The 72,089-nt window shown below is 34.7% G+C and overlaps 3 protein-coding genes and 1 long non-coding RNA gene across 4 annotated transcripts; 3 read left to right on the top strand and 1 right to left on the bottom strand.

Moving 5' to 3' along the window:
* The first annotated feature begins 28,246 nt into the window (after nucleotides 1–28,246).
* On the top strand, nucleotides 28,247–32,573 carry LOC114298442 (uncharacterized). The gene is made up of 4 exons (XM_028243010.2): nucleotides 28,247–28,352; nucleotides 28,845–29,197; nucleotides 29,672–30,804; nucleotides 31,570–32,573. Exons 2-4 carry the CDS (start codon nucleotides 28,852–28,854, stop codon nucleotides 31,651–31,653), a joined length of 1,563 nt encoding a protein of 520 aa, XP_028098811.2. The 5' UTR covers nucleotides 28,247–28,352; nucleotides 28,845–28,851; the 3' UTR covers nucleotides 31,654–32,573.
* A 1,001-nt stretch (nucleotides 32,574–33,574) lies between these two features.
* On the bottom strand, nucleotides 33,575–45,561 carry LOC114298441 (ribonuclease 2). Its single transcript, XM_028243009.2, has 9 exons — nucleotides 45,212–45,561; nucleotides 41,374–41,402; nucleotides 41,105–41,178; nucleotides 36,581–36,682; nucleotides 36,473–36,476; nucleotides 35,795–35,886; nucleotides 34,840–35,001; nucleotides 34,403–34,502; nucleotides 33,575–33,843 (listed from the first exon to the last, which is right to left on the bottom strand). The coding sequence occupies exons 1-9, from the start codon at nucleotides 45,421–45,423 to the stop codon at nucleotides 33,788–33,790; spliced, it is 831 nt and encodes a 276-aa protein (XP_028098810.2). The 5' UTR covers nucleotides 45,424–45,561; the 3' UTR covers nucleotides 33,575–33,787.
* LOC145806654 (uncharacterized) lies at nucleotides 36,887–37,196 on the top strand. Its single transcript, XR_014349971.1, has 2 exons — nucleotides 36,887–37,026; nucleotides 37,069–37,196. It is a non-coding gene; the product is annotated as an uncharacterized LOC145806654 (long non-coding RNA).
* Nucleotides 45,562–59,653: 14,092 nt separating the features above from the next.
* LOC114298439 (mediator of RNA polymerase II transcription subunit 19a) lies at nucleotides 59,654–68,051 on the top strand. The gene is made up of 7 exons (XM_028243007.2): nucleotides 59,654–60,197; nucleotides 62,987–63,053; nucleotides 64,918–65,207; nucleotides 65,412–65,639; nucleotides 65,971–66,030; nucleotides 67,094–67,225; nucleotides 67,655–68,051. The coding sequence occupies exons 2-6, from the start codon at nucleotides 63,023–63,025 to the stop codon at nucleotides 67,103–67,105; spliced, it is 621 nt and encodes a 206-aa protein (XP_028098808.2). The 5' UTR covers nucleotides 59,654–60,197; nucleotides 62,987–63,022; the 3' UTR covers nucleotides 67,106–67,225; nucleotides 67,655–68,051.
* The last annotated feature ends 4,038 nt before the right edge of the window (nucleotides 68,052–72,089 follow it).

Genomic DNA, 72,089 nt, shown 5'->3' with positions numbered 1-72,089 from the left:
TGAGAAACAGATTTTTTGAAAAGAAGTGCCAAACATGGATTGCTTTGCCAGATACAGAGTCGCCACCTAAATATTTTTTAATGGGAAAATTTAGGAAACCCTGACTCGGTGCCGAAGGCCACATGTCCGTCATCACCGGAGTTGTCTCGGCTCGGGAGCTTGGGTACGATCGGGGAAGGTCAGCTATGAGCACCCCCTTTCGCTCGGTTCAAAGACCGGCCTCTACTAACCATGATATCCGATTTTGAAAACGTTATGTATTCTTATTCCATTTATTAGCCTAGAATTACTATGTTATGCGCGCAGCAAACAAGTATAGACTAGAATGCCTAATTTGGAAACAAGCATTGCATATCCGTTTGTCTTAAAAAAAGTACTTTGGAATTTGCTACTCGCAAGTAGGCTAAAATACGGATTTCAACGAGTTTTTCCAACTCAAGCAATCCAACCTTCACCCACAGGCATTCAAACAATTTATCACATAAGCATTTAGCCGCATGACAAGCATACTGTCATGGCAACACTCACACGCATACGGTATGCTAAAGCATAAATACTTACAATGTACTCCATGCCAAAACAATAAACTAGTTAGCAAACACGCGTGTCCTAGTTCATTTTGAATTGGCTAATGCAGCACATACATGATGCAATTAGATAGGCTCGGCTAACCTAAACATGGCATGTGAGATGCAACCAATTGATGCACGTATTCAATTTGGAATTGAAATACAAATGCAGTTAGCATGATGTACCAAGCCCGGTGCATGCAAGACAAATGTATGAATGCAAGCATGCATTGCATAAGGTATGCTTATTTAAACGTGCCCTAATCTACCATCAAAGCAGGTAAATAAAAGGGAAGAAAGAAGTGGGGATTGGGAGACATACACACACTCACCCACACTTATTATAGATTTGCCCTCGCTCGGAGGGGCCAAATAAATAATACAAATTAATTAACTACGCAAGCTAATTAAATATTACAAATTGCCTAATTAATTAATAAATTAACTAAGCTAGGAAAGACAGTAAACCGCCTCGAGAGGAGTGCTAGATGCAGCGCGTGCTCGGGTCTTGCTCGGAAATGCACCGCCATGCGTAGGTTGCCTCTGTTTTCCTTCCTTTACTCCTCTGGAGGCTTCCAAAACCTCAGGACTTCTTCCTTGGACATTGGGGAACACCACCGGCTGAATGGGATTGCCACCGGCAGTGGGATGTGGCCACCGGCCATTGGTGAAGCTATCGGCAGAGAAAGTATTGCCGGTCGGCACTGGGAACTGCCGATCGGCAAAGTGTTCCTGCAGAATCTGCAATTGACAGCAACAGAGGGCAAAGCAAAGCATGGCAGCACAATTCAAGGCATATATGCACCAATCATGTCCCTTATCATGTTTGTGACTCAAAAGGGCATGTGTCTCAATTCTCGGACCACCAATCACGCATTTCCATGCATGATGGCCCAAAGGATCAAGAGTGAAACTTTCATGTCAAATGAAATGCAAACCAAACAAACAAACCAAGGCCCAATTCCTATCACCAAGTCAAGGAACAAGGCATGCATGCAAGATGCAATGCAACCTAGGCAAGCAAGCTAAGGATGCAACATGGCATGGCAAGGCACTTATGCAAGCATACAAGCAAACATGAGGCAATGCAAATGGATGAAAAGATGGACTTATGCACGATTTAGGCAACTCTAAATAGGCCCAAAACAGCGGCCGAAGTGACCAAAATAAGGGACCAAAATACACATACACGCATGCACATGTTAAGGCCCAAATGCTTAAGCATCAAAGGGCTATTTCTAAGCACATTTGAATGAGGCAATCATGGACAAATAGCATGCAAGGTAAGCATTATAAATCATGTTAGGATGATGTCAAACCAAGCAACAAGATAAGCTAAACATTAGCATGCAAATGGTCCAAGTACTCAAAGTAAACCAATGGAGTATTGAACTACACTTAGCAAGACCAAACATGGCATGAACTAAATGACTAAAAACAGAATTTTAGCACATAAAATGAAGCCCAAAAGACCATGTAGACACCCCATTTTTGACCGTCCTCAAGACTTGGACGTCACCGTTTGAACACTCGGTGATTATCCATGTTTGTGTTCATTTGGAGTTCCCGGAGGTCTCGGCTCACGCGCCTTGCCTCAGGATCTCCGAACTAGACTGTTTAGTGTCTGGTTTTACACCAAACACTTGTGTTTTGCCTTGGAGGGGCAGGGAATGCCTTGTGAGGCATCCCCATACACCACCAGCAGTGGCTAGAGGCCACCGGCTGGTTTTTGCTGCCACCGACAATGTGTATTGCCGGCCGGCACTATTTGTTGCCGGTCAGCACTATTTAGTGCCGGTCGGCACTCTTTTTTGCCAAAATGGAATTTTTGGCCGGCCGACTACTGTGCATCTGCTTTTGCAGATATTTTAAGACATCTGTCTTGCTTTTGCTCCCCTCCATACACGTGTATGGAGGGATCTCCCTCTTATGAAGCTTGTCTTGTAAGCTTTACAAGACAAAGGCTTCTATATAGAGAGGGGCTCTCTCTTGTTGCAAGGGTTAGAGAGTTTAGACATTTTAGGGAGAGAAAAACACAGACCAAGCTCTGGTTTTAGGGTTTGAGTTACATACACATCCTATCTCTATATTACTCTTGTGTGTGTTTTAGTCCATACTATTGCACACAAGCACCTAGTGTTTCACCTTCCTCTTGAAACTGAGGTTCTAAGGGACTGATTTTGAAGTTTTGGTGTTGGATTCAAGCCAAGGAAGGTCATTGAAGCACCATTTGTGAAGGGGTCTTCAAGGGTAAGAATCTAGCCTTTTTATTCCCCAATCTTGCATTGTATTTCTACCTATCTTAGAGCTGTTTTCGTACTTATTGTATAACACAAAAAAGTTCTGTTTTTAAGCCCTCTTGGTTGTTTATTAAGAGTGTTTTGTGGTTTGGAAGTGTTTGATCCCTCTTAGGCCTTGAAAGGCCTCATTTTGTGCTATTTTGAGCAAGTTTCGAGACTTTGGTGTTTGGGCCTCTTCACCACTGAAATCTTGAGGGATTTCAGTGGTGGAGATGGTGCCTTGAAGTCTCCAAAAGGGGAGGGCCACCCCCTCTCCTTGTTGTCCTTGAAAAGGGCTTGTTTTGGCCTCTAAAGGGAGCCTATGTTTGAATGTGTGTTGAGCGTGTATAGACTGTTTTTCATGCTTATATTTCCATAATATAACATGATTTTAAATTGGTTTTGGTATTCCATGCATGCTTAGCATAGTTGCCATGTAATGCCTTGTGATCCCTTAACATGTCTTAGGTTGTGTACCTTTGTTTCTAGCATGTTTTAGGCTTACATTTGTGAAGATTTTGTGCTTATCTTGACATGTTTTAGGTCTGTCCATAAGTGTTTGGGTCGGATTTGGCATGCTTAGTATAGCTCCTTTGTATTCGGGCTTGTTGGCCTCAAGTATGCGGGCGTGTAGCATGCGTTGCTTGCATCATTTCGGTGGTTTGGAACCACCCTACATGTTATTTCAGTCCTTTTAGCATGACTAAATGTTGGCATTTTGTGGTCCTTTTGTTGCTCCAAGAGTTGATGCTCCATGCTTCATATTTGTGCCATGATGTATGCCTCTAGGATTAGGTTACTTGGATGCCATCTAAGTGATTCTTGAGGCTTGTTTTTGCATGATTTGGGACTGTTTTGGTTCAATTTGGTCATTTGCTTCATAAGTCATATGATCATGCTTTAGGTCCTTGGGCCTCGTTGTATGTATAGCTTGCATGAGTAGGTTAATTTGGCATCATTTCCTATATGTTTCCAAGGCTTATAATGCCTGCTAATTTGTCCATGAATGCCTCTTTCAAGTGTGCTTGAGGGTTGTCCAATTTATGCCTAAGTGTTGGCCCTTAATCATATGTATGTGTGCATGTGTTTTGGTCCTCTGTTTTGGTCATTTTAGCCACTGTTTTAGGCCTTATTAGAGCTGCCCAAATCATGTTTAAGACCACATTTTCATTGGTTAGCATTGCCTCATGTTTGCTTGTATGCTTGCATAAGTGTCTTGTCATGCCATGTTGCACCCTTAGCTTGTATGCCTAGGTTGCATTGCATCTTGCATGCATGCCTTATTCCTTGACTTGATGATAGGAATTGGGCCTTGTTTTGTTTGCTTGGTTTGCATTTCATTTGACATGAAAGTTGCATACTTGGTTCTTTGGGCCATCATGCATGGAAATGCGTGATTGGTGGTCCGAGAATCGAGACACATGCCCCTTTGAGTCATTACCATGATAAGGGACATGATTGGTGCATATATGCCTTGAATTGTGCTGTCATGCTTTGCCTTGCCCTCTGTTGCTGTCAATTGCAGATTCTGCAGGAACACCCTGCCGACCGGCAGTGCAAAGTGCCGACCGGCAATCATTTCTCTGCCGATAGCTTCATTTTGTGCCGGTGGCCACATCCCACTGCCGGTGGCAATTCCATGCAGCCGGTGATGTCTCCCAGCATCCAAGGAAGCAGCCCTGAGGTTTTGGCAGCCTCCAGAGGAGTGAAGGAAGGAAAACAGAGGCAGCTCATGCATGGCGGCGCATTTCCCGAGGCGATTTACTATTTTCTTAGCTTAATTTAATTTGCTTAATTAATTAGGCAATTTGTAATATTTAATTAGCTTGCGTAGTTAATTAATTTGTAATATTTATTTGGTCCCTCTGAGTGAGGGCAAATCTGTAATAAGTGTGTGTGAGTGGAGTGTATGTCTTCCAATCCCCACTTCTTTCTTCCCTTTTATTTACCTGCTTATGATGGTAGATTAGGGTATCTTTAAAATTAGCATACCTTATGCTATGTATGCGTGCATTCATGCATTTGTATTGCATACATTAGGCTCGGTACATCATGCTAACTGCATTTATACTTCAATTCCAATTTGAATACGTGCATCGATTAATCGTATTTCACACGCCATGTTTAGGGTTAGCCGAGCCTGCCTAGATTGCATTTTTGCATGTGATGCATTAGCCATTTTTAACATGAACTAGGACATGCATGTTTGCTAACTAGTTTATTGTTTTGGCACGGAGTACGATGTAAGTATTTATGCTTTAGCATCCCGCATACGTGTGAATGTTGCCATAACAGTATGCTTGCCATGCGGCTAAATGCTTATATGATAAACTGTTTGAATGCCTGTGGGTGAAGGTCGGATTGTTTGGGTTGGAAAAACTCGTTGAAATCCGTATTTTAGCCTACTTGCGAGTAGCAAATTCCAAAGCACTTTTCAAAACCGAACGGATATGCAATGCATATTTTCAAATTAGGCAATCTAGTCTATACTTGTTTGCTGCGCGCATAACATAGTAATTCTAGGCTAATAAATGGAATAAGAACACGTAATGTCTTAAAAATCGGATATCATGGTTAGTAGAGGCCGGTCTTCGGACCGGGCGAAAGGGGGTGCTCATAGCTGACCTTCCCCGATCGTACCCAAGCTCCCAAGCCGAGACAACTCCGGTGATGACGGACATGTGGCCTTCGGCACCGAGTCAGGGTTTCCTAAATTTCCCCATTAAAAAATATTTAGGTGGCGACTCTATATCTGGCAAAGCAGTCCATGTTTGGCACTACTTTTTCAAAAAATCTGTTTCTCAAAACGATTTGCCAGATTTGGACTCTTTGGTTCAGATTAAGAACCGCGACAACAAAATTGAGAGTCCGAACTGTAGTAGCATAAGGCCCCCTCCGCGGGCGCGTCTACAAACCACTTAGATGGCATCTAAATGGCTCAAATTCAAAGGCATGCACAAGTGCCAAAACATGGAACATGTTACACAAACCTTCAAAGCATCAAAGAGGTAATTAAAGCAAGCATACAAGCATACTATAAGGTCTGAAATGATATGGTGGATGATTCCAAATCACCAAATCAATGCAAAAATGTCATGCTATACACTTATACACTTATGGCCAACAAGCCGGAATGCAAAGGAGCTATACTAAGCATGCCAAATTCGACCCAAACAACTATGGACAGACCTAAAACATGGCAAAATATGCACAAAAGCTTCACAAGACTAAACCTAAAACATGCTCTAACAAGGGCTAACAACCTAAGGCACATTGAGGCAATAACATGGCATTACATGGTAGGTATGCTAAGTATGCATTGTGTACCAAAACCAACAAAAAACAGAGGTATAATATGACATATTAAACACAAAAAACAGCCAAGGCATGGTCAACATGAAGCTTAGCTAAGTGCTCCCTCAAGAGGCCAAAAACGGTCCTTTTCAAGGACAACAAGGAGAGGGGGTGGCCCTCTCCTTTTGGAGACTTCAAGGCACCATCTTTACCACTGAAATCCCTCAAGATTTCAGTGGTGAAGAGGCCCAAGCACCAAAGTCTCGAAACTTGCACAAAATAGCACAAAATGAGGCCTTACAAGGCTTAAGAGGGGCCAAACACCCTCAAACCACAAAACACTCTTAATAAACAATCAAGAGGGCTAAAAAATAGAACTTTTTATGTTATACACTAAGCACAAAAACAGTTCAAAGATAGGCAAAAATAAGATGCAAAAATAGGGTAAAAAGGGGTAAGATTCTTACCCTTGAAGACCTCTTCAACAATGATGCTCCAATGGCCTTCCTTGGCTTGAATCCAACACCAAAACACTAAAACAAGTCCCTTAGAACCTCAGTAACCAAAGGAAGGTGAAACACTAGGTGTTTATGTGCAATAGTATGGACTAAAACACCTAGAACACTAAAGAGAGCGAAAGAGAGATAGGATATGTATCAAACCCTAACCCTAAAACCAGAGCTCTCCTCTATCTTCTCTCTCTCTAAAATGTCTAAAGTCTCTAACCCTCAAGCCAACAGACAAGGCTTCTCTTTTATAGAGGCTTTTGTCTTGTAAAGCTTACAAGACAAGCTTCTAAAGAGGGAGATCCCTCCATACACGTGTATGGAGGGGAGCCAAAAGCAAGACAGCTGTCTTAAAATATCTGCAAAAGCAGATGCACAGTAGTCGGCCGGCCAAAAATACCATTTTGGCAAAAAAGAGTGCCGACCGGCAAAAAATAGTGCCAACCTGCAACAAAAAGTGCCGACCGGCAACAAATAGTGCCGATGGCAGCAAAAACCAGCCGGTGACCTCTAGCCACTGCCGGTGGTGTGTGGGGATGCCTCACAAGGCATTTCCTGCCCCTCCAAGGCAAAACACAAGTGTTTGGTGTGAAACCAGACACTAAACGGTTGAGTTCGGAGATCCTGAGGCAAGGCGCGCGAGCCGAGACCTCCGGGAACTCCAAACGAACACAAACATGGATAATCACCGAGTGTTCAAACGGTGACGTCAAAGTCTTGAGGACGGTCAAAAATGGGGTGTCTACAAGGGGGTTTTGAAAGTACTTATATAATTCTTGTCATTTTGAAAGACAAATTAGATAGTGAGGGGGCTATCACCAAATCCCCCCAAATTTATCAAACATATGTGGGTTTTACATGAGTGTGATTCTAAATTCATGTAACTGATTTGGTAGAATTCTTGATAATTTATTTTGTATGTCTGACATTATTTTATTTTTTTGGTAGAATTCTTGATAAATAGGGTCCCACTACATGACTCCAATAATATTTTAAAAAATATTTTAATATATTCTAATAGTTCCACGATCTTGACTCTTTAAATTTTACAAATTCTTCAAGAACCCGCTTAGAAGCATCACTCTATGGGTCAGTATCAATAATTGGCGCTCCAGCAGAAAAAGATAAAATCTGTAGAAGATAAAGCTTCTCCTCGAATATCAAAAAAATGCACGCCAAGAAAAGACAAAAAAATTTTTGTAGATATTTTGTGTCTGTAATTATTTGAGTCTGTCAGTGATAAGGATTTTCCTTCACTCACTACTTTAATAAAGTATGGATAACTTCTACCCTGCTTTATTAAAGAAAAGCTGTGAAAATCTTTATACGTGTCTTGTAATAAATTATAGTGTCAAAATTTTGTAAAAAAATGAGGATTGAATGATATGCGATGGGGCCCAAAGCAGTACCCGATATCATTATCTTAATCCTTTATTGATAAAATTTATCTATGTCTAGAATAGTGATTGAGTTAAGCGTATAAAGTTTGCATAAAGTTGCATATAAATGTATACATATATAGTTTTGTCGTTATTCAATTTTCAAAAAAGCAGGCTAGCCTAGGTTTTGACCCCTTAGGAGAATTTAGACGTAGGCAAAGATTTGAAGCTTTGTTTTTATTTTCTTTTTGAGTTGTATAAATTGGCATGCTTGTCAACGGAAGAGGCAAAATGAAAAACATTCCTTCACTCTGCGTTGTAAAATTTTCAACCCATCTCAAAAACCTCTAAGTGTATTAAGTCTTTCAGAATTTCAGAGTCTGTAATATAATCTTTGTAAGTATATTTCTTATTAATATGAAGTGTGAGTAGTTTCTCTTTTTCCTTAAATATTTCAAAAGGGTAACTCTTCTATTCTAAAATTTTATTTTCTTTTTGGAAAAACTAAGTTTATGGAATGCTTGTTTGCTCATTAATATTACATGCTTTGAACCTTTGTAGTATCTGCTGTTTTCTATTTTGTTACTGAGTGACCTTAGCTGAAGAGCCCGTGTGAGCCGTGGTTAGGGGTTGAAGGGCAGATTGTAGGCAGAAAGGGAAAGGTAAAAAATGGAAAATAAAAATATACTATGTTGAACGACACTTAGTTTCAAGGTGGGAGTACATGTAATGAAAACAAACATTGCCTAAAAATAGTTTTGCCATAGAAAAGAATTTTAGAATAAAAGAAAAGCAACCCGAGTAGAAATATTAAGGAAATATTGTCCATAAAGGAATTTGAAAAAATCAAAATTGTATGCCTTTAGACGAAGAACTTAGGATTAAAATCAAAATTAGTACTGAACTTATACAAGAATTAGAAGATCAAAAATTTAAATATCAGTTTCTTTTATCATTAGCCTCTGGCAGATTCCTAGAAAATTACAGTTTAAAAATTTCTCAAATAAATAGACAGCTAATTGTAAAACAAGAAGTCTTAAAGTTAGCCATGCAACAACTTGAAGACCTTATAGCACAACTGTAGAATTAATTAGATAATTCTCAGCCCAATTTCAAAATAGTGGTAGACCACTAACTCACCCCCCATAAAAATTGGTATCAGAGCAGTGTTCGATTTTAGGACAATTTAAGTTAGTTTATGCATTTTGCTTATGGAAATAGAATAGTTTTTATTTTTGGACATTTTAGTTATAAATTTCATGTTATAGTAGCTTTTAATAATTTTAAAGTAGGAGTTAATTTTGTGTATGAAAAGAGTAGAGTATCTAGATTTAGAGCTCAGCAGCCATAATCATCGTCTCAACATAAATAAAAATAGTTTTCGTTGTAATTTTGAAGAAACTTTTACACATCAGCTTCATATCAAACATAATCCTCAGCTAAATAGTATCATAGATTATCAGATTACTTTTGCAGAAAATATTAAAAAGGACATAGATAAAATTAGTAATCTTTTTATTTCATCTATAGATCATCTCCGTAATAATCGCAGTATAATTAAAGTTCAAGATAAAAAATTAGATAATATCCAAGATCAGTGTAGTTCCATCCTACAAAAAAGAATAGAAGAAAATTTTTCCACTAAGCTAGAAACAGAAACTTTAATTTCAGCTATAAATACTAGCAGCTCAAAGCAAATAGAGTTAGAATTTAAGCAACTAATTGAAAAAACTCATAATCAGATAAATCAAATAGTTAAACAAATAGAACAAAGTAATCAAATTCAAGATAGTTTAAAACAGAAATTAGAAATTTTAGAACAATTAATAAGATCTTAGTTTATGAGTAGTGATAAAAAGGCTAATAGAGATTACCAGACTATTTTAAAACAAGCAGAAGATTTTCATAATAACCTAGAAGGAATCAGTAGTTATCAGGGTATGAATCAATCAGATAAAATAACAGTAAGATAAAATAATATAGAAATTTTATTTTTAATTAGATTGTGTGAAAAATTTGAATATCTATCAGAACAACTACACAGTTTAGAAAATCGTCTAGCTTCTTTAGAAAAAATAATACTTCAAAAAGGAAAAGGAGTAGAAGGACAATCCAACAGACTTCAATCTTAGGTAAACGAGGAAGATATAGCTAGATATTTTGAAAAGCTCAAATTACCTAGGAAACCAGCCTGTAGAATTTACAGAAAATAAACATGTTTAAATAGCTAATAAAAGGAAGTAGTAGCAAAAAGCGTAACGAAGATGAAAATATTAAGGTAGAAGAATTTATAGATGTAGAACAACAAATAGAAAAATTTAAGAAAGAAAAGTTAGAATTAATTCCAGTTAAATATGTATATAAGTTAGGAAAAATCCATAAAAAACAATACTTATTTAAACACTATGGTGAACAAATGATTAGTGTAACTCAGGAAGATGAAAAAATAGAGCTAAATTTAATAGAAAGAGAAAGCTATAAATATGCAGTAAATGAACACCTTAAAATGACTCACTTAGGATTAGTAGTAGTAGGAGTTAAGGCTTTAAGCAGAGAAAATTTAGGAACAAAAGTTTTTATATGTCTTTATGATGATAGGATTAATGATGTAGGACAAAGTATTTTAGGCAGCCACGAATTAGATATGAATTCAAAAGGAGGAATAGTTTATTTTACACCAGATTTTTTATTACCAACCTCGACCTTTCATAAAAAGATAAAAATATGAATAAAAAGCAGGGGATACAAAATGAAAAAAGGAGAAAAGAATTTATTAGTTTGCACAGGATTTTTAGGCTTAGCGGTCTCAGAAAGTAATACTCACTATAGACTTACAAATGACCAAATAGTTAAGTTATTAGGCGCAAAAGGAATAAAAGCACTACCAGCTAAAAAATTTAGTTCTGAAGATAATGCAGCACTAGATTGGAAACTAGGAGATTTTCTAGGACAAAAGAGATTAGCCCCTCAAGATAATTTATTATATCAAACAACAGATGGAAATTATGCAGTAAGATTTACTCAGTATACTTATGTAGCACCAGAAAAATCTGAAGATGATGAATTTAGCAGTATAGACAGGGAAGAAAATCAAGATAATCGTAGTGAAATAAATCAGCTTTATGTAATAACAGAAGAAAAAACAATATCACAAAATAAGATATATAATATTGATGAGATAGACTTAGAAAATTTCACCCTAGAAGACATGAATAAAATATTAGATGCTAGATATTTCGAATACTTAGCAAGAGGAGATACCCATGATGAAGCAGTGTCATTCTTAGATCAAGAATTCCATACAGAATATGTAGATGATATCATAGAAGATAAAATACATCCTAGTAAAATATTTAAAATACCAAAACAATCTAAGTTAGAAGATACTTTTTATATGAATACTGAAAGCACAAGCACTAGTAACCCACAACCAACTGTAGGAGATCCCGTAGAACCAATGCATTATGCAGTAGGAGGAAGAAAACCATTAGCCAATTCAGGACGAAGTCACGCAGATCCAAATAAGAGCTATCGGTTTCATGGAAAGCGTAGACAATTATATATGAGTATACAATTACAACCAGTCAATAATCAAGGAACCCTTTTAGATTTAGCCAGATTCGACCCTCAGGTATGGCACGAAGTAATAGAAAGATGGGAAAAAGATGCAGTAAAAGCATGAATGACCAGTCCCTATGAATCAACAAATATGTGGGAATATATGGAAACACTTTTAGGAGATTCAGCTTATAATATTTATTTAACCTTTAAAGGAAAATATGAAGAAACAATTAAATAGCTTAAAGAATTAGGAAATAACCTGTGGAATTTTACTACTTTTATTAAAAAAATACTTATAGGATATGACCCTTCTAGAGGAAATGATTCCGCTCAAAGCGTAGCATTGACTGAACTAGACCAGATAACATTAGGAAGTTGGAATATATTGTACCTTTTAGTAAAGAATACTTAGCCATAGCAGCCAGAACAGGAAAAAGTTTTGATGAGGAAATAGGAAATAAATATTTTAGAAAATTACCCGGAGAACTAGGAAGAGAAATAGAAAATAAATGGTCAATTTATTATGTAAGTTTACCAGCAAAAATAGCCACAGGAGAATTAAAGATAAGAGGAACTTTAGGAATAGGACCTAGAATAGTTTTTATATTTTATAAACTCAGAGAAAAATGTATAGAGGTTAAAATACAAAAAGATTTGAAAAAACAAAATTATGGTTTTTGTAATAATGTAATATATACTCCTCAGCAATATGAAGATAAATATAATAGGAAAAAATACAAAAAATATGAAAAATATAGAAAAGAAAAATATTGGAAGAAAAAATATAGAAAACCATGGAAAAAACAGAAAATCATTAGGAAAAGTAGAACCTTTAATAGGACAAATTATAAGAGATTACCTAAAGATGAAAAAGATAAAAGAAAACAAAGATATGTTAGAAAACCCAATAGTAAAAAATGCAATTGTTTTATATGTGGAGAACCCAATCATTTTGCAAAAGCCTGCCCAAAAAGACAGACACCTAATACTAATAAACAGATAGAAAGACTACATATTATAGAAGACTTAGACAAAGATATAGTCAGTATAAATAGTGATGATTCAGAAATCTATAGCATAGTTAGCGATTATGAGTATCAATTAGAGACCATAAGTTCAGATAGTGATTCAGAAAGTGATACAAATGTAGATAATCTCTTAGGACAACTCAACCAAGAAATAGGAATGACTCCTTCTCGAGATACTTTCTTTATGATGGAATGTAATGCAGATACTGAATGTCAGCATAATTTTTAAATAGGACTAGGATTTGATACTACTAAATACAGCTATTGTAATTGGTTTCCAGCTAAAAATAAGAGAGCTCAGTGTTTATTATGTAGCATAACCTATTGTATAGTCTGTCTCGAAAAATTATATATGACACATAAGATAACATCAGGAAATAACAGCGAGCTTTTAGGAGATCAAAGTATAGAAAGCAGAGAATTACGTCTAACAAATAGAGAATTAGAAGTACAAATAAGAGAACTTAAACTTCAAATACGTGAAATAGAAACTAAGACTAGTTTTGACATAGAATGTTTAGAATTAGAAAATAGGCAGCTTAAATAACAGTTAGAACAGTTTCATACTAAATACCCTTTAAAAGATAAATTAATTGAAGAACATATGAATTTTTTAGAATTAGTCAACCTAGTTGATTCTCAACCCTTTAGTCAATACTCTCAGGCACAACCAGATAATACATATTTACCATTTAATTATCCCGTTATACCCAAGTCAAATTTAGTTGAAATCTCTTGTGTAATTAAATTTGTAGAAAAAACTCTTAGTATAGATGCCATGATAGATACAGGAGCCAGTAAATCAAACATTGAGCAACACGTAGTTCCACCAGGATGGAGCATAGCTTTAGCAACCCCAACTTTAGTCAGTATCGCCAACGGCACTAAACAGACATATACACATTGCATTAACGGCGCACATATTAGTTTTCATCATCTATGTTCTCAAGATCAGCACATAGAATGGTTTCCTTTACCTCAAGTTCGGATTGGCAATACCCGACAGAATCATCCTTTCATTTTAGGACTTAATTTCATACTTAGTTTACACGGCGACATGTTCATCAGCCAAAGCAACATTAGTTTCTTCAAACGAAGTGTCAATACACCCACAGCATATGCCCTTAGCACCATAGCCCATTCATCAGAGTTGCGTGCGAAGCGCGGTGGTACCATAAGAGTAGATTCAGTTCCAGTTCCCGCTAGTTTTTTATTTCCTAGTAGAAATATTTTTCCCGAGCTAGCACAAAAGTATACACCTAATGAGATAGTAAATACTTCTTTAGAAAATTTAGACATAGAAAATTATGAGTTAGAAGATTTTGAAGAGTTTCATTTTGAAGATAAGAGAGACTATTGGAACTTAGAAGATTTTCAAGAAACAGTTAACTTAGAATTAATTTTTTCAAAAATAGGAAAATTAAAGAAAAAACCAATATACAGAAGAACAGAAAATGATTTAGATGAGATAATAAGATTAGCTGAAACAACAGAGATTTTAAGAGAACAACCCATGAAATATTGGGAGAGAAATAAAATTTTAGCCAGTTTAGATATAAAAAATACAGATTATAGGATTACCTCAGCACAAATAGATCATACGCTAGCAGATATAGAAGAATTTAGAGCACAGATTAAAGAATTGCTAGATTTAGGAGTAATTAGACCTAGTAATAGACCTCATAGGAGTGCAGCATTTATGATTAGAAATCATGTAGAGATAAAGAGAGGAAAAGCTAGAATGGTTATAAATTATAAAAGATTAAATGACAATACAGAAGATGATAAATATAATATACCAGATAAAGATCAACTCATAAATAGAATATAGACAGCAAAAATTTTTAGCAAATTTGATTGTAAGTCAAGGTTTTGGCAGATAAAAATGGAAAAAGAAAGCATACCTTAGACAGCATTTTGTTGCCCACAAAGACATTACGAATGGCTAGTTATGCCTTTTGGACTAAAAAATGCACCTTCCATATTTCAGCGTAAGATGGATAGCATATTTAATAAATATAATTTTATACCGGTATACGTAGATGACATATTAGTATTTAGTCCAGATAAAAATAGTCACATAGATCATTTGTATATAGCATTAGAAGAATTCATAAATAATGGAATAATAATTAGCAAGAAAAAGATGGTATTAAATAAACCTCACATAGAATTTTTAGGAATGGAGCTAAGAGATGGAAAAATTAGGTTACAACCTCATATAGTCAAGAAAATTTTAGATTATCCAGATAAATTAGAAGATACAAAACAACTTCAATCATTTTTAGGAATTTTAAATTACGCATGAATGTATATTCCTAACCTTAGTAAAATAATGGGACCCCTTTATAGTAAGACCACACCCACATGATAGAAATATTTCAATCAGCAAAATATAGCTCTAGTTAGAAAAATTAAAGACATTTGTAAAAATTTACCAGGCCTACAACTCCCCTTAGAATTAGAATATATAGTAGTAGAAATAGACGCAAGTCAATTAGGATGGGGAACAATATTATTAGCTAAACCTAGTAAGTATGATAGTAAAAAATAAAGAACGTATTTGTAGATACAGTTCTGGAAAGTTTAAAGAAAAAGATACAACCATGACCAGCTTAGATTTTGAAATATTAGGAGTAGTATACGCAATAAATAAATTTAGATTATTTTTGCACAAACCTTTTACAATTAGAACAGATTGTGAAGCAATAGTTAGATTTCATAATAAACTTAACGAGTGTAAATTAAGTACTAGAAGATGGGCAAAATTTTTAGACTGTATAGTAGGACAAGGATATAAAGTAGAGTTTGAACATATTAAAGGAAGTGATAATAGGTTAACAGATTGGTTAAGTAGGAAAATTTATTTAGAAAAAGAAGATAACCAGTTTAATTTTTGTGCAGATAATGGAGAACAGCAAAACCATGAACTTTGGGAGATTTTCTCTTCCCATTCATGAAGGCAGAACCAAGTTCAGACCTTTAACAGGGATTGAGTTGGACACAGTTCAACAGTGTCTTTTAGATAACCTTTGGACCAGTCAGAACCATCCAGCTAAACGCCTTTCAGCCCTAAACTCTCTCAGTATATATTTTTCAAAAATCCAAAATAAACCTTTGTCAAAAAGTTTTTCTTTCTATGTAGTAGCTAAAGGAACCAAGCTTGGAATTTACCATGACTGGGTAGAAGTAGAGCCCTTAGTTAAAAATTTTCTTATACCCCAGTTTAAAGGATTTTATGATTTTGAGTCAGTCAGTACCTATGCCCGAAGACAAATAGGAACCAGTTACTTTATTAGCCAGATAGCTAAAGATTACCTCGACACATTGAGCAAGATGAGGTCAACCATCCTTGCTACCAGTGGAGTTCTAGTTAGCCAGATAATTGGAAGCAGTAGTACAGGCAGTAGTAGTTCTAACCCTCAGATAGATTCTCAGAATCCTCTCCAGATGTGCAGACATTGTGAAGGCCTTTCCAGAAATTTCAAGAAAATTATGAATAAAGGCAAGAAGGTCAGTGAAGAGCTAGACCAGCTCCGAGACGAAGAAAAACAATTGAGAGAAACCGTTCGAACCTTAACCAACCAGCTTAAAAAATTAGCTCCAGAAAGAACACCTACCTCCTTACCTAGCCCAGAAATCAAACAACTCACCAGTGAGGAATTTGATCAATTGAGTGCTAGAATGTATTTCTTTAGGCATTCTATCATTCAATCTCTTTGTGAGAAAAGCCAAGCAATAGAAGACCTAAAACCCTATATTTACACCTTAGCCGAAGATAGCAGAAATAGCGAGCTAGTCATTATTTAGCAATTTCTTCAGGACTTCTCCATAGCAAGAGTTGACTGCCCCGGCCTAGCTTATCAATGGACCTATACCTATGAAGATGAAGAGCAGCCCTGCTTAGACGAAGAAAAATGCAATAAGAGGTCAGAACATTTTGGTAGATGTCAGTGTAACCTAGACTTCAGCATTTGCCTTTGCCAGATAAATCTAGCTACTTTCGAGCCATTGGAGATAGAAATTAGGGGCGAAATTCGTTATCTAACAGCCCCAAAATTGTTAGATTACGGCTTTGTCTCCAGACTAATTTTCACAGATCCAGATCAGACAGATAGCTTTGGACATAAGCTTGCTCATGCAGTACTGTGTGTAATGGAAGAACATCATCTGTATGTAGAAGCATTGATAGATAACAGACTACCAAAGTGGAAGGGAATATGGTGCAATCCAACTAAACGCAAAATGTACCTCAGAGGAACCTCTACATCTCCAGGATACCCAAGACTTCTCAATAGGAGACCCTGGCCATGCAGAAGATTTCCACTCAAAGACCAGCTCAATAAATGGAGAAAATTTGCTAGCAACTCTTTATTAGCATATAATGGAAATTATGGACATCTAGTCTGTGAAGATAGACATCAGAAGATGCATTGTAATTTAGCCATCCCAGGATATCCATTTAGCAAAAAGACATTTGTCGATGAAATTCGGTACCCTAACTATCAACATGGCATCTCTCATAAATCACCGGTAATGGGAGAAAATGATCAAGAATGGTACGATTTTTTTTTTTTTTTTTCACTTTACCCATACATTCTGTCTGCAAGGTCGTCCAGGTCTGCTACTGAGAGTTGGTCGTAAAAGTCATCCCCATCTCCCATAAGTGGTTCATCGTACCATTCTTGATCATTTTCTCCCATTACCGGTGATTCATGAGAGACGCCATGCTGATAGTTAGGGTACTGACTTTCATCGACAAATGTCTCTTTGCTGAATGGATATCCTGGGATGGCTAAATTACAATGTATCTTCTGATGTCTATCTTCACAGACTAGATGTCCATAATTTCCATTATATGCTAATAGAGAGTTGCTAGCAAATTTTCTCCATTTATTGAGCTGGTCTTTGAGTGGAAATCTTCTGCATGGCCAGGTTCTCCTATTGAGAAGTCCTGGGTATCCTGGGAATGTAGAGGTTCTTCTGAGGTACATTTTGTGTTTAGCTGGATTGCACCATATTCTCTTCCACTCTGGTAGTCTGCTATCTATCAATGCTTCTACATACAGATGATGTTCTTCCATTACACACAGTACTGCATGAGCAAGCTTATGTCCAAAACTATCTGTCTGATCTGGATCTGTAAAAATTAGTCTGGAGACAAAGCCGTAATCTAACAATTTTGGGGCTGTTAGATAACGAATTTCGCCCCTAATTTCTATCTCTAATGGCTCGAAAGTAGCTAGATTTATCTGGCAAAGGCAAATGCTAAAGTCTAGGTTACACTGACATCTACCAAAATGTTCTGACCTCTTATTGCATTTTTCTTCGTCTAAGCAGGGCTGCTCTTCATCTTCATAGGTATAGGTCCATTGATAAGCTAGGCGGGGGCAGTCAACTCTTGCTATGGAGAGGTCTTGAAGAAATTGCTGAATTATGACTAGCTCGCTATTTCTGCTATCTTCGGCTAAGGTGTAAATATAGGATTTTAGGTTTTCTATTGCTTGGCTTTTCTCACAAAGAGATCGAATGATAGAATGCCTAAAGAAATACATTCTAGCACTCAATCGATCAAATTCCTCACTGGTGAGTTGTTTGATTTCTGGGCTAGGTAAGGAGGTAGGTGTTCTTTCTGGAGCTAATTTTTTAAGCTGGTTGGTTAAGGTTCGAACGGTTGCTCTCAATTGTTTTTCTTCGTCTCGGAGCTGGTCTAGCTCTTCACTGACCTTCTTGCCTTTATCCATAATTTTCTTGAAATTTCTGAAAAGGCCTTCACAATGTCTGCACATCTGGAGAGGATTCTGAGAATCTATCTGAGGGTTAGAACTACTACTACCTGTACTACTGCTTCCAATTATCTGGCTAACTAGAACTCCACTGGTAGCAAGGATGGTTGACCTCATCTTGCTCAATGTGTCGAGGTAATCTTTAGCTATCTAGCTAATAAAGTAACTGGTTCCTATTTGTCTTCGGGCATAGGTACAGCACTCAAAATCATAAAATCCTTTAAACTAGGGTATAGGAAAATTTTTAACTAAGGGCTCTACTTCTACCCAGTCATGGTAAATTCTAGGCTTGGTTCCTTTAGCTACTACATAAAAAGAAAAACTTTTTGACAAAGGTTTATTTTGGATTTTTGAAAAATATATACTGAGAGAGTTTAGGGCTGAAAGGCGTTTAGCTGGATGGTTCTGACTGGTCCAAAGGTTATCTAAAAGACACTGTTGAACTGGGTCTAACTCAATCCCTGTTAAAGGTCTGAACTTGGTTCTTCCTTCATGAATGGAAAGAGAAAATCTCCCAATGTTCATGGTTTTGCTGTTCTCCATTATCTGCACAAAAATTAAATTGGTTATCTTCTTTTCTAAATAAATTTTCCCACTTAACCAATCTGTTAACCTATTATCACTTCCTTTAATATGTTCAAACTCTACTTTATATCCTTGTCCTACTATACAGTCTAAAAATTTTGTCCATCTTCTAGTACTTAATTTACGCTCGTTAAGTTTATTATGAAATCTAACTATTGCTTCACAATCTGTTCTAATTGTAAAAGGTTTGTGCAAAAATAATCTAAATTTATTTATTGCGTATACTACTCCTAATATTTCAAAATCTAAGCTGGTCATGGTTGTATCTTTTTCTTTAAACTTTCCAGAACTGTATCTACAAATACATTCTTTATTTTTGTTATCATACTTACTAGGTTTAGCTGATAATATTGTTCCCCATCTTAATTGACTTGCGTCTATTTCTACTACTATATATTTTGATTCTAAGGGGAGTTGTACGCCTGGTAAATTTTTACAAATGTCTTTAATTTTTCTAACTAGAGCTATATCTTGCTGATTGAAATATTTCTATCCTGTGGGTGTGGTCTTACTATAAAAGGGTCCTATTATTTTACTAAGGTTAGGAATATACATTCGTGCGTAATTTAAAATTCTTAAAAATGATTGAAGTTGCTTTGTATCTTCTAATTTATCTGGATAATCTAAAATTTTCTTGACTATATGAGGTTGTAACCTAATTTTTCCATCTCTTAGCTCCATTCCTAAAAATTCTATGTGAGGTTTATTTAATACCATCTTTTTCTTGCTAATTATTATTCCATTATTTATGAATTCTTCTAATGCTATATACAAATGATCTATGTGACTATTTTTATCTGGACTAAATACTAATATGTCATCTATGTATACCAGTATAAAACTATATTCATTAAATATGCTATCCATCTTACGGTAAAATATGAAAGGTGCATTTTTTAGTCCAAAAGGCATAACTAGCCATTCGTAATGTCCTTGTGGGCAACAAAAGGCTGTCCAAGGTATGCTTTCCTTTTCCATTTTTATCTGCCAAAACCCTGACTTACAATCAAATTTGCTAAAAATTTTTGTTGTCTGTATTCTATTTATGAGTTGATCTTTATCTGGTATATTATATTTATCATCTTCTGTATTATCATTTAATCTTTTATAATTTATAACCATTCTAGCTTTTCCTCTCTTTATCTCTGCATGATTTCTAACCATAAATGCTGCACTCCTATGAGGGCTATTACTAGGTCTAATTACTCATAAATCTAGCAATTCTTTAATCTGTGTTCTAAATTCTTCTATATCTGTTGGCATATGATCTATTTGTGCTGAGGTAATCCTATAATCTGTATTTTTTATATCTAAACTGGCTAAAATTTTATTTCTCTCCCAATATTTCATGGGTTGTTCTCCTAAAATCTCTGTTGTTTCAGCTAATCTTATTATCTCATCTAAATCATTTTCTATTCTTCTGTATATTGGTTTTTTCTTTATTTTTCCTATTTTTGCAAAAATTAATTCTAAGTTAACTGTTTCTTGAAAATCTTCTAAGTTCCAATAGTCTCTCTTATCTTCAAAATGAAACTCTTCAAAATCTTTTAACTCATAATTTTCTATGTCTAAATTTTCTAAAGAAGTATTTGCTATCTCATTAGGTGTATACTTTTGTGCTAGCTCGGGAAAAATATTTCTACTAGGAAATAAAAAACTAGAGGGAACTGGAACTGAATCTACTCTTATGGTACCACCACGCTTCGCACGTAACTCTAATGAATGGGCTATGGTGTTAAGGGCATATGCTGTGGGTGTATTGACACTTCGTTTGAAAACTAATGTTGTTTTGGCGGATGAACATGCCGCCGTGTAAACTAAGTATGAAATTAAGTCCTAAAATGAAAGGATGATTCTATCGGGTATTGCCAATCCAAACTTGAGGTAAAGGAAACCATTATATGTGCTGATCTTGAGAACTTAGATGATGAAAACTAATCGGTGCGCCATTAATGCAATGTGTATATGTTTGTTTAGTGTCGTCTGCGATACTGACTAAAGTTGGGGTTGCTAAAGCTGTGCTCCATCCTGGTGGAACTACGTGTTGTTCAATGTATGATTTACTGGCTCCTGTATCTATCATGGCATCTATACTAAGAGCTTTTTCTAAAAATTTAATTACACAAGAGATTTCAACTAAATTTGACTTGGGTATAACGGGATGATTAAATGGTAAATATGTATTATCTGGTTGTGCCTGAGAGTATTGACTAAAGGGTTGAGAATCAACTAGGTTGACTAATTCTAAAAAATTCATATGTTCTTCAATTAATTTATCTTTTAAAGGGTATTTAGTATGAAACTGTTCTAACTGTTGTTTAAGCTGCCTATTTTCTAATTCTAAACATTCTATGTCAAAACTAGTCTTAGTTTCTATTTCACGTATTTGAAGTTTAAGTTCTCTTATTTGTACTTCTAATTCTCTATTTGTTAGACGTAATTCTCTGCTTTCTATACTTTGATCTCCTAAAAGCTCACTGTTATTTCCTGATGTTATCTTATGTGTCATATTTAATTTTTCGAGACAGACTATACAATAGGTTATACTACATAATAAACACCGAGCTCTCTTATCTTTAGCTGGAAACCAATTACAATAGCTGCATCTAGTAGTATCAAATCCTAGTCCTATTTGAAAATTATGCTGACATTCAGTAGCTGCATTACATTCCATCATAAAGAAAGTATCTCGAGAAGGAGTCATTCCTATTTCTTGGTTGAGTTGTCCTAAGAGATTATCTACATTTGTATCACTTTCTGAATCACTATCTGAACTTATGGTCTCTAATTGATACTCATAATCGCTAACTGTGCTATAGATTTCTGAATCATCACTATGTATACTGACTATATCTTCATCTAAGTCTTCTATAATATGTAGTCTTTCTATCTGTTTATTAGTATTAGGTCTCTGTCTTTTTGGGCAGGCTTTTGCAAAATGATTGGGTTCTCCACATATAAAACAATTGCATTTTTTACTATTGGGTTTTCTAACATATCTTTGTTTTCTTTTATCTTTTTCCTCTTTGGGTAATCTCTTATAATTTGTCCTATTAAAGGTTCTACTTTTCCTAATGAATTTCTGTTTTTTCCATGGTTTTCTATATTTTTTCTTCCAATATTTTTATTTTCTATATTTTCCATATTTTTTGTATTTTTTCCTATTATATTTATCTTCATATTGCTAAGGAATATATATTACATTATTATAAAAACCATAATTTTGTTTTTTCAAATCTTTTTGTATTTTAACCTCTATACATTTTTCTCTGAGTTTATAAAATGTAAAAACTATTCTAGGTCCTATTCCTAAAGTTCCTCTTATCTTTAATTCTCCTGTGGCTATTTTTGCTGGTAAACTTGCATAATAAATTGACCATTTATTTTCTATTTCTCTTCCTAGTTCTCCGGGTAATTTTCTAAAATATTTATTTCCTATTTCCTCATCAAAACTTTTTCCTGTTCTGGCTGCTATGGCTAAGTATTCTTTACTAAAAGGTACAATATATTTCCAACTTCCTAATGTTATCTAGTCTAGTTCAGTCAATGTTACGCTTTGAGCGGAATCATTTCCTCTAGAAGGTTCATATCCTATAAGTATTTTTTTAATAAAACTAGTAAAATTCCACGAGTTATTTCCTAATTCTTTAAGCTATTTAATTGTTTCTTCATATTTTCCTTTAAAGGTTAAATAACTATTATAAGCTGAATCTCCTAAAAGTGTTTCCATATATTCCCACATATTTGTTGATTCATAGGGACTGGTCATCCATGCTTTTACTGCATCTTTTTCCCATCTTTCTATTACTTCGTGCCATACCTGAGGGTCGAATCTGGCTAAATCTAAAAAGGTTCCTTAATTATTGACTGGTTGTAATTGTATACTCATATCTAATTGTCTACGCTTTCCATGAAACCGATAGCTCTTATTTGGATCTGCGTGACTTCGTCCTGAACTGGCTAATGGTCTTCTTCCTCCTACTGCATAATGCATTGGTTCTACGGGATCTCCTACAGTTGGTTGTGGGTTACTAGTGCTTGTGCTTTCAGTATTCATATAAAAAGTATCTTCTAACTTAGATTGTTTTGGTATTTTAAATATTTTACTAGGATGTATTTTACCTTCTATGATATCATCTACATATTCTGTATGGAATTCTTGATCTAAGAATGACACTGCTTCATTATGGGTATCTCTTCTTGCTAAGTATTCGAAATATCTAGTATCTAATATTTTATTCATGTCTTCTAGAGTGAAATTTTCTAAGTCTATCTCATTAATATTATATATCTTATTTTGTGATATTGTTTTTTCTTATGTTATTACATAAAGCTGATTTATTTCACTACGATTATTTTGATTTTCTTCTCCGTCTATACTGCTAAATTCATCATCTTCAGATTTTTCTGGTGCTACATAAGTATACTGAGTAAATCGTACTGCATAATTTCCATCTGTTGTTTGATATAATAAATTATCTTGAGGGGCTAATCTCTTTTGTCCTAGAAAATCTCCTAGTTTCCAATCTAGTGTTGCATTATCTTCATAACTAAATTTTTTAGCTAGTAGTGCTTTTATTCCTTTTGCGCCTAATAACTTAACTATTTGGTCATTTGTAAGTCTATAGTGAGTATTACTTTCTGAGACCGCTAAGCCTAAAAATCCTGTGTAAACTAATAAATTCTTTTCTCCTTTTTTCATTTTGTATCCCTTGCTTTTTATTCATATTTTTATCTTTTTATGAAAGGTCGAGGTTGGTAATAAAAAATCTGGTGTAAAATAAACTATTCCTCCTTTTGAATTCATATTTAATTCGTAGCTGCCTAAAATACTTTGTCCTACATCATTAAACCTATCATCATAAAGACATACAAAAACTTTTGTTCCTAAATTTTCTCTGCTTAAAGCCTTAACTCCTACTACTACTAATCCTAAGTGAGTCATTTTAAGGTGTTCATTTACTGCATATTTATAACTTTCTCTTTCTATTAAATTTAGCTCTATTTTTTAATCTTCCTGAGTTACACTAATCATTTGTTCACCATAGTGTTTAAGTAAGTATTGTTTTTTATGGATTTTTCTTAACTTATATACATATTTAGCTGGAATTAATTCTAACTTTTCTTTCTTAAATTTTTCTATTTGTTGTTCTACATCTATAAATTCTTCTACCTTAATATCTTCATCTTCGTTACGCTTTTTGCTACTACTTCCTTTTATTAGCTGTTTAAACATGTTTATTTTCTGTAAATTCTACAGGCTGGTTTCCTAGGTAATTTAAGCTTTTCAAAATATCTAGCTATATCTTCCTCGTTTACCTGAGATCGAAGTCTGTTGGATTGTCCTTCTACTCCTTTTCTTTTTTGAAGTATTATTTTTTCTAAAGAAGCTAGACGATTTTCTAAGCTATGTAGTTGTTCTGATAGATATTCAAATTTTTCACACAATGTAATTAAAAATAAAATTTCTATATTATTTTGTCTTACTGTTATTTTATCTGATTGATTCATACCCTGATAACTACTGATTCCTTCTGGGTTATTATGAAAATCTTCTGCTTGTTTTAAAATAGTCTGGTAATCTCTATTAGCCTTTTTATCACTACTCATAAACTAAGATCTTATTAATTGTTCTAAAATTTCTAATTTCTGTTTTAAATTATCTTGAATTTGATTAATTTGTTCTATTTGTTTAGCTATTTGATTTATCTGATTATGAGTTTTTTCAATTAGTTGCTTAAATTCTAACTCTATTTGCTTTGAGCTGCTAGTATTTATAGCTGAAATTAAAGTTTCTATTTCTAGTTTAGTGGAAAATTTTTCTAAATTTAAATCTATTCTTTTTTGTAGGATGGAACTACACTGATCTTGGATATAATCTAATTTTTTATCTTGATCTTTAATTATATTGCGATTATTATGGAGATGATCTATAGATGAAATAAAAAGATTACTAATTTTATCTATGTCCTTTTTAATATTTTCTGTAAAATTAATCTGATAATCTATGATACTATTTAGCTGAGGATTATGTTCGCTATGAAACTGATTTGTAAAAGTTTCTTCAAAATTACAACGAAAACTATTTTTATTTATGTTGAGACAATGATTATGGCTGCTGAGTTCTAAATCTAGATACTCTACTCTTTTCATACACAAAATTAACTCCTACTTTAAAATTATTAAAAGCTACTATAACATAAAATTTATAACTAAAATGTCCAAAAATAAAAACTACTCTATTTCCATAAGCAAAATGCATAAACTAACTTAAACTGTCCTAAAATCGAACACTGCTCTTATACCAATTTTTATGGGGGTGAGTTAGTGGTCTACCACTATTTTGAAATTGGGCTGAGAATTATCTAATTAATTCTACAGTTATGCTATAAGGTCTTCAAGCTGTTGTATGGCTAACTTTAAGGTTTCTTGTTGTACAGTTAGTTGTTTATTTATTTGAGAAAATTTTAAACTGTAATTTTCTAGGGATCTGCCAGAGGCTAATGATAAAAGAAATTGATATTTAAATTTTTGATCTTCTAATTCTTGTATAAGTTTAGTATTAATTTTGATTTTAATCCTAAGTTCTTCATCTAAAGGCATACGATTTTGATTTTTTCAAATTCTTTTATGGATAATATTTCCTTAATATTTCTACTCGGGTTGCTCTTCTTTTATTCTAAAATTCTTTTCTATGGCAAAACTATTTTTAGGCAATGTTTGTTTTCATTACATGTACTTCCCACCTTGAAGCTAACCCTCGTTCAACATTGTATATTTTTATTTTCCATTTTTTACCTTTCCCTTTCTGCCTACAATCTGCCCTTCAACACCTAACCACAGCTCACACGGGCTCTTCAACTAAGGTCACTAAGGCCTCGTTTGGGAAGGCTCTGTTTTAGCCAAAAAGTCAAAAAATTACTAAATTAGCCAAAAAGCCAACAACCCATACTAAAAAGTCAAAGATTCTCTTTTCTCTCTACTTTTTGCACATCTTTTCGTAATTAGCCAAAAAGTCATCCCAAACATACTAGTTTTTTTTAGCTCATATTTTAGCCAAATAGCCAAAAAGTTACTAAATTAGCCTGTTCCCAAACGAGGCCTAACAAAATAGAAAACAGCAGATACTACGAAGGTTCAAAGCATGTAATATTAATGAGCAAACAAGCATTCCGTAAACTTAGTTTTTCCAAAAAGAAAATAAATTTTTAGAATAGAAGAGTTACCCTTTTGAAATATTTAAGGAAAAAGAGAAACTACTCACACTTCATATTAATAAGAAATATACTTACAAAGATTATATTACAGACTCTGAAATTCTGAAAGACTTAATACACTTAGAGGTTTTTGAGATGGGTTGAAAATTTTACAACGCAGAGTGAAGGGGTATTTTTCATTCTGCATCTTCCGTTAGCAAGCATGCCAATTTATACAACTCAAAAAGAAAATAAAAACAAAGCTTCAAATTTTTGCCTACGTCTAAATTATCCTAAGGAGTCAAAACCTAGGCTAGCCTATACTTAGGCTTTTTTGAAAATTGAATAAGGACAAAACTATATATGTATACATTTATATGCAACTTTATGCAAACTTTCTACGCTTAACTCAATCACTATTTTAGACATAGATAAATTTTATCAATAAAGGATTAGGATAATGATATCGGGTACTGCTTTGAGCCTCATCGCATATCATTTAATCCTCCTTTTTTGACAAAATTTTGACATTATAATTTATTACAAGACACGTATAAAGATTTTCACAGCTTTTCTTTAATAAAGCAGGGTAGGGGTTATCCATACTTTATTAAAGTAGTGAGTGAAGGAAAATCCTTATCACTGACAGACTCAAATAATTACAGACACAAAATATCTACAAAATCTTTTTTGTCTTTTCTTGGCGTGTATTTTTCTGATATTCGAGGAGAAGCTTTATCTTTTACGGATTTTGTCTTTTTCTGCTAGAGCGCCAATTATTGATGCTGACCCAAGGAGTGATGCTTCTAGGCGGGTTCTTGAAGGATTTGCAAAATTTAAAGAGTCAAGATCGTGGAGCCATTAGAATAATTTTTAAAATATTATAGGAGACTTGTAGTGGGACCCCTTGTTTTTTTAAAAAAAAAATATATATAATAAGTTTTAAGAATTCAATATGATCATATTTATGAGAATTTTTTTTTTAAGTCTTGATTAATAAATATGTACAATGTGTACTCAAAAGTGTTACTGTATGACCTGCAAAAAAAAAAAAAAAAAACAAAGTGTTACTGTATAATTTTTTTATAAGCAGATAATTTTTGAATCATTATGTATAGAGTTTATTACTAAATGGTCTTAAATCTTATAAATATTAATAATTAAAATTTTAAAGATAAATTATAAATATATTTATTAAAAATTATTTAAAATATATATTATTTTTTGTAATTTAAAAAATTACAAATACTCTCTTGTCAAAAACCAAATTTTTAATTGTTCTATTATACAATAATAAAATTATTTACATTATTAATTAAAATAAAATTTTAATATAATTAAAATTATTAATTAATTTGATAATTTATTAATAAAATATATCAATTGTTTTGAAATTCAAAATGTCAATAGACAGGTAAATAAATTTCAGAGTGTATTTATTATTATTATTTTTTATAAATTTATAATTATTTCTTAAAATTAGGCCTCATTTGACAACTCAATATTTTAGTTTAAAAGTTAAAAAGACACTAAAAAAAATTAAAAAGTTAACAACTTATTCTAAAATGTTAAATATTCATTTTTCTCTATATTTTTTTTGTAAAAAATTAAAAATCATTCCAAATATATTCAGTGTGCTTGGTTTCAATTTTCTAAAAGTTGAGTTTTTTATTTTTCATTTTTTTTTGTGAATATTTTTAAAATTTTAAATATTTTTTTTTACTTTTTTATATACATCTTATTTAGATGCATCTAAAAAGTAAAACATTTGTGAAAAAATATTTTTAAAAATTAATAAATACACAAAAGTAGGAAAAATATATTGAATTTCTATTTTTTTATTTTTTATTTTTTTGGTATTTAGTGAATTTTTTTCACAAAATTATACATTTTAAGTGTATTTATGTTAAGTATGTCTGAAAATAAATAAAAAAAATTACTTAAAATATTAAAAAAATCAGTGAAAAAAAAAAGAGTAAAATTTTTTAAAAAGAAATCAACCAAAACCAAACAGAATAATTAATTTTTCACTTTATATTTTAATAAAAAAATAAAAAACAACTAAAACAAACGACGCGATACACTCAATTGTCGCAAGTACATCATAGTCGCACTAACATTTCGGTTTCTCTCTGTCTGTCCCAGTGAAGGCAGCAATCTTCATCCCAGGTAAGCTTGAGATTGCAATTTCGGTACTATATCTATATCTATATATTGACGCATATACACTCATGTGCTTCGAAGCCTCCGATTTCGCTTGATATCAAGATCAATATTTTAGCTTTCTAGGGTTCCTGATTTCGTTATGTTTATCTATATACTCATCCATAGTATTCTCTTTATGATGTCTTTGAATAGTTTGTTAATTGTTTTTTGTTTTTTTGGTTGCAATTATGTGATATCAGTCTCAGCCATCAATTGCACATCTTCCATGTTTAACAACAATATGTGCATAAAGAAGACTTATTTATATGTTAGGACAAGCAGCCAATGTGAAATTCATTGAATCCATTTTTAGAGATTGAACTTGTTTTTATCATACTTAAAATGTGAGTTCAGGAGCTAAACTATGATCTGTGTTCTGTACTCTTATTCATTGTTGGGTCTGCTTTCTCTAATCAATTGTCTAGTGCTTGTGTTACAAAATATTTTATGTTTCAGGCATTAAATGGTTCAATTATTTCTATCCGAACCCACCTGGAGCGATGCTGGGAATGATGAATCTGTTAAGCAGCAGATATCTCTGTTAGACAAGCTGCAATCCATGATCTGGTCATTTATTATGTCATGTGGAGGTCGATCCGAGGCTCGGTTGTGGCTTTGCAACAGTCTTGCAAGCATAAGTTCTATGACTCCCCGCCATCAGCATGAGCTGTTTGTGAAGATATTGAGATCCAAGCCACCGAAGCGGGCTGTAGCAGCTCAAGTTTTGCAAATGATCTTTGAGAAGCATCCACGCAAAGCAGGGTCTATCCTAGCCAAGAAAAGTCGTCGGCTTGAGAATTTTTTTAGAGGCAAGTTAGTTTTGGCACATTTAATAATGAAGTTATTTTAGTTTAACTAGTTTGCCTAGTAGATTCAACCTAGTTCTTGTAGCTCAAGCCTCCGGGTTTTGTCCTCCACCTTTTTCATCTAAAACAATACAAATGATTTTTATTTTTACTTTTAACACTGTGTGGTCAAGTATAACAATTAATAAATATCTAGCGCTTCCTTAGGGTCCATTTCTGAAGCAATTGCAAAAGCCTGGGCCGCCAATTGTGATAATGCTAGTTCATGACTGTGGGCAACCACTTAATGCAATAGTGCTGGAAGTTAGGTCTGTACGCAGCCCACCCTCTATTAGTGGTAACCCAGGTTACTGAATGGATTTATCTAGTTTACTTCACGATGGCATATTAATACACATCGGAGGTTGTGGTATGTGTTAGCTTTTGATGTGAAAATTTATGGAGTTCTTATTGTGCCATTACTCTTGAACAATGCAGGACATCCAAGACGAATCTTGCAATGGTTTTCTAATTTTGCTGGTAGTGGTAATTTGGGGCACATAAGAGGTGCTAAGGCACTGTCTCAGTTTGCTTTTGTGAATCGGGACATCTGTTGGGAGGAGCTTGAGTGGATGGGGAAACATGGGCAATCTCCTGCCATGGTTGCTACAAAGCCTCATTACTTCCTTGATTTGGATGTCCAACGAACAGTGGAAAATTTTATAGAAAATGTGCCTGAATTTTGGTCATCCAATGAGTTTGCTGATTCATTAGAAGATGGTGACATTTTGTTCATTGACACCAAATTCTTTGTAGATTTTTTTGTTGATTTGATGTTCAAGGAGGATGCAAAAGAAGTATGGGAAGTCATAAATGAATTTCTAATGGAGGAACCTTTCTCTTCTTTATGTCACCACCTCCTTATTATTCTTGATGAGCGAGAGTTATATGTTTTCTTGGAGTCACTCCGTAAAGTTCTCAATCCAAAGGTTGAATCAGTGAATTTTGGTAACCCATCATATTGGCTTGAGATTATACTTTCAAAGTGCAGTGATTCTGTATCTATCGATCAGCTACTCCTCCTCAATGCAGTTGTAAGTCAAGGACGGCAGCTTCTGCGGCTTGTATGTGAAGAAGAGAATGAGGAGGAAAAAGTTAAAATCAAAGACATTGTTGTGCAGGTTTGCACGTGCTCAAGCCACCCCTATAGTTTGTCCTCAATAATGAAAGAATGCTTCAAGGCAAAGACCATAGAATCGGTCAAATGGTTGGGTTTACAGTCTTGGGCTCTTCATTATAGATTATCAGAGGAGTGCCAGACTCCTGAGTCCTGGGAATCACTGTTCATTGATAATGGAATAAGTTTTCGCAGGCCTGACAATTATGAGTTGTTACATCATGATGGATTCTCAGACGAGTGGGAGTCTGATTTGGATGAGAGGGCTTCTGTTAGAGTCAGACGGAAGAAAAAAGAGAAGCGTAGAAAGAAAAGGAGAAAAAACCATGATGATATTGACAACTACAACAATGAGCCACTGGATCTTGATATGTCAAACAACAGGTTGAGCTTGCAATCTAGGGCTGGCAATTGGTTGCTTTCTACTGATGGGTATTCTATTTCATGGAGCAGTGTAAGTTTATTATCCTTCATTCTTTACTTAAATTTGTAGGCTTCTTTATTTTAGGATCACTGCCTTTTTCCATTGCTGATTCACTTAGCAATTTTTTGATGCCAATGATATGTCATTCTTTGAATGCGTGATTAGTAAGGTTTGGAAATTAATTGTGTTTATAAATCTCGTCAAGCAAAACTTTTTAATGAGGTGGCTTTGTTTGTAACTATTTACTGTTATGTTAGGGGACTTTGTACTTGTGGGGTCACGAATGTCAAAAATATGAAATAAGCATTGTGCATTGAGAAATTATAAGGGTGATAGATGGCTACAACATACGCTTAAAGTTGATGATTTTAACACCTATTTCTCAATTTAGTGATTTTTGGACCAAAGAAGTCTTCTTGGTATGCATGCTTATTCAATTTTCGTTGTCTTTTTTATTTTTATCTCAGAAACTTGCTGACACCTCATTTTAGTATTTATTCAGCAAAGTATTTTGGGTAGTCATATTGCACTTAAACCTGACATGACCGTCATTGAATTTGTATGCCTTATGTATTAGTTAATACAAAAAAGGTCCCATTAGTTTGTGTGTCAAACTAGTTTGCTTTCAATGTTTTTTTTATCCCTTCATTTTCAAGGTGCACAGTCTCTCTTTCTCTCTCACCAATTTTTTTTATAGTTGAAAAATAATAATAACAATGAAATGAATCTCTGTTTATTTTGTAGCTAGACGTAGCATAAATATTTAAATTGCCTGATCTTTATAATGTTTTGTAGGTGGATTTACCAGAACATCTGTCAAAGCATTGCTTTTCTACATGGATGAAGTGGATTTTTGCAAGATGGAGAACTGAGGCTTAATTATTTTGCCATGGAATCCTTAATTCAAATTCCTTCATGTTAAATTCACGATCATATAGAGAATTACAAATTTGCTTTGAATCAGGGTCCAATCCTCCTTTTTGCCCCTTCTTTTAAAGAATCTAGATGAATGAGATTGGATGAGGGCAAGGAAATGGGCAATATCTCCCATTCTGATATGGAACTATGCTGGGATGGACGATTCAAAGGTGTGCATAAAATTCTTAGGCTATTATTCCGAATTGTACTTATGAGCTTAAGACACCTCAAGCAGTTAAAACTTAAAAGTAACATTACTTTATTGATTCTGATATGCTGGGTGGTGCTATAGACTCCGTGGCTTCAATGTGATTGGCATCTGGACTTTAGCAGGTGCCATGCAAAGCCTAGCTTCTTCAGATGGTGCTTTGGGTTTTTTCAATGATTCACAAAAGCTTTGAGTTGTGTGAATATTCAGAGGGAAAACTAGAACATACTTTTTTTTCTTTTTTATTTGGTCAGTTGAATATACATCTAGGTATAAACCTTTATGACCGCAAAGGCAGTAGTTGCAAACAGAAGATTTTGTATATGCGGAGGAAGAATGCAAGGAGAGAAGATGACTACTTTTGTGTGGCTACCTCTTTTATCTGTGATATATTTGTTGTTTTGCACATGAGGACCAGTGATGTGTAGATTTCAAGATTTGTAACAGTGAGCCTCGCTGGAAGTTGGGCTTGGGTCATGGTGGAGTTTATAGAAATAATCAAGGAACTACTACTGCATTGGTATTTCATGCGCCATCAAGGCTGGATTTGAAACTTTTTTTAGGGCTCAACTTTTGTTAGGTCTCTATGCTTATGCTCTTCATGTTAGTCTCTGGCATTGTGCCATGAATTTCAGACTTGGATTTTAGTTGAATTTTAGAACTTTGATTAAAATTTGACTCTATTTACATTTTTTTTATACATAGAAAATCATTAATACCATCAAAACAAATAATTTAAATAATATAAGAGAAATGTCGCTATAATAGTCTTTATAATTTATGAGTGAATAAAAAAAAAAAAAACGTAAGATTTTATATTATTTGTATATATAATATATATTTAATATGATTTAATAATCTAAATTATTTTAATATTATATAATGGCTAATAATTTATATATATATATATATATTTAATATTTTTATATATCTATATATAATTTGAATTTCGGATTGTTTGATGTCTTTGTCCAAATCCGTCCAAATTTAATTCGAGCTTCTAAATTTTTGTTCAAGCCAGTACTGAATTTGAAAATATTTTGTCTAAATCCTAAAAATATTCGTCTTGAGTTCAGATTGCTCGGGTTAAGTCCGCCCAAGTTGCACCCTACTTTGGGCTAATGGCAGTTTCTATCTACTTGTCTGTCAAAATGGAATTCAGTATACTTTTTGGAATCCAATGTCAAGTAGATGCAGCAATGTATCAAAAGTGAGAAACTAGGTTTCTTGTTCAAAAATTGGAGTGTAAAGTGAACTTCATAATGAGGTAGTTATAACTTAAATAGCAGGTCGCCTACAAGACTGACCATATAGTCCTAATGGATTGGCCTTCCACTTAAGACTGATATCAACTCCAGTAATCTTTTGCCTCAAACTTGGGTTGAATTCTTGCAGGCTGCTCAAAAAACATGCCATACTTGCCAGGCAGTAGACCACACAGAACCTGCTGCAAATTGGGTATGCCTTAACAGACGAAGCATTCCAATAAGGTCCTTGAAAAGTCCTTGTTTTCCAGTTCATCTATATAATGATTGCACAATCAAATTTCATTTAACCTTCACAACACGCCAAAGAAAAGTTCAAGATGGCAATGATAAAGGATCTCTCAGTGCATCCTTAATAGAAGAGCATGTAATATAACAAGCAACCTGGCAAATCATGGATCCGGCTATATTCAGTTGCATGGTATCAATATTATACTAACAATAACACAGTGCATAGATTGGTCGACACAACCAATTCAAAGTTATACGGTCAATGTTTCACCTGTCCAGGAACACAAATAGAAAACCTTTTCCCCATTTTTTTATAGTACAATCTTATTCTGTTTACAAATACAACAGAGGATTTGGCAATCTCATTGTATCCTTACAAGGTACCGGCTGTTCAAAGAGCTTCATGTTGACGTAACCATGAAAATGCAGCCCCTCCATTTTCAAGCCCTGCAAATAAGGAGAAAATGTCAAATAAACTTATTTTGGACATGACTTGAACCTTGAAAGAACATATGATTTTTCAGCAGCCTCAAACCAAAAAAATTCACGAATTGGTAGAAGGTCAAAAATAGAGTCAAGATGCTCCGAAAACAATTTCATATTTCATCATTATATTTGAAAACCACAAACATCACCCTAAGATTTGAATTCTTACAGCTATGATTTAGGAAGTATGGACACACACCTACTAGTGTGTCGTGTCTCTGTCAGACATGTTGGATACCAAACACGATTTTAAAAATAAAAAAAAATTAAAGCTGGACATGCTTTGTTCACACATGGGATACATGTACCATTTTTGGACTCGTGAAAGATATCTAAAGTCTTGACACAAGTCTGAAATATAAAAAAGGTCAAAGATATTGCTTTTTTTTCTTTTCGTCTTTCAATATATTAAACCCTTTCCAAATTATTTGTAAATACTCAACATTTCTAAATGTAAGACAATAGGACTTCTCAATTACCACTCTCCAATATTACATTATTGTAAAAATAAGAAACTTACCTACTGATGCGAATGCTGGCAAGCTCACATATTTGGGACAAGAGCTCTTCGAAGAAATAATGTCATCTTGACTGGTAAATCCAATTACACAATCCCGAGGCTGCAATAACATTAAATTATCAGAACAGGCATTAGAGTTTCTTCAATGTAGAGGAAATCAGAGAGAAATGTGAATCCAAACAAGGATCCTTTGCAAAGAAAGAAATCAAAAGACCCTGCTAGATTCAAGGCTTTTCCCTTGGAATGGCACCATGTCAAGTTATCCTGATCATCATTGTCTTATTTCCATTTTTTTCTTTGTTCTTTTTTAAAAGTTTGTCAGAAAATATTTTCATATCATCTTAGAACATAATTTATACACACATGCACACCGTAACACCTGGGTGCGTTGGTTTCCAATATAGATTATAGCATTTGAAGCAGCAGGGAAGTTATACCTTAAAATCCTTATAGAAGCATAATCGCAGTTCCTCCACTGCACCATCAGAGCAAACCACTAATGGTGTTGCATGGAAGGCATTTTCAATTGCAGAAATAATGCCTCCAATAGGATATTTTTCAGAGTTCGATGGCACATATCCAGCTTCATTCAGAACATTCTGTTGTCATAAATTGAATTATGATACAGTTAGAGGTCAAATGAACAAAGCAAAAAAATCTGACATGAAATAAATGAGTTGCACAATGTCATTAACATATAGAAGATTTCTTATTAAATTAAACAGGATGAATGTTATCTGTAAGATACTGCTAGGTCCTCAATATATGTGGATCATAGTAACAGATATCTCAAATTGAAAAGGGCATTACGGTGGAACCTATATTAATTAGAATATAATCTACAGTAGTCAAAGCACTAAGGTAACTTCACAAGGTAATCAAACCTCTCCATGTTGAGGAGAAACCCGAGGCCTGGCTTGGACAACCAGAACAATACTTCCATTGATTAATTCAGGAACCCAGTCACATTTATCAACTGTATAATTTAGGATTCAATTGGAAATGGTGAACAACTGAATATTATGTAACTAATTAATTTATTGCTTCTATGGCTCAAAAGAATTTTTTTAGAAAATCTAGTTAGAGCTGAGAAGTGATATGATCTCGTCATTTACAAAACCCAAAACCCTGACTCCTACATTCTTCTTCCTTTCTTTTTTCCTGAAGCACTTCAGTGTCTTCAACAGCACTTGCTTGAAGTATGTGCCAGTGTCACTACTTTGAGAGTCAGCATGGGGTTTAAAGTATGAAAAATACCAAATTTTAAGCATACCAAGGAAGGAAAGGGCAATTTGCAAGTAACAGAAAGACAAAATGATCATTCACTATCTATGCTTCGGTTTTTCAACTGAATTAACAAGGTGCCATGTCTATAAATTCCCCAAATCTTACTGTGACATTATATTTGAAATAGACGTTGAGGGTTGTCAAAAAGTAATTGTATTCATCTCGAATAACTGGAGACGAACATGTCCCATGCTTTTCTGCAAATAAAATGAAAAAAGTAAAAAATGAATTAGTACAGATGGAAAAATAAATAAAACTTAGGTATGTGATCTTAATATCGATTATTTTCCAATAAAAGTTAGGTTGTAAACATGAAGTTGACAACTACCTTTTGGACCCATCATTTTGATAGGTCACGTGACTCACACCACAAAAACACTCATGTCAAAGTTCAGCAAGATTGTAGATAGATATCTTTATGTACCAAAAATGGAGCATGCAAAAGGCCAGCAACAATAGTCTGATGCACTCAACCTACGTGAAGTCTTTTCAGCAAGTCATGCTAAGCTAATTATCAAAATTTCTAACTATCTTTTGATGAAAGGAATTAGCATAATATTCAGCTATCATAGTTGGAAGCTAGGATTCAGATAACTCGGGGATATTTTTCATAATCAAGTGTTGTCGCAGCATGTGTTATAAACTATGTATAACTTAGATACAATTTTTGCATCAGCCATGAATGTTCAGTGAATTTACTCCAATTTTAGAATAATTTAAATGCAAATATTAAACATTTCATTCATTACACAGTGCTGCATAATAAAGGACAAAGAAGATTACCCCACTGCCAATGATGTCCCCCATCCAGCCATAGTAGAAACAAAACAATGTTAGTTCCATGATATAACATCAGAAAATTCAATAACAAAGGCCACAATGAAAAAAGACCTCATGAGCCCAAAATAATCCTTTTCCACCATGACAGGTTGACGAAGAACCACAACTTAAAGATGGCCAATACTTCTCTAGGGCATCGAGCAATGTTGAGATCTACAGAAAAAATGAAACAAACATGCTTAACTAGTTCGTAGAACATTATGAACAAGAAGAATATTTGATTTAGAAAGCAATACCATTCTTAGAAATTTAGTTAGGATATATATATATATTGTAAGAAATAATGTATAGAGAAAGAGAGAGAATAAATTGTATGTATTATTATTGATTGATATATTGATATCTATTACAATGATTCATGATTCCTATATATAGAAGAGGGTGAGTGTGTAGTAGGTAAGGAGTAGGTGAAGTGGAGGTGGTAGTGGTGTAGTGGGTTAGGTTTAGTGGAGTAGGTGAGGTGGTAGTGGTGTAGTGGGTTAGGTTTAGTGGAGTAGGTGAGGTGGTAGTGGTGTAGTGGGTTAGGTTTAGTGGAGTAGGTTTAAGTGGGTGAAGTAGGTGGAGAGTAGGTGGATTTTAACAGCCCCCCGCAAACTCAAGGGGGATAGGAACTAACTAACTTGAGTTTGGAGAGAGTAACAAAACAAGAAAATACATAAAAAGAAAAGAGGATAAGAGACACTGTATGGTCGTGTCAGACCATTGGGGAAGACACTGGATGGTGGTGTCATAACGTTGTAGAGGACACTGTATGGGGGTGTCATAACCATGTAGAGGACACTGTATGGTGGTGCCATAACGGTGTAGAGGACACTGGATGGCGGTGTCAGACCGATGTAGAAGACAGTTTATGGGGTCATGTCGGACCGTTGTAGCAGACAATGTGGTGACAGTTGTTGTGACAGTTTACGGAGTCTTGTCGGACCCTTGTAGAAACTAACCGGAATCAATGTCGGGACAGTTTACAGAGTCTTGTCGGACCCATGTAGAAACTAACCGGAATCAATGTCGGGACAGTTTACAGAGTCTTGTCGGACCCTTGGAAAAGCTAACCGGAATCAAATGTCGGGACAGTTTACAGAGTCTTGTCGGACCCCTAAAAAGTCGCACCCTCAAAAGGTGTGCCCAATCTTTCAAAAGGCGTGCCATCAAAAGGCGTGCCATCAAAAGGCGTGCCCAATCCATAAAAAGACGTGCCATCAAAAGGCGAGCCCAAGTCATAAAAAGATGTGCCGGACATGATGGCGAGGCACGTGAGTGCCTTGACTGGCGCGCCCGTTTGTCGTCTGGCGTCAAGTGGCGCGCGATACGCGTGGCGGCCTCGCTATTTAACCAAGGTTGATGCTGAGGCTGAGGCAGACAAAAAAACTTCTGAAAATCCTCTGAAAACAACTCTTCCTTTGCTGAGAAAGAAACTCTGTAATACTCTGTAACCAACCCGTCTCTGAAACACTCAGCAACATGGCCTCTTCTTCCCGTCCAGCTACCCAGAACATGGCCTCCTCGTCCCGTGGTCTGCTCACGCTCTTTCCAGAACTGAACGAGTCCACAAGAGAAATAACTGGTGCGGTGGCCAGTGAACCTCAACCAAACACCTCTGGTTTTGCTCCGTTGAACTTTCCGATGCGGTCGGTGGAGCAAAAAATGGCGGTGCAGTCGGATGTGGAGGCCAATCAGTATACCTTGAAGTCATGTGTGGAAACCATGACTGCGGTTACAAATTTGTCGAACCGGCTGCAGAGTAGGACAAATGAGGTGCAGCAGTTAAACGCCCAACTGGCTCTGCTCCAACGCATGTATAAGGATGCGCGAGCAGAGATAAGTGTGCTAAAGGCGGAAAACAAGGAGCTGAAGCGGAAGGCCAGTTTTATGTTCCGATTTGGAGGGCCGCCATATGCTGCAGTGGAGGAGCAGGGAGTAGTGATCATGCCCAGTGGAGTGGGAAACACGGAGGCAACACCGGCAAGGGCCGCCCAAGGCGGTGGCAAGAAGAAAAGACCGGCGGAATAGGCGAGAAGAAAAATCCCACTGTTCCGATTTGTGTTGGTTGTGTTTTGGTTTGTTTTGTGTTTTTTTATTTTTATTTTATTTTATTTTTTTATGGTGTAAAATGCTGATCGGGGTTGATCCCCGGCATGAAGAAATGACAAGTTTGTAAAATGATGTTGTTGTTGTTGTTGTTTTTTTTTTTTTTTTTTTTTTTTGTTTTGTTTTGGGAGTGTTGTGTTGAAAAAATAAAAATAAAATGAAAGAAAACAAGGGAGAAAGAAAATAGATAAAAAAATAGTTATAGATGGATTATATGAAAAACATCAGTGCGATTGTTTCAAAATAAAGTGGGGTATTTAAAAAAGAGGAAAAGTGACTTGGAAAAAATAAATAAAAATAAGTGATTTTTGAAATCAAATGGAGGAGAGAGAGGGACAAACCCATGTGATAAAGTGGAGAGAGAGTCGGTGAGTGGGGTGCAAAAGGTGAAGGAGAAATGATGGATTGAAAATGGTTTGGGTCAAAAGTGGACACTGTTAGTGGGGAACATGAGTGCATTGATTATTTGATATAATAATAATAATAATAAAAATAAAAAGTTAGAACAGTTGGAGAGAATGAGTGGAGTATGGTAAGGGTTTCATCCAAAGCCAAAATTCCTGCAGCGAATCACTGCGCAAATCCTAGCATGAGCTTTTTCTCTTTCCAGGCTTAGTCATGAATTTCCTGGTGATTTCAAGAGCCTCTGGTGGCATTGTGGCAGAGAACACCCTAACCTGGATTTTGGGTGGCAGCAACTGAGAACACCCCAACCTGGATTTTGGGTGGCAGCAACTGGAAAATATCATAGATCTGATTTTTAAAAACCTCGTGACAGCATTTCATCAGCTTCATCCAAGACAAACATTTTGATGTAAACAGGGCGAAGTGATTGTCTCCGCAACATGTCAAACACACGACCAGGAGTACCAACAACAACATGAACCCCACTGGCGAGAATGCGTTGATCTTCGCGCACACTAGTCCCTCCAACACAAGCATGAACCTTCACACTTTGCTGGGCAAGTTCAAGAGTGGGTGGAAGAACCAAAGCTTGGCACTCAACCAAGCTATAATCTAGCTGCTGCAGAATTCCAGAGCAGAATGTTGCAGTGTTTCCAGTTCCAGACTGTCTCGTCATATGAGGTGAAGAATTCTTCTCCATCAGCCTAACACATGACTTCAGTTGCACAAATCTTTGTTGATTTTATCAGCGGAATATATGAAGCTTAACTCCATGTGTCATGCTTAATGTTTTATCTTCTACAAAACCATCCAAGCCCGGATAAAGGAGGAGGGTTGTGGCAGGTTGAAAGCCAATGTAAAACTTATAGTAACATATGTATGAACATGAATCCTAAAATTCTTCAGCTGGAGCATTCCCTACACATCAGAGCCTAGATATAGTGATAAATAAATGATGGCTTAGCTAGGGATTCCCCCAGGCGATGCACCACATCAGCACCAAGCTGTGGTGAGATCAAAAAGGCTCGACACCAAAATTGAGCTCCCTAATAAAATCTACAAAAATGAACAAAGATTCACAAAAAGATCCTTTCACAAAAAATAAAAACTATGCAAAAGGCACATCTTCAACTTCACAATTGCTAATTTTATGCCCTAAAAAATGTGTTCCTCTCTCCATAAGTACTACAAAATGCACAATGGAGCTATGCTCCAAACTCTCTTCCTCCTCTTCCACTAATAGGAGCAACTCTGGCACTGGTATCTGACATTGGTGATATGATATTAATTGCATGATACGAGACAAATCTTCATCTTAGCAACAACAGTCCACTTATGAACTAGACAAAGTGACAAAGTATAGAGGTGAACATTTTTGTTTAACACATAAATGCATGACCATTTTTAGTATGAGACTTTGCCACATACATGGGATACAATCATTTAAGTTCATTAATTCTCTAACACAAATTTACAAAATATGAGGACAAAATACATATGTCAAGGATAGCACTTCACTACTAGTCTACTACAGCCTCGAAATATAATAAAAATGAAATAACCAACTTCTATCCGTCAATTATAAAAAATTCTCTCATAGTAAAAACAATGAATGAAAGTGGGTGTGCTCCCCACATTGTTTAGGCGGATTCAAGTTTTCGGAGATTAACCGGTGCAAGGGGTTGGGGTGCCTCTTGTCACCTTGAGTTTACCTCGTAGGGGGTGGGTCCAAAGGGCCCCCGCCTGGGGTGGGTTTCAGAGATTAAAAAAAAAAAAATTTAAATAATGAAATGAATCTACTTAATTTCTGAACAAGCAAACATTTAAACAATGTTCTTACTATTCTGATGAAAGACGTATCCATGCATGCATATACAAATCCTCGCAAATTGCTAATTGCTTCTGCATCAAATGGTGTAACATATCCCACGAGCACATAGCAAGATTTTTTTTATTTATTATTTTATGAGGTGTTCCCTTTACATCTAGGGCCCCATCATACAAGATCCCAACAAGCATCAACTATAGAAACATGTAGAGAAGCAAAGCAAAAACTGATGTAAAATAGGATCAATTAAGTACCTCTTTTATATCAAAATTAGATCCAGTGCAACATGCAGGCCAGGTTCCATCATTGTAGTTAGACCACAATCCATCTGTAGTGCAAGGGATATTAGATAACAGAGACTACACAAAAATGATGGCGAATCATGAATTCCTTGGACATAATTTATATTTAAAGGTCTGTGTTTATGGGTCAAATTAGCTTTAAGACTATAATGAACAATCATAAGGATGAGACAAATTTGAATCCGTCACTCTAGATTCTCACTGTGAAAGAAAACACTTACGGATTGTAAACTCGGTTGGAGAATTTGAGCTGGGTAGAAATCATAAACAAGATATGGTAAGTTTCTTTTTTCTGGAGCTTCAACAATATAAAATAATTTAAGAGATTCAACAGGAATAACATTATACAACACAGAAAAACATAAATGAAACACACAAAAGGAAATAGAGGTGAAAGGATAGAAAAAAAATCAAAAAAGGGCAAATTAAACGTTCCTTTTACAATTACACAAATGCTTTTTGTGCTTTTGTTTACGTATACGAGAATACTTTGACAATTTGAAGATTTGGCAAGCATGTACTACGATTGTTGCCCATGCATGGGTTTTTAACTTGGGTTCTCTTATTTGCTCCTCAATGTAGTTTTTAGTAGGTTTAGATGGGTGTATAAGTCATACCACAACTTTCTAGTTTTGGAGCCAGTATCCAAATCAAAAGAGGAGGGGCCCTAGGTCCAATACCAAACTATAACACTTTCAAATTCAACAGAGACAAAGTTATAAGCAAATGATCTTTAAGAAAATCCAACAAAGGAAATTTGTTGTTCGTAACTTTTTGGCTTTATTGGCTGTTAGTGCATTATATTGTTAGTGTATTCTATGTTGTTATTAGCTGTAAAGTGTGTCCTAGCTGATCATGATGTCTTTGCTTTCGGTTGCTTTTGGGTGCATTGTTTGTAAACTTCTCCTTTATAAGGAGCTCCTGAACCATTGTACAAAATACATTCAATACATAAATCAATATACATAATTCATTCTCTCTGTATCTCTCTCTATCAATTTATCTTACATGGTATCAGAGCTATAGGTTAAGCTCTTGGTGCTCTTCGCCTTCCGGCGGGCGGCAACTTTGCCTTGACCGCCCGCCGGATCTCAACCAATTCAAACCTCCCTCTCCCTCTTGGCACCTCACTGAAACACACCACCATTGCCATCACTCGATGCATACACACACGGTTTTGAGGGAAGATCCATACACATGCACTCTCTCAACCATGCAAGACACGGTCTCTCTCTCTCTCTAATCTCTCTCTCGATGTGCATGGGGAGAGGGCCTTGATCCACACACAACCCACACACAGCAGACACATGCACACTGCCACAGACACCACCGCTGCCATCACCACGCCACAGTAGCAGCAGCCACGGGAAGCACCACATCACTCAATCAATTCACAGACCCATGATCATCAGCTCAATCATCGACCACTACCTCGCCGCCGCCATCCACTTCTCCACCACCACCACCAGCCTCATCTCCGCCGCCGGCATCTTCGCCTCCACCACCCGTAGCCCCACATACAGAACAACACACCACATGTTAGCTTCACCACGGCAGCTTCATTTTTGAGCTTCACACCGCACACACTAAGCTTCACCATACACAAGACACACAGGCACGGCCTCATCTCTCTCACTCGGTTTTGAGAAAAAAACACTCACACACTGAGATACTGAGGACACACATGTGCATGGCAACTCTTTCTCTCTCGCATGGTCTCTTCCGAAGCTCTCTCTCTGGGGCTGGTTCTCTCCTTCCACACCACACACATACACACTGACAAACACACACCCTTGGAGCTACACAACACACCCAGATACACACCTAAAATTCACACCCCAATACAGACAGCCCGACACAGACCCACACCACTCATATTTTTCGAAGCTCTCTCTCTCTCTCTCACTTCCCGTGGTCTCCCACATGCACTTTATGATAACATTTTTTTTTTTTTCATTCAACCCACTCCCTCTCTCTCTGGTCCTTTTTTTTCTATCCACTAGACCCACTTTCATCATTTTTCTGATTCCATTACTTTAAACCCAAACCTCTCTCTACACAGAACCCACCATTCATCCCACTAGGGTCTATAGAATATATATATCTATTAACAACCGCCGAAATCACCATTCATCACTTTTGTCCCCTCATCCACTTGTATATTATTTTATTATACATATATTTTAATATTTTCACCTTAGGCACTCCTCCTCATTCCACCAATAATCTCTATATTTTATCACCACAAAAAAAAAAAAAAAAAAAACATTCTCACCACTTGATTTTTTTTTTTTTCTGCCTGTCCTTCCTACCCTTCGGGTTTGCACAACTCCTTTGTTTTATTCATATCGGGAATCAACCCCGATCCAACTTTTCCACCAAAAAAAAAAAAAACAAACAAACAAACAAAACCTTTCTACCATTTTTATTATTATTATTATTATTTTTTTATCACATCTCCACTCTGTGTTGAGCTACTCTGCTCCACTTTTTCAATCCCTTTGTTTCAACCTCAAATAGGTTTTTATCTTCACACCTATTTGAGTTTGAGGGGGGGTTATACCTATATCATGGTGAGCATGGTTATACACCATGCGAACCACCCAAGCTGGTGAGCATGGTTATACACCATGGGAACCACTCAAGCCACCTCATGGCGCACTCTCTAAGTCGCCCCCTTGGTGCACCATCACAAGCTTCTACATCGGTCCGGCATGACCCCATAAACTGTCCCGACATTGATTCCGGTCAGCTTCTACATCGGTCCAACATGACCCCGTAAACTGTCCCGACATTGATCCCGGTCAGCTTTTACAACGGTCCGACATGACCCCATAAACTGTCTTCTACATCGGTCTGACACGACCACACAGTGTCTGCTACAATCAGTCCGGCATGACCTCGTAAACTGTCCTGCTACATCGGTCCGGCATGACCTCGTAAACTGTCCTGCTACAACGGTCCGACATGATCCCGTAAACTGTCTTCTACACCGGTCCGACATGACCCCATAAACTGTCTGCCATAACCATACAGTCTTCTACAACGGTCTGACACGACCATACAGTGTCTCCTATCCTATTTTATTTGTCAGTTTATTTTTCTATTTTGTTACTCTCTTCAAACTCAAGTTGGTTTGTGCCTATCCTCCTTGAGTTTGAGGGGGGCTGTTAGTGCATTATATTGTTAGTGTATTCTATGTTGTTATTAGCTGTAAAGTGTGTCCTAGCTGATCATGATGTCTTTGCTTTCGGTTGCTTTTGGGTGCATTGTTTGTAAACTTCTCCTTTATAAGGAGCTCCTGAACCATTGTACAAAATACATTCAATACATAAATCAATATACATAATCCATTCTCTCTGTATCTCTCTCTATCAATTTATCTTACATTGGCAATTAGCAACTTTTTGCCTCCTACCAAACAAGACACTGGTTTACAGCAGCTCCTAAACTCTTTTCCTTGTTTCATTAATATTTCCCAACCCAATAAATTTGTTACACCATTCCAAATGCTAAAGCCCCATTTTTAACCATTACTTTAATTTTCCCACAAACCTTTAGTCGCACTATATATACATATAACAGGCATGTAGAAGTTTGAAACCTTCCCTCAATGTTTCCAACATCAAAAGACACATTAGTTCATCTACTAATGCCACTAAATCACTAACAAACTTCCACAACATCCCACTTGAGCTGTCAAACTGAGCAAGTTTTGGTCAAACATATTTGAGAAAGTTATAAAAAGATAATCTTGACTATCTTTCTTTGGAAATTGAGGTAAACATGAGGTGAATAACTAACATTAATCAAGTAATAATTCACACCAATCCATAAGTAAAAATAGAATAAGGAGACTAATTAATGAGTATCCCAATTTAAAAAATTTCAAAGATCCATAAAAATCAGAGCCTCCACAACATGACCCATAAAAGAAGTATAAAAATTAACTTCAAATAAACCATATTAGCTACAAAGAAAGATTAAAATACAGGTAAAGAACCCAACACAAATATAAAATTAATTGGGTATAAAAAATGGGGAATAGAACTGAAGTACCCTCTACAACAACCATTGGAGGAACAACAATGGTGGGTTCTCCGGCAGAAAGTGCCGGGCCATTGTAGAGCCAAGACGAAGTAATCGAACTCTCTCTGTTCTCGAGCTTCTACAACCCCACCACCGCTGATAACTGGGACGCAAACCGATGCGATTAACAGACCCAGGATTTGTAAATAGAAGAGAATGGGTTGGGTGAGGAGAGAAGCCATGGTTCTTTCTCTCTCGGCTCTCTGATCGTGTACTTGTTTCTTCGTCTAATAATGGCCAATCATGGAGAGATTTTGGGGTACAATTGTAATTACAGTTTAAGTCAATTCCCAAGCAAAAATAAATAAAAATAATTAATTAATTAATTTATTCGAATAGCCGTATTATTTTATGAGGAAACTATTTATTGTTTTTTTAAGGGAAAATTGGTCTAGGGTCCCTCTCCCACTTTTCATAATGGGAGAGATCCACAAAATTATTTTTTGATGTCTAAGGTCCCTAAACATATCACAGAGAAATTTGACCTTACCAAATCAAAACTCATCTCTCACTTTCTCTCTCTAAACTTCTCCATTCTCATACCTGTCCAGATCAACTCTTGTGTCCTCAGCTCTGACTTCATTCTCCAACCGATTGAACTCCACCTTCACCGGATCCGACCTTCAATGGCGTCGCCAAGCCGTCTGAGGAGCGGCGATCCAGAGGCGTTGATATTGGACACTGGTGGTGTTGTTGTTGCTGCAGATCTGCAAACTACACTGCATTGTGCCCCAACGTAATGGGTATGTCAGTGAATGAGAGTGACAATAACAGCCTTAGAACTCAACATAGTTGCCACATCGTGGCCCTTCTCAGTAACAATAACAGTGTCTGCAAGCAACAGAGAGTAATTCTGGCTCTTCAGATTCTTGCTTCGTGTCTGTAAGTTCTGGAAACCAAGTGTGACATTAAAAACCATGCCTGGTTTTAACACTCGTTCATTCTTGGCAGTAAGACTTAAGCCTGACTCGCGGAACTCCAAACCAATTCCTGTCCCGGCTGATTTTGTGAGGTTGGCAACCAAATCAGGAGCATCCCTCTCAACCACAGATAGGGCTGCTTGATAAACAGCACTTACTTTGTTCCCAGGTTTCAATGCACCAATTGCTGCTTCATGAGCCTTGAGTAGAACCTCGTAAGCGTTACCCTGCGTTGGAGTAGAATCAATTAGAAAAGTCCTGGCAATATTTGAACAGTAGCTGTTATACCGAGATCCAATGGCACAAATGATCACACTGGCAGAATCGTAGTACAGATACTCGTCATCACTTGATGCACTAGGTCTGAGATCAAAATTCCCACCACTCTGAAAGATTGGAGGGTAACAGATATCTACATTTTCAGCCTTCAGTTTCACCTTAACTCCAGTAGGATCCAGTATGGCCTTCTCAGTGTCATCCATTATTGAAGAATGTGCGACTTTTTTCTCCTCATCAATGATCTTTTCTAGTTTTGGAACCACAAAATTCTTCATCACACTAGCAGTCAAATATGCAGCTTTTTTCACATTTGTGATCTCATGACCCTCCTTAACAGCAAAAAGGTCAGACAACCCATTGGTTATATCACCAAGCTGAAGGTTCGAATTCTTTAGCTTCTCAGCCCATTTCTCCAATAGTTTACCCTCTGGGATCTCTTTTGCTATATATCCAACAACAGGATTATCATGACCTTCCAGCTTTGATTGCGCACGGATGGTACGGAATATAGCATCCATTTGTGCAGTCCCATCATAATTCAAAATTTCTTTGGAGATAAATTCAGAACTTCTCTGGATTTCTCTACTACTCTGTTCTCTCTCCCTCTCTCTAATTTTATAAACACACTTGTGTGCTTGTTTTTATGGAATTTGTTCTGGTATTGTCATAATCAATTTAATGGGTATGTCAGTGAATGAGAGTGAGAGTGGAGGCAATGGTTCATGGTTGATAAATTCTGAAGTCGGAGACCAAACACATGCACAAGTGAAGGAGGTTAAAATAGGTTTTTTTTCTTTTTCTGTTTTTAAAAATTCTCCACCTTCTTAGTAGTAGAATTTCTCAAATTTCTCTGGATTCAACCCAGAGAAATTTTAATTTTCTCTGGATTCAAGCTTCCAAGAGTTTTTGGCAATGGAACTGAATTTTCTCTGGGTTGAGAATTTTCTCTGGATTCAACCCAGAGAAAATTCAAATTTCTCTGGATTCAAGCTTCCAAGAGTATTTGGCAATGGAACTGAATTTTCTCTGGGTTGAGAATTTTCTCTGGATTGAGAATTTCTCTGGTAATTTAGCTCACAAAACGTCTATTTCGATTATTTTTTTTCATTTGAACTGAATTTTAGGTCAAATATTCAAAGAAACTAAATGCAAATTCAAAGAAACTAAATGCAAATTCAATGTACACTCCCAACTCAAGCACAAAATAATTAACAAATCAACTTGGTTGTTAACCACAACTTTACATTTTATTTTGGGCAGAGTACAAGAACAAGCAAAAGCATCAAACTGATAGTTTACAGAGAAACAAACTAAAGAAGAAGAAAGCTTGAGCAAGAAGTGTTGATCATGGCAGAAGGTGAAGACGAAGCTCCAGATATCAAGTCAACTCTTATGCTGATTGTTCTCATACTCATCATGGTGATCATGTGCATGCCACCTTCAAGGCAACGAGCTGTGTCCGTATACCGTTGCTGTTGAGAGATTTTATCTCTGCAACTCATGTTTTTCATTTTCTCGTTCTTTAGTTTCTAGAACTGTACACCTCATTTTAGCTAGAATGAGAGGTAAATTTTAGACAGAATTGAATTTTCTCTGGTTTGGACCAGAGAATTTCTCTGGATTGAATTTTCTCTGGGTTGAATTTTCTCTGGATCGAATTTTCTCTGGGACTGAAATTTCTCTGGATTGATGTTGAGGGACCTTAGACATCATGAAAATAGTTGATGTCCTTTATACTATAAAATCATAATATCAGGGACCTTAAAAAAAATACCCCATTTTTTAATTAGGGAAATTTATTAGAAAATCTTTTTTTTAAGTATTTGTATTCTAATTAGTTCATAAGACATTATTCTATTTTAATAAATTTTATTATTTTGGACATATTTATCAAATTTTAATTATCATATTTAAGGTATTTTATGGACAATTTTAATATTACAAATATTATTTGAATCCTTAACAATTTGGTGATCTAAACATTTATATTAAATAAATTTGACAGTGTAAATATTCATATCATGAAATATTCACAATGTCAATATGAATATTAATGTGTGTTTCATCATGTTATTATTAAGGATATTTTAGTTACTATGTCATTTATAAAATTTTTTATAATATAAAAAAATAATTAGAGTAACTTAAATAGAAGTAGGTAAAGTAAAATTTATGAATAAATGCTCCTTCTAATCATTCCAATAAAAATTATTTTGTTAATGGAAATATAATTTTTAACTATTTTCTTTTTAAACAATTACAATTTGTAAACGAAAACACATTTATATAAATTAGCTTTTTTTTCGTTTTTTTGTATGAGAAAAATAACTTGCCGGTGTATTACAATATATATTTTCACATACATTCATATAATTGTTTTTTCACTATTTTATGGAGACATTGTTGATTTATCATAGATCATGTGTCATTGACATACATTCATATAATTGTTTTTTCACTATTTTATGGAGACATTGTTGATTTATCATAGATCATGTGTCATTGATATTATTATTTAGATGTAATAGCTTTTACAATCCTGTAAAAGTTCACTAATATTCTGATTCTAATATATTATTTTTATACAATGTGTTACATCTCGTAGTTTAGTTAGCACTAGCGTATGCCCGTGTCTAAAGACACGGTGTAAATAATATTAAAATTAAAATATAGTTATAAAAATATATTGAAATATTTTTCTTCTTAAAGAACCTGTAACAATTTTACTTGTATTATATGCTCTACAAAACTTAAATAAAATAACAATTCCTTTAATCTTAATGCAAATTAAGAAACAAACATATCAGATTTATAATGTTCACCAATATTGAAAATCAAAATATAAGAGAAAGTAAAAAAAAATTATAAACACTGAACAAAAAACATAAATTAAAGTTATTATATACTAAATCTATAATAAAAAGAAAAAAAAATACTAAATCTATATAATAAAGCACATCAGTAAGTGCTCTACAATCTTAACAAATTAAATTGAAAATTAAATATCAAACAATACATAACAGACTGTACTTTGCAATTCCAAACAAATCAAATATAAAAATAAAAAAAAATTAAATATCAAATAATGCACACTAGCTAGTGCTCTGCAAGCTAAAAGAAATTAGATTTAAAATGCACACCAGTTAGTGCAACTGCTGCCAATCAAATTATAACTACATAAAAAAAACAACCATTATATTGTCATGCACCAAAAGAGTGGGTTAAAACTTTACAAAAAAGTGGGTTAAAGCTTTCCAAAATATGTATGCTTTACAGAAAATGTGTCAATAACATGTCTTCAAATATGTGTTTGTCCAAAATTCCTCCTCATTACTTTTCAAAAAGTCTTTGTATCGACTCGTATGTATCCCCAATGAGGAACATGTAATTACAAAATTAGTACATCAGACCACACCTTTCATGCATTAAAATACGCATATGCATGACATTTAAGATGTCTCCTCAGATGATAAAGGGCAATTGGTTCAGAAGGTTGAAACTGAAATGGCTGACAAAAAATAAAAATAAATAAATAAAATAAAATCCCAATCAACAAATCTAACTTTTAAGAGACTGGGGGATTATAATGGAACCTAACTGTATAGGGATAGCTTGAAAATGGAGCCTAATAGCAAGAGGAACAATACATTATTTAACTGTATAATATAGAGATAAATTGACATTTTTTTCACTATCATATTCCATATCAGTTTAGCTGTTTTCTTTTGTCTAACATTAACAATACATTATTTAAAAGAAATACAAATAAAAAAAAATGATTGCCCATAAAAATCATTCAAAAATGTTATGATTTTTTTTTTAAAAAAAAAAACAAAAAACAAAAAGAGCATGGAAATGGTTTAAAAAAATAGGCAACTCCTCAAGAATGCCCTGTTTGTGGGTATACTTAAGCATTAATCAACCAACTCAACTCTTATGAAGACCAACTCTTTTATCTCCAAGACCGACTCTTTTCTCATATCAAGACCAACTCTTTTATTCTCACAAACCTTTTCAAATCAACCAGTTTTACCATTTGCTGTTTGATTAGCAAAGTAAAAATAAAAAAATAAAAATAAAATCCAGGAAAAATCTGATGGAAAAATAGGCACTCCTCAAGAATGACCAATTAAAAAATAGGCACTCCTAAATAAAAAAGAATGATGACTTTGTACAATCCAAAAGCCCAAATCCCAAAAGAAAGGAAGGATGCAAGAAAACAACCCAAACACCCAAAATTTAATCATAATAAAAGAACGTGAAAATGAGACTCATTTTCCAATACTAAAAAAAATCAAACTTTGAATACAAAATAAAATACAAAATCCAACATACATCACACCAATGTAGGCAAACCCAAAAACACACCCAGAAAACAGAGCAGGGAAAATGGGACAAACCAAGAGATAAAGTAAACGGCCCAATTCATCTTTAAACAAATTTATTCAACTTTTCAACTCAACACCAAGCATTGATCAAGTAACCAATCAATTAAACACAGATCTGGATGCATGAACCTTGATATGAATGAAAACAAATACCCAAAAAAAAAAAATCCTGGAAGCTTCCTATCAATTAAACAATCAATCAACAAAAATAAAATGGATCTATACATACATACATGAACCCTGAGATCAGTGAAAAATACATATCAATTAAACAAAAACCCCAAAAAAAACTGACCTAGATATTGGGAGAGCACAACACCCGCTATCTCTATTTCTCTGTAAGATATGAATCACCATGACAGAAGTTCTGAGAAAGGAGGTTGGTGAGGCACCATGACAGTGCATACATGCTCTCCACACTTTCATCTACTGCTACCATTACCCTCCTCTCCTCCTCCATTATAATCTTCTCTGCTTCCATAATACTCACAAATAGACAAACTTTTCTTTTCTTTTCTGTGGAATTTTCTGGGCCTTAGGTGTGAAGAAAATTTGATAAGAAGCAAAAGCATGTATGGGGTACCTATTTATAGAGTTCAAAGTCTTGTTGTTGGATTGGAAACAGTAGTATACTGTTAGGTAGTGGAAAGGAAAATTGGTTGTATCAAAAAAGAAAAAAAAAAGCAAAGAAATAGAAGAAAACTGGAGAAGTGGTTTCCCAGTTTTTGAGTGGTTACATCTATAATCTGTTAGTGTTGATTTTGACTTTGCTAGGTTGGCTAAAAAGTGACCTCCACCGAATAAATTTAAGTTCAATTGGATGTATGATAATGGCAACAGTAGATGAAAGTGAGGAGAGCATGTATGCACAACACCCACACATCTATTCTATTATTAAAACCAATCACAAAAGTGAAACATACAACCAATCACATAGGAACAAATGCAAAATACATGCAAAACACGGTGAACACAGTGAAGATGTTCAGAACTTACCAAATAAAAAAAGGAAGAAACACAAACAATTATGCCCAACTTCTCTGCACTCCTCTTTCAATTATCCATAAAGAAATTGAAGGGAAAATAATCAATCAACAATACATAAACAAACTTGTTTAACTTTGAAACGTAGCTATTAGATTGCAGCAAAGCCATTTTAGTCTCAAGGCTACTGAATTACCAATAAAAATAAAAGGCATTTTAGAAGTTCCTTTCACACAATTCCATCCAACCTTCCTTTAGTCTCAAACATTTTATACACGTATTTAGTTTTATCATAATAAATGGCACTGCAATCAGAGTTTTGCTAAAATTCCAAACCAATATCAAGGACTCACATCAGATAGAATTCAAACAACAAATTCATACAATTCAAACAACTCAACACAGTGATGAAGAGTAGATAAAGGAAGCGAGTTCAAAGTCTTACCTCGTGAGTGTGAGTTCGAAGGGAGCCGAAGGAAAAACAGCGTTGTTTGAATTGTGGCAAGGGAAATTGCCCCTATATTCCAGTCAGTAAATTTTCTATCAACGTTGTAATTTTAATTTCGAACATAATTCTTCATTTAGTAAATCATAATGTAACAGAGGCAGAAAGGGGAGGGGAAAAGGAAACTTTAAAATATAAATTTAACGGGAGGAGATGCTCTCATATATGATAATATGAGCACAAATGGACTTTTGTGTCATATATCCAATGAGATATATATGTAATGCATACACACATGTGCATGTGTGTTTTTATGGGTCTTTTATTTGTAGATTATGAGAATTTCTACCCAAATAATAAGAAGGAAGCAGCGAAAGGGGATGAGCAAAAATCAGAGTCAAAAGGTGAGTTAGTAACTTTTTATTTACAATTTATTCCATGTGAATTGTGGATTCAGTGTTGTATTCTTGTCATTGATGGCAATGTTGCTGAACTAATCTTCCATTTGGCTGTCAAGAAAAAATGGAAAAGAGATTGTAGGGGGAAAAAAAAAAACACTCATCAGTTCTACAGTGAGCAAGAAATTGGGTATCGATGATATGTATACAAATTGGGTACCGATGCTATTTTACTGATGATAATTAATTGAAGAACCGAAGAATGGAAACACAAAAACACACACAACCACAAAAAGAGAGAGAGAGAGAGAGAGAAAGAAGGGGAGAGCGCAAGAAACATGTATGTCTTGATATCTACACATAACATAACATGTGCAAAACTAACTATACTTTTCTCATATATGATAATATGAGAACAAATGGAATTTTCTCATGTGTGTTTTGCCCACGAAAGTAGGCAGATGAAAACTATGCAGGCTTTGTCAATTAAATTTTTAAGGCAAATCGTAATATCTAAAAGAATATAATGCATACACATGTATTTCAACACCTAAGGCTAAGGCATTATTCCTTTGAAGAGTCAATAATCGAAAGTTCCAAAATAAGTAAACTCAACCTGCTAAATCTCAAATGAAACTAAAAAGCTTAGCAATCAAATGTTTTTCCATTACAAAACATCTAACTTTGAATACAAATTTTCTTTAAAAAAAAAAAAAAAAAACAGAGCACGGAAATGGTTAAAAAAACAACCCAATGGAACAAACACCCAATGATTAGCAGTTCAAAAAATTATTAGAATCTGAACCCAACAGATTCAGAAAATAAATCAGGGAAAAACTTATTATTGCTTTGTTTAAAAGCAATCAACTTGGAAATCACCATAATGAACCAAAAAAATTCTTAGAATCTAAAACCAACAGATTCTAAGTTTCATTAGCAATCAAATACTTTTCCATTACAAAAATCAAACTTTGAACACAAAATTTTAAAATATATATATATATATATATATATGTGCACAAATGGACTTTTCTGTCACATTTCCAATGAGATATATATGTAATGCATGCATGCATGTGCATGTGTGTTTTGCCTATGAAAGTACGCAGATGAAAACTATGCAAGCTTTGTCCATTATATTTTTAAGGCCAATCGTAGTATCTAAAAGAATATAATGAATACACATGTATTTTAGCACCTAAGGCTAAGGCATTGTTCCTTTGAAGAGTCAATAATCAAAAGTTCTAAATTAAGTAAACTCAACCTGCTAAATAAAATAAAATCCCAATCAACAAATCTAACTGTGTAGGGATAAATTAAAAATGAAGTCTAATAGCAAGAGGAACAATACATTATTTAACTGTATAGTATAGAGATAAATTGACATTTTTTTCACTATCATACTCCATATCAGTTTACATGTTTTCTTTTGTCTAACATTAACAATATATTATTTAAAAGAAATACAAATAAAACAAAAATGATTGCCCATAACAGGATAAAATGGTAAAATTATGGAAAGAAATCCTCTTAACCACTCTAATATTGTTTTTAAATTCAACACTTTAGTTTTGATCCTTTGTCTAGAATATCTACACATAACATAACATAACATAACATGTGCAATTGAAAGTGTTTTGCTGGGAGACGGGTAGTAAGAGTAGAAAAAAAATTACACATAACATAAAGAGAACTTACCAAATCCAGTGAACTTTCAGAAGAGAACTGTTAGAAGAGAACTTTCAGAACTGATGTTTATGCACATGCAAACTATATTCAATTCACTGCATGTTTGCCAGGGGGTGGGGATGAAGAAGTAAAAAATGCTTCAATATAATGTTAAACCAGATGATTAAATACCTATTTACCCCAATCTATCACAAAAGCTGAAATTAAATGACAAAAATAGGAGTTAAAAATATGTTCCATTGATTAAATACCTATTTACCCCAATCTATCACAGAAGCTGAAATTAAATGGCAAAAATAGGAGTTAAAAATATGTTCCACTTATTAAATACCTATATACCCCAATCTATCACAAAAGCTGTGGGAGTTACACTTATGGATTCAAAAAATAAGATAGAATCAATAAATTCGTTAGTCTATTCATTAGCAATCAAACAATTAGTAGCAGTCAAAAATTAAGGTTTTAGTTCACTCACGATTAGGGTTCTTCACTTTGAATCTTGGAATCTCCTTCACCTGATAAAGAGAGAGTTCGAGAGCAACGCTAAAGCGTCGAACAGACAAAAAGAAATCGAAACAGAGGGAGAAAGCTATGGGAGTTACACTTATGGATTCAAAAAATAAGATAGAATCAATAAATTCATTAGTTTATTCATTAGCAATCAAACAATTAGTAGCAGTCAAGGATTCTTCAAAATTAAGTGAAATTAAGGTTTTAGTTCACTCATGATTAGGGTTCTTCACTTTGAATCTTGGAATCTCCTTCACCAGATAGAGAGAGAGTTTGAAAGCAGCGCCAAAACGTCGAACAGACAAAAAGAAATCGAAACAGAGGGAGAAGGGGAGAGATAGAAATCGAGGAAATCTTACCTTGCAAGCCGAGCGATGAGTGAGAGATAAAAATTTATGAATAAATGCTCTTCTAATTATTCCAATAAAAAATATTTTGTTAATGGAAATATAATTTTTAACTATTTTCTTTTTAAACAATTACAATTTGTAAATGAAAACAAATTTATATAACTTAGCTTCTTTTTTTCTTTTTTTTTTGTATGAGAAAAATAACTTGCTAGTGTGGACGCGCCCTCGACCTTTATGCTACCATAGTTCAGACTCAATATGTCATGGTTCTTAATCTGATCCTACAATGTGCGATGTGAGATTGATAAATCACCAAAGAGTCCAAATCCGGCAAATCGTTTTGGAAAACTGATTTTTAAGAAATAAGTGCCAAACATGGACTGCTTTGCCAGATACAGAGTCGCTACCTAAATATTTTATTTTGGAAAAATTTAGGAAACCCTGACTTGTTGCCTAAGGTCACGTGTCTGTCATCACCAAAGTTACCTTGGCTCGGGAACTTGGGTACGATTGGGGAAGGTCATCTATGAGCACTCCCGCTCGCCCGATCTAAAGATCGGCCTGTACTAAGCATGATATCGAGTTTTGAAAACATATGTGTTCTTATTCCGATTAATTAGCTAGAATTACTATGTAATGCGCACAACACACAAGTATAGACTAGATTACGTAATTTGGAACAAAGCATCGCATATCCGTTTGTTTGGAAATGGTTCGAAGTTTGCTACTCGTAAGTAGGCTAAAATGCGGATTTGATGAATTGTTCTGATTCAAGTAATCTAACCTTCACCCACAGGCATTCAAGCAGTTATATCACATAAGCAATTAGCTTCATGGCAAGCATGCTGTCATGTTAACACTTACACATATGCAAGATGCTAAAGTATAAACACTCACAGTGTACTCCGAGACAAAACAAGAACATGTTAGTAATCAAATGTATGATCCAAGTCCATGTTAAGATGGCTAATGTAACACATCCGAAATGCAATTAGAATAGGCTCGGCTAATCTAAGATGGCATATGATATGCGGCAATTTGATACACGTATTCAAGTTGGAATTGAAATACTATGCAGTTAGTATGATGCGCCCAGCCCGGTGCATGCAATACAAATGAATGAATGCAAACATGCATAGCATAAGGTATGCTAAATCAAATATGCCCTAAAACTAACCATCATAAGCGGTTAAATAAAAGGGAGAAAGAAATGGGGGTTGGAAGACATGTATCACACACACGCACACTTATATGAATTAATTAAGCTAAGAAAGCAGTAAAGATGCCTCGAGAAGAGGGATGAATGCGTGCACGCTCGGCTCCGCGCAGAAATCCATCGCCATATTCATGCGCCTCTGTTACACTGATCTATACTTCTGAAAACTTCACCAGTCCCAAGGAAGCTTCATAATCACTCATTGAGCACTGTGGGATGTCATCGATCAAAAGGTGAGACCACCGGCCATGGGGAACTGGTCATTGACCATTTGTGGTAATATCGGCTAAAAATTAATGGCTAGCTGGCATTGAAGATGGTCGACCGACCATCTCTTCCTGCAGAATCTTGTTTTGCTGCGGCAGAGGACAGACAGAACATGGCAGTGCATTTTCAAAGCAATTTATGCACCACCACCCTCTTTATCATATTTGAGACTCAAAGGAGTATGGTTCTCGACCCTCGGGCCATCAATCACGCATTTCAATGCATGATGGCCAAAGGTGTCGAATGTGCAATTTCAATATAAAATGAAATGCACACAAAACACATAAAGGGGCCCCCCAACCTCTATCATGGTTGATCAAGAGGCAAGGGATGCATGCTCAATGCTACGCAACCTAAGCATGCGAGCATACTAGTGCAAAATGAGCATACAAGCAACAATGTTACACAAGGCAATTAGCATATAACAATATGCAAAGACAAGCATACAAACAAGCATGTGACTTCGTTCAATCATGTAACAACATATTAATAGGCCATGTATGCGACAACATGCAAGGCAAGCATGCAATAACATGCGGGAATGGTCTTAAACCAAAATGGGCAGCTCTTGAATAGGCCCAAATCAGTGGCCAATATGCCAAGGGATAGGGGTCAAAATCACATACAAATATGCATGGTAGTTGGCCTAACACTTAAGCATCAAAGGGAGACTTTTAAGCACACTTAAAAGGAATGAAAAAGCATGCAAATGTGACAACATGTTAAACTCTGAAAACATGCTAGGAATGATGCCAAACCAACTAAACAAAGTAAGCAAAGCGTGCAGGAGAGCCTAAAGCTTGAAGCTAGCTGAAGGACTCAAACCAAGGCTATATGAAGCAAGTCCCAAAGGGACAAGGGGACCTAAAACAGTCCCAAATCAAGCTAAAGTGAGCCTAAAACATGCAATGATCAAAGCCAAAACAAGCTAAAACGAAGGGGCAAAACCATGAAGCATGCAAGGCCATCAAAGAGGTGTAACACTACACCTAATACAACCAAACATGGCACGCTTTAAGCGACCCAAAACAGAGTTAGGACATGTCAAAATGAGCCCAAAAACCCACTTAGATGGCATCCCAATGACCTAAGCATGATGGCATACATAATGACACATTCATGAGGCATAAAACACAAACTCTTTAAGACAATAAAGGAGTGATAAGTGCAAGTATTCAAGCATGAAATATGGACTGAAATAACATTCTAAGTGATGCCAAACCACTGAAATGATCCACATAGAACATGCTAGCAACTTGGACACTCAAAGCTAACAAGCTAGGTTGCATGGTAGCTATACAAAACAATGCAAGCATGGCCAAATCAATGAAAAATAGAGCTTAAGCATGCTACAACAAACCTAAAAGCTTCATGGAGTTGGGCCAAACACATGCAAGCATGGTAGTCTAAATGCTAGGTACATGTTAAGGCAAATCATGGGATTACAAGACAAGTATACAAAGCATGCATGGTATGTCTAAACCAACTCAAAACAGAGGTATATCATGGCAAAACAAAGCCTAATACATACTGAAATGGAGCTAAAACAAACTAAACACACATGCTATTACATAAGCCATTTATGCAAGCATTAAAGACAACAAGGAGAAGGGATGACCCTCTCCTTTTTAGGACCTCAAAACCACCTCTCTACCACTGAAAATCCTTTGGATTTCAGTAGTAGAGAGGTCATGCAAAGACCAAAGCAATGGCCAAAAGGTATGGCCTAAAACAAGGCCTAACAAGGCCTTGGAAGGGGGAGACAACCCCAAACCTCAAAGTGACCTTAAACAAAGTTCTAACACACAAAATCAGAATTTTGATCAGTTATAGTCGAAGCTTAAAACAATAAGCAAGATAAGCTAAAAGCTTGTGCAAAAATAGAGAATAAAGAAGGCAGGTTCTCACCTTTAAAGAACCTCTTCAAGAACACCACTCTAATACCTTTCTCTGATCAAAATCAACTCAAGAACCCTAATAATAACCCTCTAATGCCTCAGCAACCCAATGATGGTGTAATGCTAGGTGTTTAAGTGCAAAAGTAAGACAAAAACTCACTTTAAGGCACAAAATAGAATCAAACAAGGGAATATAGATACAAAACTATATCTCACTTTCTAATCCTAATTTTTTCTGAACCTCGGAGGAGGGAGGAGGAGCTCCTTCTTTATAGAGGCTCAAATCCTCAAGTTTCCAAGAGAAGCTAAACAAGAGGCAAATCCCTCCATACACGTGTATGGAAGGGGTGTAATGTGGATGCCAGCTGTGACAACTGGCATAAAATATCTGCCAAAAACAGATGAAAAGGAGTCGGCTGGGAAATATGGCCGATTGACCAACAAAAATGCCCGGTCGACCAAAAACATTGTCGACTGACCAAAATATTTGGCCAGTAGAAAGAAAACAGGGCCGGTGGCCTCAAGCCAAGGCCGGTGAGGTGTGGGCATGGCCAACAAGCCATTCCCTGCCCTTCGAAACAAAAACACAAGTATTTGGTACACAACCAAGCACAAAACAAACAAGTCGAGAGGTCTTGAGGCAAGGCACGCGACTGAAGCCTTCGAGAACTCAAGACGAACACGAACATGGATGATCATCAAGTGTTCAAATGGTGACGTCCAAGTCTTGAGGACGATCAAAAATGGAGTGTTTACAGCTGGTATATTACAATATATATTTTCACATACATTCATAAAATTGTTTTTTCACTATTTTGTGGAGACATTGTTGATTTATCATAGATCATGTGTCATTGATATTATTATTTAGATGTAATAACTTTTACAATCCCGTAAAAATTCACTATTCTGATTCTAATATATTATTTTTATACAATGTTTTATATCTCGTAGTTTAGTAAGTATAATTTTACAAAAAATCTGTCACATCAATACAACAATTAATAAGAACTTGATTATTCATTATATTGGTTGATATCCAAACATATTAGATGCTTTTTTTTTTTTTTTTTTTTTTTTTTTTTTTTTTCTAGGTTGGTCGACCTCATTATCTTTCCAACAACATATTTGATCCTTATGTATATTTTGTTCCTCTAAAAGCTAAATTGCGGTTTAATACTTAAAAACAAAAAAATAATTAAAACTTAAAATTCAGTTGAATTTAGTATTTGTTCAAGAAAAAAAAAACCTGAAAATTACATGTGTAATTATAAAGCTATGTATTTATTTATTTATTTTTCCTTCGCAATTGTTTCATAGAAATTAAAAAATAAAAAATAAAATTGTCCAGATCATCACCAGCATGTCAAACAATTAAAATCGGTTTATTTATTCACAGAAGTATATAACGATGCACAACACAAGGAAAGGAAAGAGGTCGGTGCTTCAAGGGTTTATTTCCAGTTCGGGGACGACGAGACGAGTACCTCTCCCTCTCTGGTTCAAACGCTATAAACCCTAATTTCTCTATCCTCGATCCTCTCCTCTGCGAATCCCACGAAAAGTCGCGAAATTCTATACTTTTACCTTGTGGATTTCTCATTCCGATCAGGTAAGCTCTTCTCTCTATGTCTCTCTCTCACGCACATACATGTGTATGTTTGTAATTTGAATTGAAGTTCAATTGCTTCGTGTTGATGAACCCACCTTTTGCATGCGTGTGCTTAGATTGATTAGATCAAGTTGTCTCTCTTTCACTCATCTGTTAAAACTGAGCTAAAAGCAAGGGGAGAGAAGAGATTTATATGATTCCGTTTGTTTAGTGTCGTTTTGGGTATCTGAAGTATGAAAATCTTACTTAGATAAGCGGAAGGGTAGTTATGTGATACGAGAGACGAGGTTATAAACTGATTGTTTCAAGGGTGTTTTTTTTTTTCTTTTTTTTTTCTCTCCTCTTTCGGACTTCCTGAATGTTATGCATTTTCAGACACTGGGAAGTTTTGATTTTGTTCATATTGAAAGGGAAAAAAGGATTAGATTTTAAAGTTGGTAGACTCTGCAGTAAAATAACTTCAGCTAAATGGGAATAAATTGAAAGACAAGATGGAATTGTATTTTAAATTGTTGGATCTTTTCATTCTGTTTGGGGTTTTTACTAAACTATAAGTCTTTTATTATTTAGGGTTCCAAGCAATGAGAAATCTAGGATGCAAAAGGTTTATAATTTTTCCTTCACTTTATTAGCAACCAGAAGGAACATAAATTCAACGAGTCACCTGCATTTTATCAAGTGGTTTGGTCATCATTATCGTATGATCTTCTGTCTCGGAGGTTTTTTAAGTCAATGGTCCTTTTATTATTGAATTGGAAAGCAATAATTTCAGCATTTTTACCCCTATTTTATTAGGAAGGTGTCTTTTAAGGAGTCGAGCTCGTCTCTAATTCCCATTGAAGTGGAGGATCCTCCACTCTTTCATGACAACGCAACATGTCAGCACTTAATAATTTAATGGTCAAGATATTGCCAAACCAACCGACTCGTTTATCAGGCTCAAACAATGCCTTTTGAAGCCAAATTGGCACTAACAAAGCATTCATCAATTCTCCTTTAAATTTATCCGCCAAGGCTTTCAACACCTACTATGATGGAAGATCATCTTTATTTTCTCATCTTCTTCATCCTTCCAAATGCAGAATATTGTGCACAACAGGATACAATCCTATCCCCTTTGTTACGGTGCTATATCAAAGTAGAGAAAATGTAGGAACCAGAAAAGTTACCTAGTTCGGTTGAGTTTTCATTTTGAAAAATCTCAAAGCTAGTTTGGTGAAAAAAAATGAAAGGGTGCATACTGTGTGCCCTTTATATATCACTATGATTCGTAACAAAACCACAATGATTCATAATTTTTCTCATCACAATAGCTTGTAACTTTATAATGTTCATAACATAACCACAATGGTTTGTAATTAAAACATTTTTTATGGTGCTCTCCTTCGTAACATAATCACAATGGTTCGTAACTAATGCCACAAAAGTTTTCTTATGAAAAGGGGTGTGTACCATAGCCTTTCTCATAAAATTAACATCCATAATAACCTAATTTGAATAGAAATAAAAAAGAATGAATTTGATCTGATGAGTCCTCCCAGTCATATTTAACAAAAACTTACCACGTCTATTGATAATTTGTTCTCCTTTCTTCTAGCAAACAATATGCTTGGTGATGTAGAAATCAAAATCAATGATTACACTTGTTGCATTAAAAACAAAGCTAGAGTTCTTGTGTCTTACGATATGAGTTTGGAGTACAAAAAAGATGAAAATAATGGAATTCTACTGGGGGAAAAGGTAGGGCTGTGAATTCAGAAAATCTGGATGATCTTGGTGGAAAACTTTAACGGATAATTGATGAATGCTCCTTTAGTGTGAATCTGGCTTCAAAAGGCATTGTTTAAGCCTAAAATGAGTTGGTTGATTTGTCGAGGTCTTGACCATTAAATATAGTAAGTTCCATGAAAGATTGGAGGATCCTCCAATTCTAAGGGAATTCTAGGTGAATTGGACTCCTTTTAAATATTGGATATTAACTAAATAAATGTGGCCTGACATCTTTCTGCTGCCCTGGCTATTTGGTGTTGCTTTGTGAACTTTGAAAGATTGTAATTTATTTCTTTTTGTTGCTTTGTTGTTCCCTTTGACCCGAATCCTTTGTTCTTGATTTATTTGGACTCCTAAAATGTTAGTTAGAAATTTAACCACAGCAATATCATCTTTGCAAGTTAATACATTCTGTCATATATGTGCATCCTACAGTTGCCTTGCTTTCAAGTCAGGTAGTACAAAACTGCTGGGGCCACAACCTTCTGTCCCTTCTATCTTAGAAACAGCAGTAATTTGAAATTTCAATTGTTTTGCCACATCTGTCAGATATCATCTTTGCAATTTTAGATATTCTGTCAGATATGTACATCCTGCAGTTACCTTGGTGCCTAGGCAGGTAACTACGCAACTAGTGAAGCGTCCGCCTTTTCTTGCCCTACTATTTCAGAGACTAACAATTTGAAATTCCATATTGTTTTGCCAAATCTAGATAAATTGCATGAGTCCAAGAATCCATCCAGAGTCAGGCTTGTGTCTCTTTTAATGTGTTCTTTGATAGGGGTGCTTCCATAAAATATTTCAGGACGCCTAGCAGTAATAATTTTTGTAGTTGTTACACTATACCCGAAAGAGAAAGTAAAAAATATTTGTTGACACATGGACGTGTCTCAAGACTCTAAAATCTTATCCGTATATCTTATGTTGTTTTCATGAAATTTATTGATTATAGCAAAATAATTAACTAAATAGTTTATTGAAACTTTATTTCTTTACATTTTTGTGTCATAAAATCTCAGGTGATAATGGTCCACTTCAGCTGCTAATGTTGATTGATGGATCCTGAAGGCAAGAAGTTTGGAAGAGGTAATATGCTTGGAGCATGTTTTTAACATTTTACTGAAGGTGTGCATGTATTGCTTAAGCGTTCTTGTCTGTATTTTTTGGGACTTTGTGGCATAATTGTTGCTTCGTTTATGCTTGGTGGTTCTTATTCATTTTCGATTATGAGATCTAAGGTTGTATTTTGTTTCATGCATGGCTCACTTTACTTGTTTACCTTTGTGAGACATTACAAAATGGAGTCCCATCTTGCATCTGAAGATGGGCTCAAGCACATGCAACAGGTTCTTCAATAACATCATGGTCAGGCAAGCTGTTTTATGAGCTTTTGGTTTAGTTTAGGTGAATGAGGTTCTTTTCTCGAAACTATTTTTATATTTACTGTTGGTATAAATGGATCCATTGTGGGTATGTTTATGCATTGTCTAATCTTTAGTCTATCTAGTTGGGTCATGTAGTCTTCTCTCTCAGGTAAGTAAGTACGTTTTATTACCAAAAAAGAGAAGAGAATAATCCAACGAAGCCCTTTACACGCTTCGCAGGGCACGTATCTCCAGAGAGAATCAAATCCCTAGTCTAAAGGAAATAAAACTCTCCAACAGCCAAAAAAACTAGGCAAACATGCCCTCAAACTCCAGTGGTTTTTCCAAACATGTATGCATGAAGGGAAGGCAACAAGGTCATAACAAATGAGTCCCACCAAATCATGCCCCATCATACTGGCCAAGATATTGGAAACAAGATGCATACATGAAAGGAAAACCAATGACTCCCCAAGCCATATTAATTAGCAACCAATGAAGGCCTCATCTGAAACAGTTAAACTTAAAATAGCACCTCCTGATACAAGGCAGAATGCCCTCATCAATGAACTTCACTGAACACAGCTGTAAGATGAGGAGGGCACCAACTCAGATCATCCAATTAGAAAGGCTAGGCAAAGCCCTCATCAACTGATCCAGGAATTCCACCAGAGAAAGGCACAGAAGCTGTGGACAAAGAGCTGGAACCATCCCCAAAACCAAATAAAGTGGTGAAGAAACAGGGGAAAAGCTCAAACAAAACTTTAAAATCAGAGAAGGCAGAACCTAATCAACCAAACCCTAAATATAAATCAATAAGAGCAAGGGGAAAAACAGGCTAGCTGGCTCAAATTTGGGGTTTATCTAAGGCTGATGATAAGGCAATAGAAAACCGGACTTATTCTCCATGGCAGCAAGAGCCATGAGAGAAGCTTGCAACTAAATAGAGAAACAGACAATAGGGCTCTCTCTCTCTCTCTCTCTCTCTCTCATGTGTGTGTACACTGCATATCTTGTGCTTGTATCTGTGCAAGCATGGATGCTGGCATATTACTTATTGGAATATAAGGCCATTGATATAACTGCAAGTCAAAAGAAGGGTCAAAGGAGCTGGAATTCAAGGTTCCGTGTGTGGTTAGCTATTGACCTTAGCCTGTGCAAAAGGATATTGAGATTTGTTATAAACAGACAGGTGGTATACGGGATGCATAAGATTTTCAAGCAGCAAACCTATACCTTTGTGAAAGCAACTTCACAGTTTGTAAAGTCTGTAACCTTCCATTTTTTTTTGGGTCATGGATTCATTGCTTGAAAAATTATTCTAAATGGTCTGCAAGTCCATTTGTGGTGCTTCAAGGTGTCTTGATCAAGTTTCTGAGGCATGCATGTTGCATAAACTGAGGCATGCTTATCAGTTGTGGCATATCTCATTTTCCTTATTTTTTTCGTTGACATGCTTTGGGATGTTATAGCACTTAGATTTTCTCCCAACTTTTTTTCTTAGTTGTTGTTTTTTTTTTTTTTCACTTAAAGAATATGGTTTAGTTTCATAACTGCCATTGACTTTTGTCTTATTTGAATGCTAGGACCAAGAGAACTAACTGGTGCAGTGGATCTTATAAGTCACTACAAGTTGTTGCCTCACCATGAGTTCTTCTGCAAGAGGTCACTTCCTCTGTCGATTTCAGATTCGCGCTACCTTCACAATGTGGTTGGAGACACAGAAATTAGGAAAGGGGAAGGGATGCAATTGGATCAGCCCGTTCAGGATATATCTTATTCAAGAGAAACAAATACTCGCATACAGCCTTTTGACCTAGATGTCCTTAGAGAAGCCTTTCAACTGAGAGAAACTACTCCCATTGATCTTCCTGCTGTAAAAATTTTGCTACCCTGAGGCTTTCTTTGGATTTTCTCATTTTATTTTAGTTGCTAGAGTGCATGATGATGGCTCCTTTTTTTGGAGTCTTATATCCTAAAAGCTCATGGAATATGAGATGGGTTTTTTTCAGCATTTGTTTTCTATACTCGTGTTGACTGTGGCAGAAGTACTGACCCAGTTGCATCTCGTGATTTATAGGCAGAGAAGGGGATTCCTACTTTTGCTGGGAAATCTAAAAGTGAGTCCAAAGATAAGGAGAGGAAGCATAAAAAGCACAAGGATAAAGATAGAGAGAAGGATAAAGAACGTAGGAAGCACAGGCACCACCACAAGGATCGAAGTAAAGACAAGGACAAGGACAAAAAGAAAGAAAAAAGTGGGCATCACGATTCTGATGCTGAACACTTGAAGAAACAAAATGAGAAGGTTAGGCTTTTGGATTTTCATCTGGATGCTTTGTTAGTATGTTTATAGTTTCTGGTATTGTAACAGAATTGTGACTGTCCTGGGTTAGTGTGTGCTATGACTGCTCTATTACTTGTGGTTTCAACTTCTCCTGGAGATGAGTTTTAGGGTTGTCCCAAAAGTGATGTTTCTCTTATGTATTAAGCTCCAATAGAACTATTCTTTTTTGGACTCTTGAAATTAACTGCAAAGATGAGAAGGAAGAACTATTATTGTTTTTTATTGAGATTCAGTTCCCCCCGCCCCAACCGCGGACCATGCATCTGAATATTTTCTATTTAAATAATTTCAGAAAAGGAAGCATGATGGAGGTGAAGAACTCAATGGCGTTCATAGTCACAAGAAAAGTAAGGTAATAACATGGAGACAGGCTAGCTTCAATTAGTTTTGGTAGGATTTTTTTATGAAGTACTGCTAATAAGTAAGAAATTGCTTTGTAATCTTTTTTGCCTTTTGAAATCTAAAATTAACAGGAAAAAGTGTATGTTGACTTTCTATCCTTTTAAAAATTCACTCTTGAAATTAATTTATTTGGTAGGCCTGATGATATTTGTTTTATCAATAATTATTTCAAAGATATTTGTTTTATTAATAATTATTTCAAAGATAATAAATGCATTTATTAAAATTGCTTGTCCCCCTTTTCCTTGTACTTCCTTTTTTCTTTAATTAAATATCTTTTGTAGCCGATAAAAAAAAAAAAAGGTAATAAATGCATTTATCTATGTTTTGCGTGGATAGTAGGTATATGAATATCGACGCATGTATGGTCACCTATAGGCATGAAAGGTATATTCATGTACATTTAAGTGTTGATGTATGAATTTATAGGTAAATGTGTATGCAGATAGGATATTGCATTACTGTGTATACAGGCATATGTTTGTGAAAGTGTTGGGGGAGTACATATACATGTTTGTGAAAGTTGGTGTATACGGTTGTTTTAGTGTATTATATATAGGCGCATACATGCTACTTTTTTATGGTTGAACATATCCATATAGGCATATATGCACACGTGTCCATGTGTGTTTGCTTTTGTGTGCATTGTGGTAATGGAGGATGGATGGGAGTGGGGGAGGGGGGAAATAGTCTTAAAGTTTAGTTTCTTGCTTGTAAAAGCTATATTTCTTGCTTTAAAAAGATCAAATTGTTTCATTTTAAATGCTCGTTTCTTGGGTGTAAACTGAACACCACTATTCACCTTTTTGCTTAAATTAGAGGATAATATTTTCCATGATATTAATGTCTGTTCATTGTTGACATCTATGTTTTACTTAAAAAAAAAAGATATTAATGTCTGTTCACATCTTGTATTCAGCTTCTCATATGGGTATTATGAGCATGCCCACTATGTCTATTTCGTGATCTTTCTTCTCAAGTGTGTCTTCTACTTATTTTTAAAATTATTGCAGCATAAGAGCTAAACGATTGATGAGATGGGCGCCATAAAAGTAGCAGGGTGAAAGATTGCAAGTAGTCTATTTTATTTTTTGTTCTCAGATGTTCGGTTGAGAATTTGGAGGGTCCATGCTAACATTTTTGAGGTACAAGCTGTATTTTATTATTATTATTTTATTTTTTACATTCCATTTTCTCTTGGTTCTGTGTGCTTTGTTGCATGCCTTTCTTTAAATTGTTCAGTAACCTGTGGTGCTATTGTGTTGGAGATGTGGCCAGAAATAGGCCTGAAAAGACTATTGTCTAACCTATATGCATGTACGGATATAAATAATTTTAACTCTCTGTTTCACCTGAAGGCTGAAACATACATATACCATAGACAAAAAAGAAGCCTCGTTACAGACTTGCCCTGAGTAGATGCAACATTGGAGTGGTGTTCATATCCAGCCTTTCTTTTTTTGTGTGTGTTTTGTTCTTGTATTGCAAGTTGTTATCACTTAGGGGAGTAGTCTTAACTTTATTGCTTGTCAGCATACGTTGTCCTACATAATGTGTGCTTTTCGTCCATGCAGGACTCTGGATTAGCTAAAGGTTGTGAAGGTGAATTCACCTGCTGAAGGGTATTCGATTGCAAGGTGCAAATAGCTGAAAAATGAAAATGAAATTTGTAATCATTAACATGCTAAACTTTGACCCTTTCATTCAGTTATACTGGCACTTTGGAATTATATTTTACTGTTTTAGAATTTTAAATTTTAGTTTCATAATTAGTCGGTATCTGCTTGCAGCTGTGGATAGTGGAAGGAATTGTAGGTTAAGGGAAGGTGCTAATGTATATTTTGATTTATTCATCCCTTGTGTCCTAGAGATGACACTGACAAGCCTTCTCTAAGGTTGTGTTAATACACTATTGATAGCGAGGGAATCTTTGTAAATACTAAAAATAAAAAGACTGAAATTCAGAAAAAATTGGGATTCAGCTGTGTTTTCCAGCTATTGGCTTGTGATGCGGCTCAACTTTAGGCACGTTTTCTTCTCAGGCTTTGCTTAGGTATTAATATCATTGAAGTGACTTAAGACTCTAAGTTAGTGATTTGTGTGTTTTTCTGCTACTTTAGTTTAATCTGATTTGGAAAAAAGATGGGTGAAAAATCAAAAAAATCACTATTTTAACCATTATTTCGATCGGAGGTCTCTCAAGAAACTGACATACTAAAGTTTTTGCAGAGTCTAGCAATTTTAGCCATTAGTTCATAGTTCATATGGTTGAACCTAATTCATGTATTAATATTATGTAGCTATTGTCTTATTCTTCTGAATTAATATATATATATATATATAGAGAGAGAGAGAGAGAGAGAGAGAGAGAGAGAGAGAGAGCAATCATTGGTATATTTGGTTTCTTAGTTTTATATCTGAATTATAAAAAACATGTGTTGTGGGGTACGTAGATGGTACAGTCTAAAATGGAAAGTTCTTGGAGGCTGGCTTACCCATCATCCCTTGAAACTTCTAGTCCATAGAATTATGATTCTCTCTAAGGAGAATAATAGTTGGTGTTTGGCATGTGTCCATTCTTTGGGAAACAAACCATCTGATATCAGTTCAAATTAAGCATGTAGCAGTGACAAAGGAGATATGGAATAGAAAAACAAAACATATTTAGCCCCATTACCACTTCTACGAGTCTAGTTGTCCCCCATGTGGAATTCTGGGGAGTTTGTGCCAATTGTTAAAAAATATTTTCAATTGTTTGCCATTCCATTTATTAATTGTCAAAATTTGTAAATTTTGTTCTATCTACAGCTTTAATGTTGATATTTACTGAGTATTTTTATTTGGCATTTTGCGAGGAAAATTGAAAAGGTGACACCTGTTTTAAAGTTTAGTTTTATCATTTTAATAACGGTATATGTAGTTTGGAGGTTTGTGTCATTTTAGTTCTTGATTTTTTAATTGTGATATATTTGACCTTAAATTATGAATCTCGTTCTAGATAAGAATAATTGAAGACATTGCTACTTAATTTCAAGAACAAAGTCATTAATTTGATAATATATAAATTAGTTTGATAAATATAAATATCAATTTTTTTTTTTACCAATTTAAGATAAAATTATATAAAAATGATAAATCTTTTATATTTTTATATTTTTTGTACCAAATTAATTTTTAATATGTGTTTGAATGATGATCATGTAATAAGTAATTGTTTTTGTTGATGTTTTTAGCCTCCGTTTGGGAAGTGGGTTGGCTTTTTGGCTTTTTGACTTTTTTGGCTATTTTAGCCTGAGCTTAAAAGCTTGGTTTGGGAAGGACTTTTTGGCTTTTTTGAGTTTTTTTGTGAGAGAAGAATGTAATGATTATGGGTTGGATGTGATGTTTTGTTTGTTATGGTTAAAATAGCATATTTTGTTTTTTGTGGCTAAAATAGCCAAAAAAGCCTACAAACCCACTTGCCAAACACAGGCTTAGATGATTATCATGTAATAGATGGTTGTATTGTTGTTAACAAATATTTTTGGATGATTATCATATAATAGATGGTTATTCGGTTTTTAATGTGTAACCAATATATTTTATATATGAAATATTTTTAGTTTTGGATTTTTTTGATTTAATGGATTAAATTAATGATGACATTAAAGCTGTCGCTATGTTTGACTTTTGAAAAAATAAAAGCTAATTTAATGAAAATAAATATAAAATAATATTTTAAAAAATTATTTCTACCCTTTCAAAAGATAAAATTATATAAAAATGATGTGTTTTTAAATTTTTTTTACCAATTTAATTTTTAGTTTCTTAGAAAAAAAATTTGAAAATAGATTTTAAATATCAAACCAAACCAAACCAAACAAAACTTTATAATTAAGAAAGTTCAATGTTATTGTTAAAAAAAAAAGTCATTACATTTCAAAAAATATACAAGTTAACTAATAAAAAATAAAGTTATATGACGACTTTGTTCTTAAAATAGACCGTTTGTAAAGAAAATATCTTTAATTATTCTTATTGAAAATAATATTCAAAATTTAAAATCAAATATATCATAATTAAAAAGTTAAAAAATTCAAATAATACAAATTCTAAATTATAAGAACGATTAATATAATTCGCTCAAATAATTAATTCTTCAGTTTGATTGAAGAATAAATGTATATAGATGAAGACATTTGTACACTTCAAGTTATGAATGGATGTTTCTCCTACTGCTTTGGTTAGGGTTAGGGTTAGGGTTAGGGTTAGGGTTGAGGTTAGGGATATACCCAACCTGTTCCATATAGTTTCTACAGTAATAGTAATGCCAACGCAAATTTATTTATTTTTTAACGCTTCATAAAATTTGGCATTTGGAAGCATGTGCCTTATGGTACAGGGGATCTTTGAGCATGCTGTGCCTCTGTTTGGAAAGTTGAGGTTGGTGTTTTTTTTTTTTTTTTTTTTTATTAAAATAGCCGTAAAAAAATAAAATATATTTTTTAATTTAATAAGATAAAATATTATATTTAATTCATAATAATTACATTATTTTTTTCACAAAAAGTTAAAAAATTTAAAAAATCTTTTTCAAATGAGACTTTTTAACTCCAGGTTAAACTAGTCAAAAAATTTAAAAACCACCCCACTTATGATTAGCAAACCTTTGGAGGTTAAATAAAGGAGGAATTATATATAGGCGAGAAATAGAAAAAAAATTATAAATATATGTGAGGTTACGTGTGTCTATAGTAAGACACAAATGAAAAACTATAAAGGTGCAAATAATTTTTTTTTAGTTCTTCTCTCACCTGCATTAAATAAATCAATTTGAAGTGTTGTTGTTTACACACTTGAAATCAGATTAAATTATTTCAAAAAAGTTGTGGCATGACCCGGAAAACCCGTTTCTCAGGCGGGCTTCCCATTTTCGCAATTCCTGCAAAAGTGCAGTTTCAATGTCATCAAAGCAATAATCCATTCAAACTAATCTTTTTTTACTATCATTATGTTACTATTATTATTATTATGGCGAATTATACTAATGGTACTTATAATTTGAGGGTCGTATCATTTTGGTCATTAGATTTTGTGACACATTTGACTCTGAATTTTAAATCTTATTTTAAATAAGGACAATTGAAAATACTATTGCTCAATTTCAAAGGTAAAATTGTCAATTTGATAAAATATAAATTAATTTGAAAAATAAATGCCAACAAAATATTTTTAAATTTTTTAAAAAAATTATGTAAAATTGATAAATCTTTTAAACATTTATTTATTTAATAAATTCATTTTTATTATATGTTTGGATGATAATCATGTAATGAGTGGTTGTTTTTATTTTCATTAAATTAGTTTCTATTTTTTCAAAAATCAAATATGGCGACAACTTTGATATCATTATTAAACCAATCCATTAAATCAAAAAATTCAAAACTAAAAAAATTTCATATATTAAATATACCGATTACACATTAAAATCCTAACAACCACCAATTACATGATTATCATCCAAACACATAATAAAAATTAATTTGGTAAAAAAAAAAAAAAGACGAAAAATTTTATCAATTTTACATAATTTTATCTTTTGTGGATAGAAATAATTTTTAAAAATTTAAATATATTTTTTTGACATTTATTTTTGTCAAATTAGTTTATATTTTATCAAATTGACGATTTGACCTTTGAAATTAAGTAATGGTATCTTCAATTGTCCTTATTTGGAATAAGATTTAAAATTTAAGATCAAATGTGTCACAATTAAAAAGTCAGAGACCAAGGTGACACGAGTCTCAAGTTATAGGGACTGCTAGTGTAAATTGCCCTTATTATTAATAGGGTTAAATTGGTCTCTCAATTATGTGTCATTTTAATCTCTGATATTTTAATTGTAATAAATTTGAGTTTTAACTTATTAAATTTATGTTTAAATGGCCTCGTGAACTTCTCCAATTTCGTCAAAATTTAACAAGAAATTCAATTTTGAGCTATTTAATGGTTAGTTAAATATTGTGCTAT

The sequence above is a fragment of the Camellia sinensis genome, chromosome 14, assembly GCF_055761805.1.
Source record: "Camellia sinensis isolate YWXY chromosome 14, ASM5576180v1, whole genome shotgun sequence".
NCBI lineage: Eukaryota > Viridiplantae > Streptophyta > Magnoliopsida > Ericales > Theaceae > Camellia > Camellia sinensis.
This window is presented reverse-complemented; position numbering and strand designations above follow the sequence as displayed.

Bases quoted from the DNA above. Each gene is read 5' to 3' on its own strand.
- LOC114298442 (XM_028243010.2), top strand. From the start codon at position 28,852: ATGGTTCAATTATTTCTATCCGAACCCACCTGGAGCGATGCTGGGAAT. The intron at 29,198-29,671 runs GCAAGTTAGTTT...TGAACAATGCAG, and splicing joins GCTTGAGAATTTTTTTAGAG to GACATCCAAGACGAATCTTG. The intron at 30,805-31,569 runs GTAAGTTTATTA...AATGTTTTGTAG, and splicing joins ATTCTATTTCATGGAGCAGT to GTGGATTTACCAGAACATCT.
- LOC114298441 (XM_028243009.2), bottom strand. From the start codon at position 45,423: ATGGCTTCTCTCCTCACCCAACCCATTCTCTTCTATTTACAAATCCTG. The intron at 41,179-41,373 runs GTAAGTGTTTTC...CTTGCACTACAG, and splicing joins TCCAACCGAGTTTACAATCC to ATGGATTGTGGTCTAACTAC. The intron at 35,002-35,794 runs GTAAGATTTGGG...TTATGACAACAG, and splicing joins ATTTCAAATATAATGTCACA to AATGTTCTGAATGAAGCTGG.
- LOC114298439 (XM_028243007.2), top strand. From the start codon at position 63,023: ATGGATCCTGAAGGCAAGAAGTTTGGAAGAG. The intron at 65,208-65,411 runs GTAAAAATTTTG...CGTGATTTATAG, and splicing joins CTCCCATTGATCTTCCTGCT to GCAGAGAAGGGGATTCCTAC. The intron at 65,640-65,970 runs GTTAGGCTTTTG...AAATAATTTCAG, and splicing joins TGAAGAAACAAAATGAGAAG to AAAAGGAAGCATGATGGAGG.